Source organism: Choloepus didactylus, chromosome 18, assembly GCF_015220235.1.
Source record: "Choloepus didactylus isolate mChoDid1 chromosome 18, mChoDid1.pri, whole genome shotgun sequence".
NCBI classification, from domain to species: domain Eukaryota; kingdom Metazoa; phylum Chordata; class Mammalia; order Pilosa; family Megalonychidae; genus Choloepus; species Choloepus didactylus.
The window spans coordinates 53,344,269-53,410,989 of NC_051324.1; the positions used below are offsets into that span (position 1 = coordinate 53,344,269).

Below are 66,721 nucleotides of genomic sequence, written 5' to 3' on the forward strand. Positions count from 1 at the left end.
CGGATGAAGGGCTCCGATAGCTCAAGTTCCCAATTTATGAAAATGGAGATCTGTCTCTTTCCTCCTTCCCCAGGCAGATGACATCATGTCCGAGAGTGAGATCTTTGGGAGAAAGGGAATCTCCAAACCCCCAGGGCCATCAGGACTTTACTGCTGCTGTAATTATTATTATTATTTATAATCCTAAAGTGATCCTGTCAGAGTTTGCAACTCTTGAAAATACACAAATCAAGAAGAAAACCTTTTTTTAGCCTAGACAGTCCAATGTGGCAGCAGGGGGTAGGAGTGGAGGGGAACTTCCTGTCAGTTAAATTGGCAGTTCTGACTCAAAACACCCTCAGAACAGGTCTGTTGCTCTCGAAGGTGTCAATTTCACCTTGCTTCCCAACTGGAATCCATACTTAATTTAACTTGCCTGGAAAGCTATATTTAACCTCTGCCTATTTTGCTGGGTCCAAGGCCTCTCTGGCTTACCGAAGGCTGTGTGTGCATGTGTGTGTTGGGGGGTGGGAACTGGGCTGAGAACAGGCAGCCTCACCAGCTGGATACCAGAAAACGGATCTTGAAATGGGTGTGTGACCTTGGGTGGTTCGTTTGACTCCTTGGTCCCCTGGTATGTTTGCTTCTCCTGCTTCCATAACTGCCCCCCAGAGACTGAAGAAAGAGAAAAGCTACCTGAAGAGTTAGCCTAATAATGTTTCTGATGGAAGCCTGGAGGTAGGCTCATAGGTAAGGTCAAAAGTGATGAGAGATAACATCGCTACTTTTTGTGCCTTGGTTTCTTGCTTGTGTGTACACATGCACACACATATACACACCACATGCCTGAAACAGTACAAGCAGAGTGTTTCTTGATTTCTGGATGCCCAAACCCACTGTTCTGCTTCTCTGTAGGATTTCTTGTCTGCTGTGGAGGATGCAGAGAACCAGTTCGCTGGCTCACTGCCTGTGAATACTGGGTGCCTGAGATCTGTCTCTTCCCAGCCACAGGTGACTGTGCAGGCACAGTCCTCCAGACGGCTGCCATCACACGCTACTTCTCCTTCAGAAGCTCCAGGCCTGCCAGCCCTGGGTCTTCGCCTCCCTATCTCCAGCATGTCCAGGGCCGTCGAGGGCTCCCTTTCTATGGGAACAGACCTCCTAAGGTCTGCCTCGACTTCCAGCAGCTGGACTGGCAATCAAAAAGAAGCAATACTGACAGAAGTACTCCGAGAGCCAGCAAGACCCCAGTCCTCAGCCCCCCACCCCCTGCTCACTTTTGAGAGCCAACAGCAGGTGGTTGGTGGCCTAGAGGGGCCTGAGCAAGCTGAATTTGATAAGGTCCTGGCAAGCATGGAGCTGGAGGGGCCTGGCATGGAGCAGGAACTTGGAGTTAGCAGTGAGGCCACAAGAATCCTGCCTTCCTGGCAGAGCAAGGACTCAGTATTGGCTAAAAAGGCCCGGATAGCTGAGCTGAGTGGCTCTTGGAAAAAGGGGCCTATGCATGCCTCCCATGTAACAGGTATCCCAGCAGCCCAGGACCAGCCTCGACATCCTGTTGTCCACTGCAGGACTCCCCAGCGCCACTTGAGACCTGTTGCCCCAGGTCACCTTCCCATCCCGACTGCTCGGACAGTTCTCAAGCAGCAATCCCACTTGGAAGTTTGTCCCAGAGGCACCCCTCTTCTAGTACCCTTAACTATTCAAAGCAGCCCTCAGAAGTGCCTACCGGGTCAGTCATTCCAATCTCCAGGCTTAAGCAGCAACGCTCAATATCCTGGACCACAAGCTCCCTACTCACACTGTTCTACTCCCTCAAGGGCTAGCTCTGGATTGTTTTCTCGGGGGCTCGTAGAACCCCGAGCTCCAGTGGCTTCTGTTGAGTCTCCTGCTGGCACCTCAAAGGGTCCCCATTTCTCCCTCATTCCCCAAGCAGCTCTGCAGACTCCCATGGTCACAAACCATCTGGTGCAGTTGGTCACTGCTGCCAACCGGACACCACAGCAGCCCACCCGCACCTCCACCCGGGCCAAAACACGCCGCTTCCCGGGCCCAGCAGGGATCCTGCCTCACCAGGTGAGTGATGTGCTCTCCCTGTCTGTTGAGCACCTCCTGTGTGCCACGCACTGAGGCTGGAAGAATCATTTAGTGATGTTTGCTAAGGATCTGTATGGGTTGGGGATTTTGCTTAGAATTGAGAATACAAAGATTAAAATAGAAGTAGTTCCTGCCCTAAGGAGTTTCAAAGGAGTGAGAGAAGCTGACGTACAGATGATTTTACCTGAAGTGCACAGTGTGAGGAGATGTCATTACCTGGGTGCTGGGGAGACACTGGCTCTGCCTTGGGCCTGCTGAGTGGGATTTGGATGGGTGAGTGTGTGTGTGTGTGTGTGGGGGGGGGGATTACAGGTGTCTGGAGGACATTCCAGCACTGAGAAGACAAGGAAGAGCATGTGCAAAGGCACAAAGATGTAAGAGTGAGGTGCTCTTGGAGATCCACGGAACAGTTGAGTGTGGCTCACTTGTGGGATCAACATGGGGAAGTTGGGGCTGAAAAGGAGACAGGGCCCTGCTGGGAGTTTGGATTTGAGCAGCGGCAGAATGACAGGGCCCATCAGTTGTCCTGGGATTGGATCCTGATAGATAATTGGGCTCTGAGCATTTAGTCTGATTGTGATAGGTGCACCTCCTTCCTCCCCATTTTAAGGGAGTCTGGAGCAATTTCTGCTTGTGCTTTGCTCTTAAAGAGAAATCCAAGGAGACCATGGCGTTTCTCGTGGGCAGAATCTCCCTGTCGCAAAGGGCTAGGTCTCTGCGAGGAGACTTGGGGGAACCACCCTTGCTTATTGCAGGCCTCTCTGTTCAGGTCATTGCCCCTTCAAGCAGCCCTGGGTTTTGCTCCTGAACCAGCTCCAACTTTCTCACATTCCCAAAACGATCCCCAAAGTGTCTTTTTTTTGAGCTGCCAACGAGGCTCCTGAGACTTCGTTAGGAGAGATGTAATATGTGTTAATTGTCCCTGATAGTTTCCTGAACAGACAAGAAGCTGTACTTGTAAATAACAGCTGCTGAGTTTGCTCTCGCCTTCTCTCTCCCCTCTTAGCATAGTGGGAAGAACCTGGAGGAGATCATGGTTTCCACACCCCAGACTCCGACTCATGGTGCTCTGGCTAAATTCCGGACAGAGGTAACTTCCTGGGTGTGAACATTAACTTCCTGGGCATTTGAAAGTGAGGGGCCTCCCTGCATGTTTCAGGGGTTGAGAGTCAGAGTTGGTGCTGCCAGGCCTGTCACTCACCTGGTGCCACATTTGGGGAAAGTGGCTGGGAGAGGCAGCAGTTTGACTGGCATAAAGTGAGGCCTATATCCCGATGCCAACCAGGCATGAACCGATGCTGTAGGTCCAGCCTTCTTTCCCACCTAAGAATTAAAGGCCCAGCTAGCTCCAGCCATCTTCCCACAAAGGAGAAGAGTGTCTTAGGTATTAGGCGATGCCGTCTCAGGGACCCTTCCCCTCAGGTTTGCGGAAACTGAGCTGGGAATGATCTCCATCCTGCCTCCACCTCCTGCACATGCCCTTTAGTGGGTGGGATCCAGCCTCCTTCCTCTCTGGGATTCTGGCTGGGCTGCTCTGCCTTTTGTTGTTGTTGTAGTTGTTGTTTTGTTTGTTTTCTTTAACTTTTTATTTTATTTTACAAAAAATAATACAAACTCCATACAGAGAACTTCAACATACCTCTACCTCCCCAAATACCCCGATCCACCAATTTTAACATTTTCCACATTTGCCATGTCATTGTATCTATCCATTAATCTATCTTCTATTTATCAGTCCATTTTCTGAACACTTGAGTGTAGGTTGAATACACCATGCACCTTGAACACTTAATACTGCCATATACGTTTCCTAAGAACAAGGATGTTTATGTATATAACCACCATTAAGTGCAGTTATCAAGTTCAAGGAATTTAACCTTGATATAAAGCTTACAGTCTATATTCCAGTTTTCACATGTCTCAGTTATGTGTCTTTGAACCTTTTCTCCTTCCTTGTTAGAGCCTATTCAGGATCATGTATTGCATTTAATTGTCATTGTCTCTTTGGTTGCTCTTTCCTTTTTTTTTAATTGTGGAAACATATATACGTATAACATTCCCATCTCAACCACTCCAAAGCATACCATTCAGTGCGATTTAACACATTCACAGTATTGTGGTACCCTCACCACTTTCCCTTACTGAAACTTTTCCAGTGTCCCCAAACAGAAACACTCTACCCATTCTACATTAACTTCCTGTTCTGCAGGCCTCCCACCCCTGGCAGCCTGTATTCTAATTTCTGTCTCTATGAGCTTACATATTCTCCAATATTTTCTTTGTAGTTACCATGGGGCTTAAATGTAACATCGTAAATCTATAACAATCTTACTTGCTTTGGTACCAACTTTAATAGTATGCACAAACTATGTTGCTTATATCCCTCAATCCCCCATCTTTATGACGTTCTTGTCAAAAATTACATGTTTGCATATTACGAATCTAAAACCACTGGCTTATCATTACATTTTATGCATTTGCCATTTAGATCCTGTAGGAAATAAAAAATGGAGTTACAAGCAGAAAATACAATACACTGGATGTATAGTTACCCATGTCATTACCCTCACTGGAGAGCTTTATTTCTTCATGTGGCTTCCATCTGTTTTCTATTGTCCTTTCCTTTCACCCTGCAAAACTCTCTTTAGCACCTCCTGTAGGGCCAGTCTAGTGGTGACAAACTGCCTCAGCTTTTATTTATCTGGGAATGTCTTAATCTCTTCCTCATTTTTGAAAGAGAGTTTTTCGAGATATAGAATTCTTGATTGGCAATTTTTTGCTTTCAGCACTTGCCTCCATGGTTTCTGATGAGAAATCAGCACTTAATCTTATTGAGGGTCCCTTTTATATGACATTTTGCCTCTCAAGACTTCCAGAATTCTGTCTTTATCTTTTGCATTTGACAGTTTGATTATAATATGCCGCAGTATGTGTCTATTTGGATTTAACCTGTTTATAGAGTTTGTTGAGTGTTTTGGATGTGTATATTCCTGACTTTTGTTAAATTTGGGAAGTTTTCAGCCCGTTTATTTGAATTGTCTCTCTGTGTCTTGCTGTCTTTCCTCTCCTGGGATTCCCAGAATGTGTATATTGGTACATTAGATGGTGTCCCCACAAATTCCTCAGGCTCTGATCACTTTGCTTCATTCTTTCTGCTTTCTGCTTCTTAGACTGGATGATTTCTATTGTCTTATCTTCAGGTTCACTGATTTTTCTGCCAGCTCCAATCTGCTGTTGAACCCCTTTAGGGAATTTTTAATTTCTATTACTGTGGTATTCAACTCTGGTTTCTTTTCATAATTTCCATCTCTCTATTGCTATTATTTTTGTGCTCATCTATCATTTTCCTGATTTCTTTTAGTTCTTTGTCCTTTAGCTCTTTGAACATATTTAAGAACTTTTTTTTTTTCTCCTATGTCGTTGGTATGTCCAAGGTCTGGTCCTTTCATCGATGGTTTCTAATGCTTTAATCTTCTCATTTGCCTGGGCCATCACTTTCTGTTTCTTTGTAGGTTTTGTAATTTTTTTGCAGAAACCTCAACATTTTAATATTTCAATGTGTTATCGCTGGAATTTAGATTCCGAGTCGTCTGTTCCTTAAGCTTATATCCAGCTAGTATTATGACAGAACTTTCCTTGAATGCCAGGAGCTAACAGAAAAAAAAAGAGGAGAAAACACCTTTCCCAATCTTTGCAGATTGACCTGTACAAGTACTCTCTTTCAGGGCTTATCTATACAATGAGTTTAGGGAATAGCTCCAGGCCAGAGTGTAGAGGCCTCTCAGATACTTTCTGTGTATGAGTCTTGTCTTGGACATGTGCATGTGGCTCTAAGAAACATTTTCTTTATGTCCTAGGGAGCTGTACTGTATGTCCTACAGCCAGCAGTCCAAGCAATCCCTCATCCCAGGCCCAGTGACTTGACTAAACGTGACAGAATTCTGTGGGAGAGCTCTGTGAGCCACCTTTTACGCTTAGCGCAAATTCTGGGAGGGCGAGTTCCTTGGGCCACCAGCAGACAGATAGGGCCAGATATACATGCTCTCTGTTATCAGGACTCAGGGATCTGCACTGGAAGCGCAAGCTAGCTCTGCACTGAGCTGGTGAGGGGTAGTGGAGGGGCCAGCCAGGGCACCCTGAGAGCCTGCTACTTTTTAGTAGCCTTTTCTTAATTTGCTACTCACTCTGCTATTGCAGCCCCTTAACTTTTCTGGAGCTTTGAGAAAGATATTTCTGTTAGTTCTCACTGGTTGTTTAAAGCTTCTATGTGGAGATAGAGCCCTGAAGTGTCTGATTTTGCCATCTTGATTGGGCCTGGGACCTCTGCCTTTGGTTTTAATTCTCTCCAGCAGTTTTTCTCTCTGATGCATCTCCCCAGTTCTGTCAGTTCATTTCAGATCCAAAGTAGTAAAAACCCATCTGGTTTCAAAGTATGTATTAATATTAGAAGGTTAATATTAGAAGGTTAAAGCCAGGGGCATCCCAAATAAAAGATGTGTCTGGTTTCAAAATGGTTAAGACCCTCTAGAAACCCATAAATGTATGTGGGGGCTCCCTATCCCCAAGACTTTTTGGGTCTACTACAAGAGACAGGCTTGAATAGGCATTTGCTTCAAGGTAATTAAAGTCAGGACCTGAGATGTAAAAAAGAGAGAGAGAGAGAGCACCTTTTCTATAGCTGCTTAGTGAAAGATGTGATATGCAACAAGATTTCACATGCCATTTTCTAGGCTTAGGGATAAATGAGGAGAGAGACTGTGGCTACCATTCTACAGAGTTTTCCCCAGGGAACTCACCCTTTCTCTCTTGTCTCACCGTCTTGTCTTAGTCAAGGATCTGTAGCAATATGGACCCAATAATGCAGACTCCCCCTCTGCTCTTTAGGGCCAGATTGTTGCTAGTTCCCAGGCATCAGTGGAGGAGGATTTTGGGCGAGGGCCCTGGCTGACCATGAAATCTGCTCTGGGCCTGGATGAAAGAGACCCCACCTGCTTCCTCTGTACCTACAGCATCGTCATGGTGCTGAGGAAGGTAAGGGTCCTGGGCTCTAAGACCCAAGGGAAAGTCCATTTCTCTCCCTTTTACCAGCTTCTTGTTCCCATCCGTTGGAAAGGGGCTCTTTCTTACCTCTCACCCCAGGCCTGTCTCTTTGGTTGTATCTCCCATTCGCTTGCCTTTTCTCTGCCAGCCGCAGTACTGGGCACAGGCAGAGGGAGAGTGTGGATTAGGGACCTGTCCCTGCACTTCAGGCCCCACAGTGGGTGAGGAGAGCACACGGCTCCCCTTAATGTTCCCCAGCGGTCAAGGGCCGTGTGCAGGCAGGGTAGTACATGTGCTAACCCATCCCTGCCTGTGGCCTGCCATGACAGGTGCCATATAAATACATATACACAAGAGAAAGGAGGCAAGGAGAGAGACGACAGACCTTCCAGTATCAGGACTGCCAGAGGGAACTGACCATGGGTAGAACTGCCCCTTTGCCCTCCACAAAGGAAGTTCCTCACCACACCTGTGCTGTCCTCCTCCTACCTCCTCGCCCCTTGGCTTGCCCTGGCACACTTGGGAACCTGGGGATTTGTAGCTGGTCTGTGGCTGTCTCAGCAAATGCCTCTTTTGGTCCATAGGCCGCCCTGAAGCAGCTCCCCAGGAACAAGGTCCCCAACATGGCGGTGATGATCAAGTCCCTGACTCGGAGCACAGTGGATGCCAGTGTGATTTTCAAGGACCCCACAGGTGAGGAGTTAAGTCCTGGGTGTGTCTGATGAGTGTCCTCTGTTAAGAGCAAGAAGTGAGAAGGAGTCACCCTCTCCATTTGCAGATGGAAAAATTGAGGCAGTGAGAAACCCACTTCCCAGCTAGGGCCCAAACCAGTCACTGCCCTGGACCTTGAACCTGACGGTCTGTGTGGTGTTTGCAGGAGAGATGCAGGGGACAGTGCACAGGTTGCTACTGGAGACACGCCAGAATGAGCTGAAGCCTGGCTCGGTGCTGCTGCTAAAGCAGGTACAGGGAGCTCCAAGTGGGGACCTGCTGTTCACCCACCTGAGGGAGACCCCCCAAGCTGTCTGTCCCCTGATGTGTCTGGCTGCCTTCACTCCCAGTACCCCAGCACTGAGTGGCAGGGCTGTTGCCAGACCCTCCCTGGCTTGCGGCAGCAGAGTGAAGGCTTGTGGCTCTTGAAGCCCACCCCCATTCTTTGGGGGCAGATGGGGATGGGGGGATGTGGTAAGTTCTTCTCTGGCACCAGGCCTGGGGCAGGAACCATTTGTGTGACCGTGATTTAGAGAACACCAAGTGGGAGGTAGGCGGGGCCAGGTGGCCAGCTGGCAGCAGCACCTAGTGCTCCCCTGGGGCACTGACCTTCCCCTTCCTCTACTCCAGACTGGAGTGTTTTCTCCCTCGCTCCGAAACCACTACCTCAACGTGACACCCAATAACCTGGTCCACATTTTCAGTGCAGATTCTGGGGAGGGGAACTTCTTCAAGCCATCTCAGCCCTTCCCCAAGGTAAGAGGGGCAGGATGGAAGGGGGGTTGATTTTTTCCCATCCTCCACCCTGGGGAGCAGAGGTGTGAGGGAGGTAGTAGCCCTGAGGTGCACAGGCGCCTTGGGGACAGGGTCATCTCCTCCTGTCCCTGGTTCAGCCACCCACCAGACGGCACAATACACAATAACAGCACTTAAAGGAGCAGCTGGCTTCTTGGTGACTCCTCGTGTGCTGGCATGCTGAGCATCTGAAAGGATAAGAGTCACTGCAGACCTGACCAAGTTAAGAGTCCACTAGGAGGTGGTGGCTAAAAATGACTGAAGGTCGGATCTGCTGTGGATGGCGGTGGCAGAGAACAGTGAGCTGCAAATGGCCTGTCAGGTGAAACAGCACTTGTTTTGTGCCGTCCCTCCTGGCCTCTGCGTCTGCCAAGTGATAGGGAACCCATGCGGAGCTCTGGTGGAGATGTCCCTTTTAGGAACTGAGTGAACCTTTCATATCTATGGTAGGCAAGAACTGGGTTCCGGGCAGTTGGGGTGAGCGTACAGGGCCTGGGCTTGCCCTGGCCCATGGCATCACCTCTGTGGCCCACCCTTCCTGGGTTCCATGGGCTGGCCGGGGTCTTGTCCCAGCATTGCTGGTAATTTGTAATGTGACCTTGCGCCTGCCCTGTTCCCTCCCCTGCTGTTGTTTCATCTCTAAAACAAGTGGGTTAGACCCCATGACCTCTCTGAGCCCTTTGGTTCTAACTTTCTACCTCCATTTCCCTCTACCCCACTACATACTCTCAAAGCATATGATCACTGTGCTTTCTACATGAATTTTCTGTAAACCTACAACTGCTATAAAAAATTTAAAAAGTTTATGAGCACCCCACTTCTAAAAAATTAATCTTTATTTTTCTTTTGGATTTCAAGTCATTCATACTCATTGAAAGAACTGAAATGGTTCAGAATAAAGTAAAAAGTGAAACTCACCCTTCCCCATTCCCATTCCTTAGGGCTAACCCTGGTTAACAGGTTAACTATCAATTTAGATGACTTGCCCACATATTAGCTCTTTGGGGGATTGTTGATAGCTAATTTTTAATCTCAGTCTAGCTCCTCAACATATTTCTGAATGGCCTCTTCACTCTCTATTCCAGTTATATAGATTCCCTAAAACAATAATTACCAACAGAATTAGGAAAGAAATAAGCCGAAAAAAATTTTTTTTAAAAATTATCCACGGTTTTAGGTGTTCAGCATTTCGGCTCCCTCCCCTCAGCACTGTCCCGGATGACTGAAGGACCCCTGCCACAGTCCTCACTGTGACCCTTTCCTAACACCCCTCCTATTCCTTTGAGGTGGTCTGGGTGGAAGTGGTAACATCGGGAAGGGATTTCAGGGGCATAGCCATTGGTGATCACCTTCTCTGCCCCCAGGATCCAGGAAGCTTCCGTGGCAGCCTCCAGCCCGATGTGGCTGTGAAGCCTGGGCAAGGCTCCAGAGCAGCACAGCACCCGGAGGCAGGGGTGACCACTGAGGAAGAACTCCCAGAAGCAGGTAAGGCCGTCGGCCCATCCAGGAACAAGGGAGGTTTTCCTTCTGTTTCTGCTTTAGTAGTTCAGCAAGAACCTTCCTGATTTTTATTTTGTTTTTCTTTCTGTGAGTCTTTGGGATCTTACAGAGATCAGATGTGGTATCTTGTTAGGCAAGGCTGCAAGCCACAAACTAGTTAACAATGTGATAGGGAACACAAAAAGCAAACAGAAAAAGCAAAAGTGACCCACAGGTCTCCCCCATCTCTAGACCATCTACTGTTAGCCAGAAGTTGGAGACATTGCCTCCTTCTGTCCCAGTGGACAGGCGCTCTCCTTGTTGCTGTTCTTTAGGTCTTCTAGGGACTGACAGCCAGACCATGCAGGCAGGTTTCCCCAACTTAACGAAGATCAGAGGTTCCTCGTGGCAGTGCTGAGGAGTCCAACATCCAGGTGGTTAGCAGGGAGACCACGATGCAGACCTGAGAGGCCCAGAGATGGACCTCTTGGGGGTAGGTCAGTTGGTTCTCAGGAACCCAGGGGAAGCTAACATAGTCCAGGTTCTGGTTGTTAACTTTTCAGTTCTAGAAATTCAACCTTGTCTGGCTCCAAAGTTCATTGGATTATGGATGGGCATCTCACATTAACCAAATTCATAGTAGACCATTGGATAAACCACAAAGCCATCTATTTATTCATACTCTGTGAAAAAGTATCTGCCCCTTATGCTGAAATTCTTGCATTGTCTAGAATCTTGCACACTCTCCTTGAAAGTCAGTTTGGTGACAAGCCAAATCATCCTCAGAAGGGGGCTGGTGGCCATGGAATATTAAGCTTTTGGCGTTGGCTTTGGAATATTGTGGCTGGTGTCACATCTCCACTGTAGGAACAGACATGCCAAGTTGTTGGTGGTGGCTGGACAGGCTTGGAGGCACAAATACTAGTTCTTACTCCGATTCCCAGTTTCCTAGGCCCTCACTGACTGCTTATTCCCTTTCATTTATCATAGTGTTTCTCCAAATAGTCATGGCGTAGCTAGTGAGGGGCAACGTTTTTGGCTTATAATGAAATTCCAGTCTTACCTCCCTGAGTACAGTGCTGGTCACTTTGATTAAACTTTGAATGTTCCCCAAACTAGCTTCTTCCTTCCAGCAGCAGCGCTGCTTGAGGGCTCTGCACCCAACTCCAAGCCAGGTGCTGCAGGTACTGCAGGTATCCTCTATGGACAGTCTGACTATCCCTTTGGCGTCCTGATCCCATCCGTTAAGAGGGACTTTTCTAGTTGGAAGCAGTGGCTCTGGAGTCAGATAGAGCCTAAGTATGCTCACCTCGGGCAAGTTGTTTTCCCTCTTTAAACCCTGTTCTCTCAGGTAAAGTGGGGATTCTAACAGGAAATACCGTGAGATGTCCTAGGAATATAATATGCAGGTCCTGTGCCTGGCCTGGAGCGGGCACTCAGTAAATGGTAGCGGCTATTGTTAATGCCAGTCGTATCAATAGGAATTACCAAGTCTGGCTCTATTTCTGAGTTCCTGGACATACGCACCCCGCCTGAGAACTGCAGTCAGGAAGAGTTATTCTGTTCCTCATGCCCACACTGGCACTTGGGGGAAGGGAGTGAAGGCACCTCCCACTCTTCGCGTAATGGACTGCCTGGTTCTGAACTATTCCTGGCCTGTTCCTCCCTCAGTCCAATGAGGGGGTTGCAGTAGGGCCCTCTGAAGCCCTCCCGCTGAGGCACCTGTGATCTGTGCCTCTGGATGGAAAGCGAGGAACCACTGAGGCCCTTTTTAGCGTAGTGGCCCAGTGATGATGCCTCTGGCTTTTCTAGTGTGCGGGAATGTGAGTACAGAGGGAAGGTGGAAATCAGGCCAGCCTCAGACCCACTGGCACAGCCCCCCTGCCCAGGGGAGCCACCTCCTCAGCTACAGATCTTCCATGCCCAGATCCTCATGGCGGGCAGGAGCCTTGGAGCAGAGTCAGACAGAACCCTAAGGTTGGCACCAAGGCTACCTCCCACCCCTTTTTGCAGACGACCTGGATGGACTCCTGAGCGAGCTCCCTGAGGACTTCTTCTCTGGGACCAGTAGTTGGGAGTGCCCCAAGGCAGGGCACCCACCGTGAACAGGCAGCCTCTCAGCACCCAGGCAAGGCTCTGCATGTGTCTGATCATGACCAAGGGAAAGATGACGACCAGCACGACTGGAGGACAAAGCTTGGGCCTTCTCTGGTTGCTCCACCAGGATTCTCGCTCTAAGAACTCTGGTCTCTTGGATTCTGCGCTGCTATCATGCTGGGACATGGCATACCAGAACTTGGCTCAAGACTGACTCTAGCCTTGCAGTCCTCCAACCCTCTGGTGCATTGTTCCTTCTCCTGCCAACAGGGAAGGTGTGTCGCCTTTGGTGTTACTCTCGCCACCTCAGCTGGACTTTAGAGGATGCTGGGCCTGATTTCCTCATCCCTTTACTCCTTAGTCCCTGGAGGGCTCAGGTGCTGAGAGGGGCCACAGCATGGCAGTGGTGACCTACCCCTCTGGACTGGGAAGGAACACACTCGGTCTTCCCTCTGCTTTGTCTCTCGAGGCCTGGAGCTGCCCAACTCACCTGTGCTGAAGGTTACTGGGGCAGGGTTGTGGGCTGTTGTACCTTGTTCTGAAATAAAGCAGCCCCTGCTTCACTTGGACACCCTCATGCCCTGGTCTCTACTGCTCACAGTCCTGACTGAGCCCACACTGCTTCTTGTCCTGGTTTCTTGTGTTGCACTTATTACCCCACAGGCTCTGAGATCCCAGAAGGCAAGCTGGGCACCTGTTCACCTGGAACTTCTCGTGGATCCATGGGTGGGTTGAAGTAAAGGCCTCCTTTTTCTGCCCTCAGGAAATTAAATTTAAGTATGAAATGACAGAACACCCTGGTATCTCTAAGGGACTGAGCTGTAGTCAGAGAACCTTCTGGCTGGTGTAGCAAGGAGGTGGAAGGAGGCCAGGGAGGTCCACACAGCCAGGGGCCCCACATGCCATGACTATTGTGTGCCCCAGGGAAGAAGGGGACGCCTACACTGCCTTGGCCCCTCTTGGCCCCACCCAGCCTTGCCAGACTCCCAACCCTGGGAACCCAACTGTACGTGCTCAGCCAGGTCGTTGGCGAGGCAATTAAAACACTCAGTGGGTTCCAACAGGGTTAATCACAGCTGTGTGCATAGAGGCACCTTTCTTTGAGGCTCTCCAGCCCCTCGCTGTGCGTGATCTCATTCCACCTCTGGGATCTGCCACCCTGGAATACCACCAGGCGGCTGGAGCCAGGCAGAGAGTGGGTGAACAGCAGGGTAAGGGCAGTGCTGGAAAAAGCCAGGTTGCTGCCACCCACTTGGGCGGGCAGATGAGTGTTTGTTCTGGCAAAGAGAATAGGGACCTTCATTCAATGCAGTATACACATGAGGCCAGCCTGCTAGGAGCCAAGCGCTCCTAAACACCACACCAGGACCTACTGTGGGCCAGGCCCTGCTGGGTACCAGAAACACAACTATAAGTAACTTTGGGTCATGCTCCGGAGCCCACATCTGCAGGGCAGACGACCTCTCCAGTAAACTGGGATCAGTGCTTCACAAAGCGTGCGGGAAATCCTTCAGGAGCACGAACTGGAGAGTGGCTGGAATTGGGAGGTGGGGAACCTGGGGCTGCCATAAGGATGTCTCCCACCAAGCAGATGACCTTTGAGGTGGACTTTGAGGAATGAGTTGAGAATTCCAAGCAGAGGGAATGGCAAGGAGCTGTGATAAGGATGCTATTTAATTTGAAGCCAAGCAAAGGAATTGGGACTTACTTGGAGAAGGTAGGCATGGAAGTCAGCAGATGTTTTTAAGGGAGACATCTGTTTTCAACAGATCACTCTGGCAAGGGAGCAGGGCGGGGAGTGTGGCCAGAGGAAGGAACACCAGCCACGTGGGAGGCTGGGCTGACCCAGGTGGGACACCCAGGGCCTGAGTTTAAGATGGTAGCTGAAAACGTAGGAGCTAAAACTTGTTTGTGTGAGGGGACTCCAGGAGAGGAACAAGTTGAAAAGAGCTGGTGGGGGGCTGCTGCAGGGCCAGGAAGGGAATGGGGGCAAAGCAGAGCAGGCAGAGGAGCCAGGAGGAGCCCACATTGCTCGGGGAGGGACACACTGGCCAAGGCCTGCAGCCAGAGCGGGCCAGGGTTTGGCAGATAGACCCTGAACGGCAGAGGGGCCGCCCGGGCGCTGCAGGAGCCCCAGGGTTAGGAGAGTTTTCTGGAGCCCCTCCCTCCCCCAGCTTGGCAGTCACACCAGCAATTCTCCAGCCTCAGCCAGGTGCCATTTCACGGTCTCACTCCTCCCCCTAGAGGCTCCTGAAAGCAAAGCCGCTTTCTCCTGAGCGTGAATGGGTTTGTGGTTTCAAAACCCCCAAACTGCAAAGTCAACCCTTTGTCCCTTCCCAGGCAGGGATGTGAGCCTCCTTGGGAGTTGAGTAAAAAAAAAAAAAAAAGAAATAAAGAATCAAGGCAGTTTCTAGACTGCCTGGTGTCCTGCTTGGTGGGAGGCGGAGGGTCTCAGTATAGTCTTCTCCCTTATGTGGACACAGCAGCTGGGTCCCAAGGGCACCACCTATGGGATCTGGTCTCCTAGTCCTGGCTCCGCCCCGTGTGACCTGGAGCAAGTCATTTCATACTGTTAAGCCTTAAATTCCTCATCTGTAAAATAGACATAAGACCACCCCTCTCAGAGGTGCTGAACTGTGGTCATTAGTCTGACCATATGATTTATCATCCAAACCAAATTTATTGTTTTCCTGAGCAAGCTGTGAAGTGTGATGACCCAGTGAAGATGGATGTGACAGTGACTGAAATATTGTAAAGCCCTGAGCACATGTGCCAAGTTACTGCTATGACTGCAGATGCCTGGAAGAGCTGTCCACGTGCTCAGTCCTTGCCTCAACCTCCCCTCCCTTCCTGGGCTGAGGTCTGCCCTTTCCCTTTGGTGGGGCCCACCGTGGGCTCTTGCTCTCCAGGCCACATCACAGAGGCCGGAGGACCCTGGCCTTCCTCCCTTGCCCATCTCCCTGATTGTTTCATGCACCTTGGACCTTGCCAGCCCCTGACCTGCCCTCCGGAGGATGAGGACCCTGGGGTCCAGGGGTGGCCTCAGCTGAGGGCCTGGTACCCAACTGAAGGGACTTGGGAAGGGCAGGGGTGGCCCTAGCCCCAGGACGGAGATTGGCCCAGCCCTTTCTCACACCAGGAGCATGACTATGGACAAACTGTGCTGACCAGTGCACCAGTGGGGCCTATTTATAGCCCCAGCTGCTCCTCTCTCTGGCTCACAGGAGAGGGGGCAGGGGGACTCCTCAGAGCAAGGGCGACAGCCGGGCTGAGAACCCAGCTCTGCCCAGGTGCCACTGCCTGGACCCCTGGGCCCCTCACCATGGCAGGGGAGACCTTCCCTTTCACCTCCTCCACCCTGCGCGCCCTCCGCCTGCAGCGGGAGTGGCTGGAGTGGGAGGACCGGCGGCGGGCAGCTGCCCGGCAGTGCCGGAGCCACAGGTGCCCCCCGAGCCCCCGGGCCCGGCTCACTAGGCCTCGCTGTGCCTGCCGTGACCCTGTGGTCCACAACGCTCTGTTCTCTGGCGACTTGCAGCAGGTCCAAGCCCTGTTCCGAGATGAAGAGGCCGCCAACGTGATCGTGGAGACCGTGAGCAACCAGCTGGCATGGTCGGCTGAGCAGGGTAGGGAGAGGAGGGTCAGAGAAGAGGGATGGGTGGGCAGCGTGGCACTCTCCCCTTCCTCCAGACCCCAGACTCAATTCTAGCTCCCTCCTGAGCAGAGATGAGGCAGAGTTGGTGATTCGGTTATCTTTGCAGAATTAAAATAGTTTTTCCTGACTAAAAATAATCACAGACTACTAAGAGTAACACAGGTATATTCTAACAGTTTTTACTCTGCATATATGCATCCACACATAGGAATATTTTCTTCTTTTATAGAATATGATTATACTCTAATGCTGTTTTATAAACTGATTTTTTTTTTAATGTAACATCTTTCCATGTCAGTAACCATCAGTCCACATAACCTTTTAAAGACCTAAATTCTACTCTGTGGATACGCCATGATTGATTGAATTAGCTCCCAAATAGGCTGGTTTCCGTGTTTTAATTTTATTTTATTCTTTTACTATTTTAAATAACAATATGATGGACATCTTTGTGCCCTTGTCAGATGATTGCCATAGGATAAATTCTGGCCAGAGGATTTGTACATGTAAACCCAGTACCCCAATTGAGATCGCCCTGCTCTTAAGATCCCCTGGAGACAGCCTAACCCACCCATGTATTTTGGGATTCAAAATCTTTGGAGAGCTTAGGCTCTCATCACAGGCTCTAAATTCCTACTTGGCTGCAACAGTTCACTTAGATCCGTGGCATCCTTATCTTGTCCCCGCAAGATTCCCAAAATGGAACTCAGCCTCTTCCTTAATTTCAATCCTAAAACAAAACAAAAGCAAGTCAGGCTTTACCCAAGATTGAGGAGCACCTGGGATTTAATTTGCTGCAATGCAAATAATTTACCATTTACTATTAGGCATCTTTAAAGAGTCTTGACCATTTCCACAGTTTGGGGTGCAGCACCAGTCACATGGATCAAACCCGTTCCCCACTCTTCCCTTCCCCACCCCACCTCTTATTCTCCCCTTCCACCCTTCTCCCTTCCCAACCCCCCATCCTTCTAGAACTCCAAACTCGGCTCCTTCAGTTCAGCTCCTTGGCCCCTCTCAAGCTCAACTCCAGGTCCTCCTGTGCAGAACTGCCCACCCCACCCCGACCCAAGGCCAGAGTGCCTGTTGAGCCAAGAGAGCCATCAACTACTTCAGCCACTCAGAAACCCTGGGGTTTCCTTCACAGGATCCACCCTCCTTAGTTGAGGCCAGCAATTTTAAAGGGCAATTAATTTTTTTTCCATGACACACTATGTTTTGTTACAGATTGCCTTCTAGAAGGCCTTTCCAATTGTCCCAGGGCAAGCTTGGGTAAGCCCCTTTCCACAGGCACGGCTGGGCACAGTGTTATCAGGGCTTCATCCAGATTGCTGGAGCTGCTCCTGAGTTTCCAGTGGCTGCCATTCTGGCTCTTTAATTATAAATTGCCGTCAGTCTCATTTCATTATTATTAATTTCATTTGTTGTCTGTTTGATTTACCCCACAATGTGTAATGATGCATATTTGCAGCAACTGTGTTTGGCCAATAATTTTTTCAGGCACTAGAAGACTATGAAACATGTGCGTCCCAAAATGTGGTTTTTGGTTGGCTGGCTTTGTTTGCTTTCTCTAGGGGAAAGTGGCAAAGTTGGCCCCCCAGAGGCCTTTGCTTGCCGGAGTGGGTGTGCTGGTCTCTTAAGTGGTCTTCAAAAACTTCCATTTATTTTTCTTTTGGGCTCTTACTCTAATTTTCTATGCTTCAGAGCATACATATTAGTGTGTTTTCAAAATTCTGTGCTATCAAAATATTAGAGGAGACCACTGATAAAAGATTCAGAACAGGGCCTTGGGGTCCCACTTGTATGGGGGAGCCAGGTTAGACTCTGGGAGGGTCTGTCTGGGCAGTGAGTTCTAATTCTGCAACAGCCACTAACTAGCTATGTGTCCCTGGTTGCACCCAGACCTTTCTGGGCTGAAGTTCTGCACCTGAAAATTGAAGGAGCTCCGGGTGACTTTGATGGACCTTCCAGCTCTGCTTCTATCCCTGGGCTTGTGATTGGGATGGCAGACACTAGGCTGGACCCGAATGGAAAGGGATGGTAGGGAAGGGTATGTGGGTGTGGGTGTGGTGGTGAGGAGGCTGGGGAGGGGGGGGGCGGTTTCACAGGCCAGGCCTTGGAACCTCAAGATTTGCCCCGGGGCCTTACGCCCTGCCCCCAGGTGCGCCAAGCTGCTGCTGGAGGCGGGAGCAACCGTGAATCTGGCAGCCCGGGAGAGTGAGGTGACACCTCTGCATGTGGCAGCAGCCCGCGGCCTGGAGATGCACGTGGCCCTCTACCTGGAGCATGGCGCGGACGTGGGCTTGCGCACCAGCCAGGGCGAGACGGCCCTGAACTCGGCGTGCGCGGAGGCCGAGGGCCCAGGCCGCAGCCTGCAGCGAGAGGCAGTGGCGCGCCGGCTGCTGGAGGCTGGGGCCGACGCCCGGGAGGCCGGGCGCAAGCGCCACACGCCGCTGCACAATGCCTGTGCAAACGGCTGCGGGGGCCTGGCAGAGCTGCTACTGCAGCACGGAGCCCGCGCTGGGGTCCCCAATGGGGCGGGCCACACACCCATGGACTGCGCGCTGCAGGCCGTCCAGGACACCCCTAACTGGGAGCCCGAGGGCCTTTTCGCAGCGCTGCTGGACTACGGGGCACAGCCTGTGAGCCCTGAGGTGTGCAGGAGGAAGAGGCTGGGTGGGGGAGCCTGAGGCTGGAATTGAGGGGAAGAGATGGGGCCAGCAGACTGACACTAAAAGCCGCCAAGAGTCTTATCTTGGGAGGGAGGAAGAGGGCCAAGTTGGTGGTGGGATGTCTAAGGTAGGAAACCCACCCCACCCACCCCCAAGAAAATTGTCTGAGGCCAGGTTGGCACACACTCAAGGGGTGGAGTAAACTGAGGCATAGAAAATGAAGAGACTCAAGCCTTACCACCCTCTCCCTCCCTAATTAGGGTGTGTTGTGGGGGTGTTGGGTTTGGCTGGATTCCAGTTTACCCTTGGTTGGAGAAGGCAGAGCACCCCTGAGACCCTCTTTGATTCCTAGATGCTGAAAGTCTGTGCCTCCTTCCCTCGGGCTCTGGAAGTCCTGCTGAATGCCTACCCCTGTGTCCCGTCCTGCAATACCTGGGCTGAGGCTGTGCTCCCGGAGCTGTGGCAGGTATGTCCATCCTGGGGGCAGAGCACCTTCCTGGGCCCTAGGGGAAGATGGAGAGGCAGGATGAGCCACAGGAGGGCGGAGCAGGAGGGCACCTGGGGCTAGAGGCAGATGGCGGGGTAAAACCCCTGGGTCACAGGGGACCCTCACTCCCCTAGCAGCTAGCTGACCTCTTATTCCACACACCTCTCCAGTCTCTTACCTGCATCAGCACAAACCTTTTCCAGGCAGTATGGCCCAGTGGGCACTGTGCCAGCCATCTTTGGGGTGGGGGTGGGTGCAGACATGGCGGAGACCCTGCAGTGTGATCCCAGCCCCCATCACCCCTGCAGGGCCTCTCTGGCTCCAAGTCTGAGTCCTTCCAGAGGCACCAGATACCTGGGTGGATGCATGTTGCAAAATCCCAGCACCCTTATCATGGGGACACCCCCAGATGAAAGGGCAGGGTGTCAAGGGTGCTGGCCTATCTGACCCTGTTGCCCTGCCGGCCCAGGAGCACGAAGCCTTCTACAGCTCAGCCCTGTGCATGGTGAACCAGCCCAGACGGCTGCAGCACCTGGCCCGGTTGGCTGTGCGTGTTCAGTTGGGTGGTCGCTGCCGCCAGGCTGCCACCCGCCTGCCACTGCCTCAGTTCCTCCGAGACTACCTGTTGCTGCGTGTTGAGGGACTCATCCAGTGAACCCTGCGCCTGGGCTGCTCCCACAGCTAGTCCTGCCCCCTCCAGCCCTAAAGGACCAGTCCCTGAGCCTGTTTTTCTCACGCCACCTGCTGATGTCCAACTGGACCTGAACTTCAGATCTTCTCTCCATCAGGAAGGTCTGCACTCAACACGTCCCCAGACTCCTATACCTCAGCGGAGGGCTCTCCCATTCACTCTGACACCCCGAGCCAGGAGACTGTGGATCCTTTTGGCCTCCCCACCCCCACCACCTGTGTACCTGTTCAGCCTCCTAAAGAATGGTGGACCCTGCCTCTAACTGCACAGCCTCTGGCCAGCCTGCCTTTGTCATTTCAAAGGAGGATCTTGCTGACGAGTCTTGAAACCCAGGCCATGCACAGCTGCTGGAATGATCTTTGGAAATCACAATTCCTATGGGCTAAAATCAAAACTCCTCAACAAGATAGACAAAGCCTCCAGAGCCTGGCCTCTGCCATGCTCTCTGGCCTTTGACCCTTTTTCTCCTTTCTGAGGTTCTCATAATCCCACTGTTGTAAACTATTTGCCCATTGCTGGATATGATCTGCTCTCCTTTGTTTCCAGGCATTTGCATGTGCCCTTCCCTCTGCTTGGTGTACCCTTCCCACATTTTTTTGGCCTGGCCTGGTCCAGGCTGACTTGACCTTCCGACTCAGCTCAAATAGCAGCAGCTCTGCAGAGCTTCCCTTGACCAACCCAGCAGTATCCTTCCTCAGTATTGTACTTAAGAGGCCTGGCCCCATTTATTGTTGTGTCCTCCCTCCAGGAGTGATGCATGGTCTCTTATTAGATAAAGGTCACACTTATGGTCTCTGAGGGTCCGTGACAGGAGGACTAGACCCCAGCTTCCCCTGCCTCCCCTGTGCTCCTCTGGTGCATCTTTAGGAGGAAGCTTTAAAAACCGAGCCAGTTTTTATGAATGCAAATAAATGCTTTGCACATAGAACCAAAGTGTGGATGTTGTTATTTTCCTCACTTTGTGCTCTTCTGTGGCTCCCAGTTTTCTGCCCTGAGCGACTGTTATTCTTACGATAGAAAAAAAGGTTATCAGAACACCACTGACATTGGCCCCAAGGCCTCTCCAAGGCTGTGAGCCTCTAGTACCCACCGCACGGGTGCATTGGGGACGGGCTCCCGGCGACCTGCTCTCCTGGTCCTAGCCGAGGGACCCTGGGCTCTGAGCTCCCATTGCGAATCGGGATCACACAGTGGGGACAGGGCGGGGGTGTCCTGGAATCTGCCTCCCACAGCAGGTGCCCAGCCCTCCCTCCTCTGAGGAAAGGGGTATCTGCGGAGATGCTCTTTCACCTGCGCACCACTCTTTGACTTTGTTATGCAGGGCAGCCACCTCTCCTATCTGGATGGGGTTTTTGCTGTCATTAAAAAGAGTGAAAGGCCTGAGAGAGGACAGGGAAATTCTCCCCAGTCCTAGGCCTAGGCTGGGAGCATCAACTCTGCGGGAGGATGCCACGCTCTCCACTCCGTTACAGCGGATGCTTGGCCTTTCCCCTTCTAGTTCCAGCTAAAACAAAATTCCTAGTTTAAAAAACAAAAGATACAGGTGATTATGTATATTATTTGGGGATAGGAGGAGATTTTTCAGGGTCAAAACATAAAAGAAAAAAGTTAGCAGAAAAAGTTTGTTTGATTAGAAAATAAATCATAAACACAAGTAAAAGACAAATATTGGAAAAAAATCTGCAGCTAAAAAATTTTCTTTCCTGGATCCATGAGAAGAGGGATGTCATCTGTTCTGCTCAACATTATTGACTCAGGGCCTGTACAGTGCCTGGCAGAGAATGGACACTCAGATTTTTGTTCAATCAATGAAAGAGGATGTTCAACCTCACTGGCAGTCAGGGAGGTGCAAATTAAAATGACAAGCTATCATTCACTCGCCAGACTGCAAAACATATTAAAGATTGGTAATACCCAGTGCCTGTGAAGATATGGAGAAATAAGTACTTGCAAATTCTTTTGGTCAGAAAGGAAATTGCCTCTTTGGTGACCAATTTGGCAGGATCTTTAAAAACAGCTCCCCAAACATACAAAAGGCAGATACATGTGGGAATACACATCACAGCTTTGCCTGCAACAGTACAAACTTGGGAACAACCCAAATGTGGAATATGGAATATAACTTAGCCCTTACACATGGCGATACCCTCAGCAGAAAACTGGGAAGGGATTCCAAGTGGCCGGCAAGTATATTAACTTGGAAAGATTTCCGAGACTGTTGTTAAGGCGAAGACAGGCTGGAATACAATACTATATGATTGCAAATCAATAGAAAAAAGCCTGGAAGGCTGTGTCCAAGAATCCTCCTCTGGAGAGGGGAGAAGGACTGGGTGGGCCAAGGGGACTTTTTTTATGGTCCGTATATGAATTTTTTATAAAGGGATATCTATGGATTCTTGTGAATTTTTTTTTAAGGGAAGAAAGGGCAAAGGCCACAAACAGGTAATTTACAAAATGATCAATGAAACATGAAAAATGTGCATAATCGCTACTAATCAAATGAATGCAAATTAAAAGAATAACAAGAGACCCTTTACCCTTTTGCCTATCAAATCGGCAGACTTAAAACAAATAATGTGTAGTGGTTAATTAAGGAAGGGATACTTTTTGTTTTTTATAAACATATGTAGTTAAGGCAGCATACAGGACCAAAAAATACATTCTCCATCATACCTTTCACACAGAGGTATAAAAATATAACTAAGTTCAATGGTTTAGGAAAAATAAAAATCACATAAACTACATCATGAAAAATGTCCAAGGAGTAATGATCCATTAAAATATTCTATTTTTAGTCATTATTATTATATATAAAGGGGACCAAAGTTGGGCAGTGATATAGTCTTAGCTATAGGCTTTCCTTCATTCCTCACCTTTCTTCTTGGAATTCCTCCACCCTCAAATACCCAACCCTGAAAGCCACTTTCAAAACTCCTGTAACTCCACTGCATCTTGTCCTTTTGTTGTACACAGGCAGCAAAGCTGCCTCCCATGTTAGACTCAGCAGCCACCTTTTCCAACCCGTAATCCTAGCTGCTGAGTGTTCCAAGTCCATCTCCAGTCCCAGCCAATCCTTCCTCTTTCCCTTGTCCATTTCACCTCATCACCATGGCTATTTTAAGACTTCACCTCTGGCCAGCACATGAGGGAATTCTCTCAAATCCTCCTCCCACCCCCACCTCGAATAATATGAATCCATCCATCACTCATTTAACAAATCTTTTATCAAGTCTCTGCTGCATTCAAGCACTGGGATAGATTTGGGGGATAGGAGAGTAAAACAAAAACAAAAACAAAAAAACACCACAGTTCCTGCCCTCAAGAAATTTGGTAAGACAGACAAATGAAAAATGTCAATGTAGTGTGATAAGTGTTAAGGCAGAAGCCAGTTCATGCAGCTGGGGGAACACAGAGTACGCGTACCTAACTCCAAACGGGTGGGTCAGGTGCCTAGAGCTGCCGGGAAGCCGGTTGCCCCGCCTCCTGCCTAGGAGAGGCCCCGACCCACCTGCTCCACCCTCCCGGCTTCCAGGAGTCGCTACTCAGGTATTCCCTTCTAAATGTGACTTTATCATTTCTTCCCTCTCTGCTCCTTCCTCTTGGCATAGAAACATCTTCAGAATCCTCTCATTTCTCAAAAGCCATTTATTCCCCTTTCCCCTCTAGCTTCAGTAGTATGTTTTTGGGGGAAAGGAAACAGCCTCATTGGTGCCACCACACTGTCCACGGGAATTGAATAGGTAAAACTTTCTGGAGGACATGTGGCACCCTGTATTAAAAACCATAAAAATATGAACACCCTTTGACCCAGCAATTCCAATTTCAGGAATTTATCGTAAGGAAAGAATCATGGATGTGTACAATGATCTAAAAAGATGTTCATCTGTTTAAAAACAAAGGACTGAAAACAATTTGAATGTCCATTCAAATGAGATTAGTTGAAAAATTATTGTGCAGTATGGAAAATACTGTTAGGCGGCTATTTAAAACTATGTTATAATGTTATAAAATATTCAGTGACATGGTAAAAGATTCATGGTATATAGTTAAGTGAAAAAAAGTAGGGGACCAAATATTATGGACAAAAAGATCTTATTAATACATAATACATATGCATAAACAAGGCAGACCTGGGTGACTTTACAAAACTAACTGTGTAATTTGGACAATTATCTATTCTTTCTGAGCCTCAGTTTCCATATCTGTAAAATGGGTACAATAGTTAACTCATAGAGCTCCAAGAGATAATGTATGTGAGGTGCTCGGCACAGAACCTGGGAGGTAGCAAGCTCTCAATATATGTGGTGGCTATTATTATACAAAAGCATTAACATGATTCAACTGGGTGGTTCATTCACTCAACAGATATTTATTACTGTTCTCTCTGGAACTCTGCTTAGTAAATCCCTACTCATTCTTCAAAATTCTCTTTAACTGGATTATGATGTACTCCAGGTTCTTAAAAATAAATACATTAAAGCTTAAAATGCAAAAGGTACATGGCATGCCGAAATTGTAACAGTACCTGAATCTCACATACTGTTTGTTGATCAGAAGAAGCCAGACACCAAAGAGTACACACTGTATGGTTCCATTTATATAGTACAAAAACAGGGAAAACTAATCTATGGTGACAGAAATCAGACGGTGGTTATACTCTTTGGGGATTAGTGACTGGAGAACTGGAAAGGTGGTTCTGGGGTAATTTTCTATTTCTTGATCTGGGCGCTGGTTCCACCTGTGTTCAGTTGGTGAAAAATACCGAGCTCTTTTTTTCATGAATTATGAATAAATAATAATGTATTAGAATTCCTGCCTGTATTATTTATATTTCAATCACAAGTTCGCCAAAAAACAAACAGTCCCCAGTACGTTTTTAGAATTTTTTAATTGCAAAAATTTGTATATAAGTTCTTCGAAGCTGAACTTTTTTCCCCTGGCTTTTTTAGGCTCCTGTTTTTTCTTGCGCCCTAAGCCTGCGCTGAATCTGTGCCTTGAGGGATCCGGGTGGGGGCTGAGGCGTCACCGCCCTCGTGAAAAGCCCTCCTTGAAATGCTTTCCCGCCTAATTTATCACGGTCCCTTATTACCTGGAGCCGCACTCTTCCGGCACCGGACGGTGACTAAATTGTCTTCTTGTCTGTCTCTTCCACTAGCCCTGAGCTGAGCTCTTAGAAGTCGACAAGACTAGTCCTTAAGGACTCCCACTAACGTGGAGCTCGGAGCACGCTGCAAAGCAGTAGTGAATCCAATTAGCGCGAGAGACTGGGAGCAAAGCCGGAAGAACAAAGTCGGGAAGAGGGAAACTCGCACCAACTCTACCCGGGATCGCCAACCCGGACAGCTTTCCAGGCGCGAAGTTTTCGCTCGTTTCCCAAGGAGCTCTCTCCAGACTCACTCCTCCACACCTGGCTCCACCCCTCACCCTTAGGCCGCCATCGGCCACGCCCACTGGGCGTGGCCCTGCCCCGGGAGAGTCACGAGCCCGCCAACAATGACTCCACCCCTCTTTCCGCTGAGAAACCTGTTCTTTTTAAATATACGTTACGTCACTCCGCCTTACGTAAGTTTGCGTCATCAATACAAGGCGTGGAGGTGGGACTTCCTGTCCCCGGTAAAACAACTTCCGGAAGAAGCCGGAAAACCGGACTCTGGACAGAATTGGGACTTGCCAGTCTCTCCCCCGGCCCCGGCCCCGGCCCGTCCCTTACAGAAAGGCGAGTCCACGTGCTGTCTCGGCGAAGTCAAAGCACTTAATCTGGCCGTTTCAGGTGAGGACTTCCTTCCCTATCCAGGCCGAGTACTGGACCAAGCCCCCTTTAATTTCCCATGACTCCCCGCGTCCTCAAGCTCCGCCCTCAGTCTCCCAGCCCCGCCCCGAAGCTTGAGGGGTGTGGATGGTTTGTGACCCCCTCACCTGACCCTACCCCTCACGGACTGGGAGAGCTGGGCTTGGGCGGGGCAGCCCGGACCTGGTAGTCCTTTGGCTCGGGTGAGCCCACGGGCCCCTCTCCAGCGTCGCGATAATAGGGTCGCTGAGACGCGGAGCCTTCTTAGAAAAGGCTGGGCCGGGGACCCCTCCTCATTGCGCGGTCAGAGTCTCTCACAGGCTGCGGAGAGAGCAGAGGCCTCTGAGGCTGGAGGCCTGGAGTCCTACCCGGCCCATCCCCACGAAATTGACCAATATCAGTGCCAGTCGTTTCGCCTCTGTTCGTCGCAATTTCCTTTTCTGTAAATCGGGGTTAATGACACTAACCTGCTTACCATCAGGGGTTAGTTGTGGGAGTGATAAATAATCGCTACCATTTTTTTACTGAACATTTGCAATGTGCCAAGCACTGTGCTAAGTATTTTGCTTCGATGATTTTACGTCATCTTCAAAACAGCTTTATGAGGTAGGTACTATTTTTAATCCCATTTTACTGATGAGAAGGCTGAGGTTCTGAGAAAGTTGTCCAAGGTTACATACTAGTAAGAGGCAAGACTGGGATTATAGTTTTCTTCTGACTCCAGGGTTGGTGTGCTAAATAAGGGTGAAGAAACTATTCAGTTGTTGATTTGTTCCACAAATATTCTTTGAGCAATTACTATGGCTTTATGCTGGGCACTGTGGTACAAAGAGGAATGCATATGATCCTGGCCTTACAGGAGTCTAGTGAGGAGAGATGGACAGATAGATAGTATAATGAAGTTTTATAGGTGCTGTGAGAATAGTCTGATAATGATAATCACCAGATTGGAATTGCCCAGGGACAGCTGTGAAAGCAGTGGATTCTCCAAGGGAAAGAATAGATACCCCAAAGAGAAGCAGAGATCCTTCCCGCCTTTCTAAGAACCTGCCAAGGGAAAATCTGTACAGTACAAGAAGAGAGATTAGGATATGGATTGTGAGAGCTGTTTTGAAGGCTTTTCTAAATCATTTCCACTTGGGCGGTGGTTTTTGCAGTTGTGAGCATGTGGTGACCCAGGAGGGTGGTGTTTGTGGCATCCATCCTGCTGATGGCTCCTACAGAATTGTTCATTTGGGGCAGGCTGACTCTGCTTTAGATGATAGGTTAACTTTGGCTTTTACCATCTGGGCCTAGGTCCGTGACTATGAATGAGATAGGGTTAAAATGAGACAATCTAGCCAGGGTGACTGCACTGTGCTTTCCAAAGGGGCTACAACGTAAAATATTCCAAGGTTTTTGGTCTCTCTGAAGCTACCTTGGAGGCTGCTCATGGGGCACATTTGCTTGATGAAGTGATAGAAATCCTAGAGAAACTCAGGGCTCGAAAAAGCAAATGCTTTCTCCCTACCTACCAAAAAAGCAACAAACAGAGGCTGCAACAGCAGCAAGCCTCTGAGACTTTCCCAGTGATTCATGCTTGTTGGAGGGGTCGGGATGTGAAAGAAGAAGTTTTAAATTGAGGCAAAATGTAAGTCTTTGGCTTTAGATTGAGGTCCACAGTTAGGAAGGTTTGTCTCCCCTTCTACAGGACACCGAACTCCCCTTTTCCTTCAGGGCTGGGCCATTTAGAACCTAAACAAACTAGAAACCTGGTTGCAACCTGCAGACCCTACTGATACTATTCTCCATTGTTCCTGCAGCGTGGACCCAGTCAGCAACAAGGCCATGGAGCTCTCTGATGTCACCCTCATTGAGGGTGTGGGTAATGAGGTGACGGTGGTGGCAGGTGTGGTGGTGCTGATTCTAGCCTTGGTCCTAGCTTGGCTCTCTACTTACGTAGCAGACAATGGTAGCAACCAGCTCCTGGGCACTATTGTGTCAGCCGGTGAAACATCTGTACTCCACCTGGGGCATGTGGACCATCTGGTGTCAGGCCAAGGCACCCCAGAGTCAACTGAACCCCCCCATCCATCAGAGGTAAATGATGAGAAGGCTGAAGAAGCTGACGAAGGTGGGGGAGACTCCATGGGGGAGCCTGGAGCTGGGAGTGATGTTGAGCCCAGCCTTGAGCATCTGCTTGACATCCAAGGCCTGCCCAAAAGACAAGCAGGCCCAGAGAGCAGCAGTCCAGAGGCCCCCCTGAGACCTGAGGATAACACCTGCCTCCCTCCCAGCCCTGGACTCATCAATGTGCGGCTCAAATTCCTCAATGACACCGAGGAGCTGGCAGTTGCCAGGCCAGAGGATACTGTGGGTGCCCTGAAAAGGTGAGTGGGCTGGAAAGCGGGAGGCTGCCTATGCCCCATGCTTCCAGCCCTTGGTTGTCTCTGACGAGGCTGGTACATATGCAGCAGCAGGGATGTGTTGGGTCCAGCTCCTACCAAGGGTGGGTGGGGCACTTCCTTAGAAGTGTACCCTTTATTTTTCCCCCATTACCCTGCTTTATTAGTCCAGGCCTGATGGCTACCTCATTCCTCACCCTTCTTTCCTTTTGTCTTTCCTTACAGCAAATACTTCCCTGGACAAGAGAGCCAGATGAAACTGATCTACCAGGGCCGCCTGCTGCAGGACCCAGCCTGCACACTGCGTTCCCTGAACATTACCGACAACTGTGTGATCCACTGCCATCGCTCACCCCCAGGGTCAGCTGTTCCAGGCACACCAGCCTCGCTGGGCCACTCCTCAGCCACTGAGCCACCCAACCTCGGTGTCAACGTGGGCAGCCTCATGGTGCCTGTATTTGTGGTGCTCTTGGGTGTGGTATGGTACTTCCGTATCAATTACCGCCAGTTCTTCACAGCACCTGCCACTGTCTCTCTGGTGGGGGTCACTGTCTTCTTCAGCTTCCTAGTATTTGGGATGTATGGACGATAAGGACATAGGGAGAAAATGAAAGGCATGGTCTTCCTCCTTTATGGCCTTTCCCCTTTCCTAGCCCGAGCTGGGCCAAGGGCCTGGAAGGGAGGGGTGGAAAGGATGTGGGTGCCCCCTGCATAGGACAAAGGAGGCAGGTACAGGGCTTCTCCTTCGTGTCCACAAGGGTACAGACGTCCCTCTGCAAGCAGAACTCAGGTAGAAATGAGGTCATCTTCCCTCACTTTCTAGGGTCCTGAAGGAGTTCAGAGCTGATGGCCCAGCTCAGTGGAGAGCCTGGGCTCTGAGGATTCCCTCCCAGCTACGGCCCTATCTTTTCCTGGTGTCCTGCATGTCTGCTACCCAGCCCCCAAGGGCCGCCTGTCAGGGCAGCTCGGCATGGCCCCAGCATACTTCCGTCGGGAACCTGGAGTATCCTTCAATTCCTTAGTCAAGGATCAGTCATTTTGAGACTAAAATGACACAGGCAGGAATGAAGATTGTGCCAGCTTTCCTAAAAGCACCTAGTCTTCCTCCACTTCTGTAGCAGAAATAGGGCGTTCTCCACATTCTGGGCAGTTTTCCTTGTTCTCCCTTCTTTCAAAGCACTTTGCTTGTGTTTTGTTTTTTTTTTTTTAATAGTCCTTTATAGAGCCCAATCAGGAAGGGGATCAGGGCACAAAGCCAAGCCCCCAGCATGCGGAGAGGCCAGGCTACAGCTGCTGCTACCCTAGGCCTGAGGCTGTGAGAGACAGCGCTGGCCCTCAGCCAGCATCCTACCCTGCCCAGCTCCCAAGGACTAGCCATGGGTATGGTGCACTGGGCTCTAGGCCCCTGCTTCTGGGGTTCTTGGATGGAGGGTCAGTGTCTGTGACTGAATAAAGTTCCATTTTATGGCTGTGGAGCCTCCCGTGACATTAAGAGGATGGCTTTGCTCTCCTCCCTGCCACCAGCAACATGGTAATGAGGGTGGGTAGGCCAGGCTACCAACGGGAGATGCAGTTTATTTACACCAGCAGCCATGGGGGCAGGGGGAATACACAGCGTTTACAAAGTTAGCTACCTGTACAGGATGGATTACATATGCAAAAATAAAAATCTCAAGACCACAGGACAGCGTGAGCCCCACCCCCCCTCCCCCAATGACCCCAGCATGCGGTAATGCCAGGCAGGTGGCCCCTGGGCATGCGGGGGGGAGTGATGCATGGAAGGAAAAGCCACCGGCCATGGAAATTAGTACAGAACCCCCCCCCACACACTCGGACACACGATAGGATACAAGGTGGACAACACCTAGCTGGGGTGGGAAGGATGGGAATTGAAACCCACACAGCCTGCTGTTAGGAGGAGGGGAGTGGGAAGCTCCTAGCCCCTGTTCAACTACACCGTGGGTGGGGGTGGGGGGATTACTCTCTCCCCAAAAGGAAAAGTGTTCCCTCAGGATCCCTGCTGGACCAAGCCCACCTCTTACCCAGCCTGGGCAGGGGGCTCTGTCCTGAGGGTGGGCCAAGGAACATTGGGGAAGTACATGTGGACAAACCAGTTCCCAAACTACTTCCCATTTCTTCCTCCAATCAGAAAGGGGAAAGGGAGAGGCCAGAGGGGAAAGGGTGAGTTAGGGCCTGAGCTGAAGCTGCCTCAGAAGGGAGAGTGGCCGTCAGGCCTTCCTCCCTTCACCTTCAACCTACTCCCAAGACTTCATTTGGAAGCAGGCTAGAGACTTGCTGAGATCCTCCTTCCCCTCTGGCTTCCCCTTAGAGGGAGAAGGGTGTGGAGGGTCAAGAACAGAGGAACCCAGGCCCCAGGATTTATTCTAGCTCCTGCCAAAAATTGTTTGGCTTTTTAAAAAATAATCAGAATTCTTGGGTTAAAAACCAATTTGTAACCAAGTGTCAACCACAATCAGAACAACCCCATGGGGACATGGGTTCCAGACAGTCTTGCAGCCCTATCTCTGTTGTTCCCTTTACTCTCTAGGGTCCCTAACCCCAAATCAGTCCAACCAGTCCTGGGTACTGGCTACCCAAATGTGGGATGACTCCTCCTGGAAGGAAGGCAGGGGATACATCCAGCAAGTGCCAGAGAACATGGCTCAGGGTCAACTCCATCCCTGTGTCAGTCAGCTCTGCTCCCAGCACCAGACTGCGGTGCTCCAGCTTGGCTCCTGGGAGTGGCAGTGCCCATATGGAGGTGGGAGAGTACATCTCAGGATGTAAACCAGGCAGGTGGGTGCACTACCATGCCAGTCCCACAGAAGGGCAATGTCTAGGCATGATGCCCCTTCCCACTCCACTGACAACCCAGAGCAGAGACCACCCTCTCTTCTCACCCTGCTCCTAGCAAAGGGGAAGGCAGGCACAAGATTAGGATTTTTCTCAGAGCCCCAAACCACAAGTACGGAATAAATAACTTAAAAGCGGCCAAGGAAGGGGATACAGGGCAGGCTTCAGAGGCAGGAGCATTGAGAGAGGAACTGAAGCTGGTCAAGGTGAAAGGGGGGGTGACAAGCAGCAGCTGGGAACTTGGGCTGCCCCAGTAGGGCAGCGGGACAGGGTAGGCAGGAGGAACATGGAGCCACCCCAGGAGGGTGAGGCTGGGCCCCTTCCTGGGGCAGGGAATGAGGTAAGAAAACATTTCAAATAAAGCAGCACCGTTCCCTCTCACCTTGGGGCCCCACTCCTCACCAGCTCTGGGTCAGGGAGGAAAGGTAGGGGGGAGTAATTTTGATACACAGCTCCCTCTTCCTACCCTTCCCTTCCCCCATCCTTGAAGCTGCAGAGGCTGAAGGCCCTTTCCTGGCACTCAACAACAAAAGGACAGCTCCTGCTGCCACGGAGGCCCCTGGGGACTGAGGGGAAGGGGCTGCCCCTCTGAGGGGCAGGGAAGGCAGCGGCAGTTCTGGGTGCCTACCTCAGCAGACAGCGCTCTGTACCTGCCTACCCCTGGGAATGGGGGCATCTGATAAGATTCTGCACACAGGACATGGCCCAGCCCTGCCCCTCAGCTCCAAGCACCGGACCCATTCACATTGCTGAGGGTAGCTGGGGGAGGCCCCCTCCAGGCTCAGCTTCCATCCCACAGCCTCCCAGGTGGCCACAATACCGCTCAGCAGGGCTTAGTTCAGTTCCTGGGGTGGGGAGCAGGCAGTGCCCTGGAAGAGTGCCCAGGCCAGGCCCCTGGCCTAGCTGGACATCCAGTAACTCACAATAAATAGGAAAACTGTCTCCCCACCAAACTTATGTCCAAGGCATAATATGTCCAGGTCTGAGTCCTGTACGCCGAGGGGTCATGCTCCATTGCAGAGGACCCTGCTACCCCCCAGGGGTGCATAATTGGATCCTCTGCCTGCCTGGCCCACCAAGCTTCCCAAGCCCAAACCCCCAGCAGCTGTCCATTTGCCAGGCTATCCACCTGGGTGGGGGTTGGGAGAGAGGGCTCTGCTCAGCCAAAGGCTATCCCTTGCACCCAAGTCAGTTGATGTCATCATAGATGCTGGGCGTCGGGGGTGCCGGTGGCTTTGGCTTCTTCTTCTTGTTGGAGCCCAGGCTGGAGGCAGTCCCTACCAGGCTCAGATGGGATTTCTTTTTCTTGGTTTTCCGTGACTCGGAGCTGTTGGTACCTGAAAAGAAAGAGGCACAAGGGATGAGACTCATGGTAGGGCTGTGGCAGGAGAGGAAGCCCCCCACTCCTTCAGGCATGGAGCCCTGGGCTCCAGCTCTAACACATACCTAGACCCCATCCCTGATTCTCACTCGTCTTGGAAGAGCCCGAATCAGAGGGTGAGAGATCAGAGGAGCCGTCCCACTGAAGCCGGCTGATCAGGGCCTGGCTGTCAGTCATGTCAAAGCTGTCATTGTCCAGGGAGCTCTCAACCTCCGGAAGGATGCTGGAAAGGGGAGGGGCCAAAAAAGGCTTTCGGGATCCGGGTCATCATCTTAACCTTCCACAACCCACCACCCTTTCTCAGAGGGTCGCTTACGCTGAGGGCCCGAGAAAATAAATCCGCACAGCTCGCCGCTGCTCATCTGTGTGCTGGGGGCAGCGCAGGGACCTGGTGGGGAGAGAATTATCAGACCCCAACAAGGCAGGGGAATGTCTGAGGAACCCAGGTGAAGCCCCTCCCCTCAGGAGAAGAGGGAGGGATGGACACAGGGAAGGGATGAAGGAAGAGCCCCCAGACTGTGGCCTAAGGCCTGGCCATTAGAGGAGGGGGGCGGAATGGAGGGAGCCCCATTGCTCAAGTCCTGGGATACACCCAACCCATGCCCAGGGAGAGTGTGCAAGAGGGCCCTCAGCAACATTCCCAGGTACTGTGCTCACCTTGTGCACATCTTCTTGGTATGCTCAGAAATCACCCCACATTGCTGGAAGAGGAATATAAGCTGAAAGGAGGGATGGAGGAGAACCTACTCTAGACACTAGATATTCCCTTCTGTACAAAGGCTACAGAATGCACAAGCAGAAGTGACCCAAGTTGTCCAGAGCAGATGGTCCCAGACCACTACTGGCCAGGAAACCTAATTCCAGAGAAAGGACTATATGGCCCTGGAATGTCACCAGCCTCCTCCAGGGCCTTGACTGCTGTCTGTGGCTCCAACCCATTCCCCTTCCCTAGTTCCTCACCGTGGTGAGCAGGCTACGCAGCTCCTCCGGCCCAAGGGTCTCATAGCTGATCCCAGTGGAGTTGTTATACTGGGAGAGAACCAGAGGTACAGGTTAGAAAAGGAACAGATAAAAAAGGAGGTATAAGGGTGGAGGTGGAGAATTAGTCTCTTTCTCTCATCCCTTTCTAAATGGGAAGGCTTTAGGCCTGTCCAGCAGTTTTGCAAGTGATTCTTTCCATCCCACCTGCATATGGGTGAGGGCTGGGACCCAGAAAGGACAAAAACCTACAGGACCTAAGACACCCCACCTCGTGCTTCAGGCTGTGAGCATTCTGTTCCTACAACAAAGAGCTCACTTCCCCACTTGTCTGAATCCGAACCAACTCATAACAAGGAAATGAGAGGGAACATTAGAGGAGCAGCCTCTACTCACCTTAAAAGGATCCGAATTGCTAAGTTCCCCTGAAGAAGAAAAAAGAAGGGGAAGGGTGTTTGATGCAGAGGTACAGACAGAGAACCCTGAAAATAACCAGAGAGGAAGTGGGGGTGACAGAAGGATCACAGGCCCTCCCTCAATACCCCTGTACCCCAAACCCCCACCTCCACCCCCCAGCAACAAGTCCCAGAAGACATAACTTCAAGCACTCCCGCTTACCATTTTTGTGTTTTAAAGACTTGGATCTTCGAGGGGAATTGGGGTTCTGGAATGGGAGATACCATAGCTTTGGGGAAAGGGAATGATAAGGGGGAGCCGAGAACCCAGGGAAGGAAAAAAGATTTGACAAAGAAACATCCTCAAATTCCTACTCTTCCTCCCCCATAAGAGGCCTGTCTACTCTATTCCCTTCCCCGTTCTCCCAAGGCCTCTGCTGCCCTCCTGCCCACCAAAGACACCCTCATCCCCTAACCCACAGAGGCCCCCGATAACCTTCAAACTTGAGTCAAGAAACCTGAGGACTCCCTGCCCAAAGGGGCAGGGTGTCTGTCCTTTGCCCATATTTTCCCCATGCTTGCCCCAGCTCTTACCTTATCTGATTTTCTCTTCTTGGCTGTATGGAACAATAGGATAAAGAGCCGGATTACTTTAAATTGCCAATCTTCTAAGACGTGGTAAAGAAAATTACAAAACTGCACTCTTCTCCCATCATTTAAGATAACTTGTGACCACTGTGTATCCAATTCCGGCTTGCCCACTTCTCCTGATGTCCCCCAAGTTTCCCAAAATCCCCAAACACCTTTCTTCTCCGAGCCATAGGACCAGTCGTTGTCATTGATGTCATCGTTATCCTCTTGGTCACTCTCAGACTTGTTCATATTGTTGCTGTTGGCAATCCTGCCAAAGGTAGGGAAGGGAAAGAGGTCAAGGCTGCCACTCCTCTGTGCCCCCAACCTTCAGAGGTATTGTGGAGCATCTGGGGCCAACTACAATCCACCCTATGTACCCTGCAAATGCCCCAGGGGATCACACCACGGTGCAGGCAGCAAAAGAGTAATAGCAGCTCTGGTTCTAGTTGGGGGAGGAACCCTCACCGGCGATTGGCGATGCGGCTGCTGTTCCGGCCCATTCCCAGGCACTTCTCCAGGTGGGGAGCAAAGCGGGAGGCGGCAATGCTGCGGCTGCAATTGGGGCAAACACACTCCTTGCTCTTCCACTGGTTGAAAACTTGTCCAAAGATGTCCAACCCCGGCTGGTCCACGATCTCTGGGGACAGGAGAGACGTAGCGATCAGGGCAGGCATGGGACCCTCACCTCTTGTCCCCACCCATGTGGCCCCATGGCTCTACATGTGGTGCAGAATCCAGAGAAGGAGACTCCAAGCACTCCCAGGGCTCTCCTTCGACCCTGAAGCTCACCAAAATCCTTCATGCTATCAGGGTCCGTGTCGTCCAGGAAGAAGTAGCCACACTTGACAGCCCGGTGTACCTCAAAGCAGAATCCCAAACAAGAATCCTCGACCAGGTCTGCGTATATCTCCTGAGCGATGGCCTGGGCCCCGGGGGAGAACATCCACGGTCACAAGAGTCACAGCTCTCGGGAATGATAGCAACTCTCACCACCTAAATCTCCTGTCACATCATTTTGGCCAAAAACAATGCTTTCTTTGCCATTTTCCCCATCTTGACTTTGCGTTTTTTCTTCTTCCCGGATCCTTGGGCCTTTTCAGCTGGTTAGACCCTTTAAGGAACAAGGCTGACTACCCAAATTCCTCTTTGGTGTGGCTGCCAGCTACAGCGAGGTAGAGACATCAAGAGGAAGAACTAGAGGCACACGTGGGGGAGCCCTCACCTCTAGTTTGCTGTTATCCAGGCCAGACAAAGACATTTCCTCCATTTTCATTTGTAAACTCTTGTGGAGACGGCGCTCTGACTGCTCATAGCACAGCGGGCGGCAACACGGCTGCACATATGGGGGTGGGGGTATTGGTATGAGTCCAAGACACCTCTGAAGACTGCCACCTCCCCTCCCCGCCTTGCTGCCCAGAGCTTAATCCTGGCATCAGGAGATCCCCCTTCCCAAGGCCTGGGTTCAGTAATTCTGGATGGTCCTCCAGGGCCTGGAACACCAAAGGTGGCCCAGCCCTTCCCAGGCCTGAACTCAGGCTGTGGACTCTACCTACTGCCAATCAGACTCTGGGTCTATAGGAGGCACCAGCTCACCCCAGGTCCCCAAAACTCAAACCCCTCTTCAATACCCATGGTGCAATGCAGCAGGGGGAGGAGAAGGAACTCTGAGGCCTCAAAGCAAACCCACAGGGTGTGGCAAAAAAACTGCAGAGACTCCTAAATACACCCCCTCTTCCCTAAAGACTCTCCTCAGAGTCACCTCTGCTTTCAGTCAGGATGTCCACTTGGGGGGGTACTGCTACCAGAAGTAGCAATGGCCCTAGGACCCTACAACCTTCACCCCACTCTGCCTTGCCTTAACATCAGCCTGCCACTACAGGAGGGGAGCAGAGCCCATGGAACCCAGAGCTAAGGGGTCATTTCTAGCCACCAGGAGCAAGAGGGGGTAGCCCCGTACGATGGCATGCCAGGAGTGGGCACTTCCCTTACCTGTTCTTCTTTTAGATAACCACCCGCTCTCCCTCAGGACCAGCCCGGAAGTCTAAGAGCCCCAAAGTCCGGGAACCCCCACCAAAGGATTCACAAACAGCGCCCACAGTCCGGAGCCCCTCTGAGCGGTGGGTACGAGTTTGAGGAGCTGCCGGCCTAGAGTGGGGTGGGGACTGACAAATGAGCCAGGGGCACTGAGGAGGGTAGGAGGCCGGGCCTCGACTCTTCCCCCGTCCCTGCGGCACTGCTGCTGCATCATACCGACTGGGGGGAGGAGAGTCGAGCCGCCGGAGATCGGCGCCGGTCCGGGACAGACCGACCCCCAGAGAGTGGGAAGAGTGGGACGCGTCCCGGCCCGTCTCCTTCCCCGCCCGCCGACAGCCCCGGCCGGCCAGGGAGAGGACTCCGGGAGGGTGTCTCTATTGTCCCGGGGGCTGGGGCCTGGCTCCCTAACAAAGGCCCCGCGCCCCCTCCCCGGCCGGCCCTGCCCCGCCCAAGGGGGACACGGACAGGGGGAGAGCAGGGGGCCCCAGCCGGGCCGGGAAGCCGGGTGAAGCCGGGCGTTTCCGCGTCGGCCCGGGGGGAGGGGAAGGGGCGCTGACCCAGACCTGGGGGGAGGGGGCCCAAGCCCCGCCTCGGGCCCCGCCCCCCGCAGGCCCCTCCCCCGTCCCTGTCTCCGTCCCGTACTCACCCCGCCCGGGGGGCCGCGCCGGGGCCCGGCGGCCTCTCAGGGCCGCGTCCTCCGGCGGCGGCGGCGGCGGCGGCTGCTCCGGAGCCCCATGTCCGTCGGTCCGTCCTCGCGTCTCCCCGGGGCCCAGGGCCCGGGGCCGGGGGGTCGGGCCGCCCCCCCGCCTCGCCGCCTCACCGGGCGGCCATGGCCCCTTCCCCTCCCTTCTCGTCCCGTCGCCGCCTCCTCCTCCTCACCTCACCCCGCCCGCGCGCAGTCCGCGCGCCGTCCGCGCGCCCCTCCCCCCGCCCCCCACTCCAGCCCGCCTCTCCCGGGCGGGGGGTGCGGCGCGAGCCCGGAGCGCGCGCGCGTGCCGCGACCGGAGGATGGATGGATGGAGCGAACGAGAACGCGAGTGTGCGCGCGCGCGCCCCTCTCCCCCTCCCTCCGCGCGGGCGCAAGTCCAAGCGCGAGCGCGCTCCAACCTCCTCCTCTTCCTCCTCCCGCCCCTCCTCAACACCCCGCCCCCGCCCTCCCTTCCTCTTCCTTCTTTCGCTTTCGCGCGCGCAGCGACTGCTCGCGCCTGCTAGAAGGGTCCGAGCGCGTGCATCTGCCCCGCGGCCGCAGCTCGGCAGCATTTGCTCCAGGGGGCGGGGACCGGGCGGGGAGGAGGGGCGCCACGCCGCCGTCCAAAGTACCGGCGGACGGGGACGGGGGCGGGGAGAGAGGCGGAGCCTTCTAGGGACTCCCCGGCCAATCGCCGTGCCGCCTCGGCCCGCGCGGCCCAATGGGATGGCTGTGGGTGGAGCGGCGTTCAAGGTGAGGTGCGCGGTGCGCTGCGGGAGGAGTCGTTGTGCGGTCCCGGCCGGCTCGGGGGCGGGGCAACGGGTGGCGTCGAAAGAGAGCGCCGGCTCGCTGCCGAGCCTGGGACGTCTTCCGGCCCGAGTGCCCCCGCCCTTTCCTCGGGGCTGCGGGCCCTTTTCCCCCACCCGGCATTTACCCCGAGGCGTGCAGGCACTCCTGTGAGAGGCCGGAGTTGAAGCGGGGTATACTTAGGGCCTCAGGGCAGAAAGCCCGTGGATCCAAAGGGGATCATGGGGACCTCCATTCCACCCGTTTCTGGACGGGTCTCAGCCCACCCCACGCTGCGAACTAAGCGCCTGAGATTAGGGTCGTCCGCTGAGGGCGGGGGCCGAGCTGGGCCTTTCTGGGCCTGAGCGCCCTCCCTGCCTTCATCCTAATTTAGATCCCACACCTGCTCGCCTTCCTGCTTCCGGAACCCACGCTGGACCCCCACCTCTCAGACAGCTTGCCTGGCGTGACCAGACTCTTTCCCCCATCCACTGCTACGCCCCTGGGTGAGCCCATATCCGCGCTCTCTCACAGCCCTCCCTTTACCTCCCTTTCCAGACGCAGTAGATGCCTGGTCTGGCACTTCCATCCTTGTTACTCTCTGTGTCTGGTGTCCCAGAGCGGTGTGTGACAGCCGTCTCTCCTCAGGAGATAAGATTAAGGGAGGAAAGTCTTAAATCACATAATTTGGGACCATCATTGGCTCTTCAGTCTTCAGCAAACATTTATTGAGGCGATATTCCAAAAAGACCACAAGTCTTACCTGAATTTAAATCTGTCGTTACAATGTGGACTTGGGCAAATGAGCGCTCAGCGCCTCAGTTTCCTCCCTTGTCAGCGGGTATAATGATAATACTGCCCAGCTCATTAGGCTGTGAGGATTAAAGAGTCAGTGCCTGGGAAACTCTTACCTCAGTGTAAGTGCTCAGTAAATCTTAGTTAACTATTAAGTCTCTCCGTATTCCAAGTGGTGCGATAGGAGGATGAAGGAAGGACAGTTCTTCAAGAGGTTCGCTGTCTTGTGAGGTAGACGGACCTGTAGAAAATATTGCAAAAAGTGATAAAATAAGAGATGTGCATAGAATACAGAGGCTGTCAGGAGGAGAGATGGAATGATTTAAGAGTAGAGTTGGTTGGGGAAGGCTTTGTGTACGGGGAGGTGATTGAGCTGGCTAGTGAAGTGAACCGGATCAAGGTAGGCAGGGAAGGCACAAGACATCCCAAACAGCAGGCTTCAGAAGTAGGGATCAGGCTGGGGACTAGTTGGAACATAGGAATGTGGGGGGCGGTGGCAGCAGGAGATGAACAGGCCAGATCACACAGGATTTGGTGTGTGCTGAGGAGTTTGTGGGCTTGGGCCCCATAGGCAATGAGGAATCATCAAGGGGAATCATATGACCAGGCTTGTATTTTAAGTTGATCACTCTGGCTGTGGTTATGGAGGATAATAGAGAAGTAGCAGGGTTTCCTTATTTATTGAAGTCCATTGTGTAAAGGAGAAAGAGGACCTGAAAACACCTCTAACCAGGGTAGTCTATTCCAAGGAGGTAATGTGAGGGTAGAGAAGAAGGACAAGTTCAGTTTGGGGTATGTTTGGGTTCCTGTGGGACCAACTGGTAGAGAGGATTGCAGATGATTGAACTTGGGTCTGAAGCAAAGGAGTGAGGCCCAGCCTTCAGGAGCCTCCTCTTGGTGGCCTCAGCCTTCCTTTCCAGCCTTAACCTCCCATCCTGTTTCAGAAATTCTCTGCTCCAGTGATACCGATCCGTTTCTTATGTCCCCTAAATATGCCCAGTACATCCTGCCTTAAGGAATTTGCAAGTGTCCAGGAAGCCACCTGGCTCCTCCCTGTTCACTTAAGTCCATTCCTCACATCCCACCCATGGCCATCGTCACACCAGTGTCCTCTACAACTGGACTGCAGTATTCATTCGGTATTCAGCCTGGGCTGCTCTATGATAGTGACCTCTTTGGACACATGCCTTGTGTCCTCAGCACCAGTCAGTAAAAACTAAAGACCAAGTTGTGTGCCTGGCTCTGAGCGAGGCCCTGGGGTTACAGCAGCAAGGAAGAGATAACCACGGATCTCACATCCTAGTGGAGCTTACAGCACAGTGAAGACTGATGTTGGACAAACATGTCTGAGTGTGAAGCCATCCAGGCTGCTCGGGAAACGTACAGTATGGAGATTTCTTTAGTCAGGGGGTCAGGGAGGGCCCCTTGAGGAAGAAGCCTTTTTAGCGGAACCCTGACTTAGCCTGGCAGATGAAAAAGAACATTCCAGGCAGACGGGCAGCATGTGTGAAGGTCCTGGAAGGGAGCATGGTGTATTTGAGGCATGGAAGGCTGGTGTGGCTAGAACTGGGGTAGAGAAACCAGCAGGAGCACCAGATCCCCCAAGGCCTTGTGGGCCATGTTTATTCACTCCTTCAGCATGTTTCTTGAGGATCTACTATGTGCCAGGCAGGTTTAGCTGCTGTGATTTCTGTAATGAACAAGCAAATAAGGTATCTTTGACTTGGGGAAATAGAAAATAAACAAGTAAACAAATGCATGAACATGGAGATTTCTGGGGGGGGGGGGGCCTCTTGAGAGAGTGTGGTCATGGAAGGCCTGTCTGTAGAGGACACTTGAGCTGAGGCCTGAAGGATGAGAAAACCAGCTAAGTGAAGAGTCTGGGGATTAGCTTTCTGGGAGGGAGAACAGCAATTGCAAAGGCCCTGTGGTAGGCATGTTTGAGGAACAGAAAATAAATTGCATTGCGAGTTACAGGGAAAAGTGGGATGAAAGAAGGGAGAAGGGTAATAGGGGCTAGGCCTTGTTGGACGATTGTATAAGACTTTTGATTTTTATTCTAAGAGTGATGGGAATGGTTTTAAGTATGGGAGTAAACGAATTTGATTTGTTTTTAGAAGGCAATTTTGGCTGCTGTGTGCAGAATGGACTGTAGGGGGCAAGAGTGCAAGCAGGGATAGTTTTAGGTGGTCTTGTAGAAGTTGAGCAATGGTGGTGGCTTTGAATAGGGTGGAGATGGTAGCAGTGGAGGACAGTTATGAGAGCGGTTTAGTGGTGGTCAGGTCTAGGTGTTCAGTTAGACGTGGAGGTGAGGGAAGGAAAGAGGAATTAAGAGTGGCACCCTGGTTTCTAGACTGAATGTCTACATAGTTGGTTATCAGTTTGTGTCTTGGGAGTTAAGGTACCTGCAAGATATCCTAGAGGATACACATGTGTCTACACAGGTCTAGAACTTAGAAGAGTGATCTCTGTAGATACCATCTTTTGGAGTGATTGTATATGGGTGATAATCAGAGGTCCAGGGAGAAACCTAAGGTAGAACAAGGAGGGGGGGGCCCACACCAGCAGAGTTGACCAAGAGAAAGCAAGAGACAGACAAGTGTCCACTGAATGTAATGATGAACATGTTGATGACCTTAGAGAGTCACCTCAGGAGAGCGGTGAGTGGGAAGAGAGGAAATTAAAGGCCGTAAGGGACGAGCTTTTCAGAAGTTTGGCCAAGGATAGGAGAAGGTTGCAGGGTACAGGGAGAGCTCTTAGACAGGGCCTGGGTCTTCAGCCCTTGGTGAGTCCAGGAACCCAGCCAAGGCCTGTGCAGGGCAAGCTGTCTTCCTTAACTGCAGAGTGAGCGAGTCATCTCAGCCCAGCCCATTTCCCATCAGAGGTCTGGGTGGAGTTAGGGAAGTCATCCCTAACCCTGAGTGGGGCTTGAGATTGGTAGATGCTCCGAATCCCCCATGGTAAATCCTACACAAGGCTTTGCGAAATCAGGGTGAAGTTCTGACTCTAGTGGTGCGTCACCCCCAGTTTCCCAAGACAGTGCACCCTGGGGGAAAATAATGCATCTGTTCTCCAGTTTCTCAGAGTCCTTAGTGGTGTGACAAGCCAAGGTGAACAAACTGAATTGAAAAAGTGCAAGAACAGTAGCATGGAACTATCTGAAGGTAGGCTGCCTATGAAGTCTTCAGGAAAGAGGGATTGTTAACTCAAAGGGAAAGATGGTTCTAGAAAGAAGGGGCATACAAGCTCTGCCCACCACCCTTATTCATCCCATTGATCAGACGATCAGACAGCAGTCAAACCTTTGTTTTTCACTTTATTGTACAAAAAAAAAAAAAAAAAAAGGAAAACAAAACTTCCACAGTTGGACTTAGGCTTAGGCAGACACTTCTAAACCTCTAAGCCACTCCCTCCTATCTCCCGTGATGCAAATTCAAGTTGTGGTGGTTGTTGAAACCTACAAAACACTCCTTAAATATTAGGAGAAAAAAGGGGGTGGGGGGGTGGGGAGCAGGGGTCTTCCTGCCCCAGCCATCCCGTCCCAGTGCCAAAATGCAGTCTGAGTGACCTCTTACAGCACCAACACGCCCACCCACATGGCCCTGTTTGTACTGTAAGAATTTTTCAATTTTTAAAATGGGGGAAAAAGGCGCCCAGTTGAAAGGTGTTTTTAAATGAAAACACCTTCCACTAAAACAGGAGCATTCAACCAGGGAAATGGGGTTCCTTGCAGGGGCTGGCTCTTGGGAAGAAATAGAACCTAAAAACCCTGTACCTAATTCCAGGGTCAGGATAGAGAGGGGAGTGTGAGTGGGGAGTGTCCCTCCCTCGCCCACCCCACCCCACCCCAGCACCAAGTTCCAAGGAGAAGCAGAGATTGTGGCCACCTTTGGGAGAGGAACCCGCCCACCAGCCACACTGGGGCTGGAGTCCCTCCCTTTCCTGCCCCACTCCTCGGCGGAGTTTCCACTCTTTCCCCCATCCCTTGGCTTTCATTCTGAGGGAGAAGGTTGATAAGCACAAAGCCATGATTAAATGGTCACTGACATGATTGTATATACATATATAGCCAAAATTTAGTCCAAAACAACAAAAAAATCAAGCCCACAGAGACAAGGTGGATTGGCTTATTAAAAGTCAGAGTCAGGGTACCAAGAATTTAGGATGGCTGGGAAGGGAGAGGGACACATGCTAAAGCAGCTTTTGCAGACTTTTTCCCCAGCTGTGGGTTTGAGGAGGAGGGCGCAAACCTGAGAAATCAAAGGAAATGGGGGTGGGGAGGGAGGCTGGAGGATATGGGGAAAGGCAGGAGGGCTGTCTAAGTTAAGAGCTTCCAACACATTCTTGAAGGCCAGACTCTACGTCTATGGTGGCCAGGCTGACTCCCTCGGATGAGCTACGAAGGCCCCTGCCACCAAAAACTGTCAAGTTTGCACCGTCTGTCTCCTTTTCTACCTCCTGCTGTATGTTACAGACCAGCAGTAGCTCAGATTCATATGGCCCCAGCAGAGGGAAAACAGGTATAGGAAGCAGAGAGGCCTGAGTACAACCGTCAAAACTGAATCAGATTAGGCAAAGCAGAGGATGCGGAAAAGGGGCAGTCCCAGCCCGTTTCCACCCGAGTCAATTAACCTGGTCCTTTAAATCACCAACCCTCTTTCCAGATTCATAAAGACCAAGATGGGCTCCAGGACAGACCCCCTTCTTTCTTATACACACACGCGCACGCACACACACACACAGGTTGCACCCATGCTTTGTACAGGCCACACATACACACATTCTTCCACACACATCAAGACCATTTTAAAAAAGTCCCAAACCTACCCCTACCCCCTAAACCCTCCCTCTCCCCGAAATGACAACAGAGACGGCAGCCGAGATCGGTAGGAAACGTCTCGTTGACAGCTCAGAGCTTAAAAAAAAAATATATACACATATATAAAAAACACATCTGCCCGCTCCCCCCCGTGAGTGGGTCCAGGCAGCTCCTTCCTGCAGGGGGCAGGGGAGAGAGGTCAGGGCAATGCCTACTTGCTGGAAGGCACCTGCCCGCCTCTCCCCACGTGTTCCCTGCCTCCAGTTCCAATGCAGGGGTCCAGGCAAGCCCCCCTGGGAAGGAAGGGGCTCTCCCCAGGCTTCCACCCACTCTGCCTTGGGGTGGGCTGCAGGCGTGGAGGGCCACATTGAACTCTTTGGGACCCCCACCCCCTGGTCCATTGTCCATGCCGGAACCGGAACCGCAAGTGCAGCAGGCTCTGCAGAGGGGTGGGCGGGGCAGTCCAGTGCTGGCTCAGTCTGATGGTTGCTTGCCCTGGAGGGCCCCCCAGGGCTGATGTCTCTGGGGCTGCAGAGTCCTGGCCTGGGATCCTCCAGCCCCCCTCCCCCCCACCATATTTTGTTTAAAAAAAAAAGGAAGAAAGAAAGAAAGTGGGGGAGGCCAGGGGGGCAGGGGACAGAACATGGGGAAGAAACAAAGGTGGTCAGTTGGGGAGGGGCGTCCCTGGGCTCTCCCGAGAGGTTCTTCCTCTCCCTGGTGGCCCCGGGTTGGGGCCGAGCCTCAGTTGGAGTCCGAGTCTGAGGAGTCCCCCGAGGAGGAGGAGCTGGAGCTGCTGCCCTCGGACTCGTTGTCCTCATCCTCATCATCATCCTCATCATCCTCCTCTTCCTCCTCATCCTCCTCATTCTGGGGGGACACGGAATGCAGGCTCACCAGGTGGCCCTCCTTGCAGGGCTCCCCCCCCAACCCAAAGGCCTGCCTGCCCCACCTCATCCCCATCCTCGCTCTCATCCTCGCTGCTCGACTCAGAGGAGTCCCCGCCGTCCTCGGAGGAGTCCCCGTTCTCGTCATCTTCCTCTTCTTCATCCTCATCCTCGTCGTCGTCATCGTCGTCCTCCTCCTCCTCTGACTCCTGGGAGGAACGGGGGTACATCAGCGTTTCTGCCAAGCCCCTGCAGGCACCACGGGCCCCACTCCCCATCCTCAGGTGTGGTAGCGTGGCTCCTTACCGACTTGGACTGCAGGGTCGTCCGGCTGGACTTGGGGTTCGGGCCTCGCAGCTTGGTCATGCTCTTACGTTTCTGCAGGGGAGGATGGGGACAGGAAAAGGGGGCGGCCATGAGCTCCAGTGCCCCGAGTCCCCCACTCCGTGCCCCACTGCCCTGCTCCCAGACTCACGTTGGAGATGTACTCTTTGTATGCAGCACGGTCCTGGGGAGACAGACTCTGGGGGAGACAGAGAGGAGGTGAGGGTTGGAACACCACCCAGACTGCTGCCAACTAAGCACATTTACCAAGTGCTGGGCAGTGGGCTGATTTAACACATCAACACTTAATCCTAGCGGCAACCCCGATAAGTAGACAATTATTATTCCCCTTTTGCAGCTGAGGAAAATGGGAGGCTCAGAAACCTCCAGTGACCTGCCTACATCACACAGCTAGAATGTGAGGATACTGGGGATTTGACCCAGTTTGGCCAGCTCTTCCACTTAGGCCAGATTCCCATCCGCATGTTAACCCCTTCCGGTCTCCCTCACACCTTGGGTCTCTGCAGAGAGCCCCTAGGATCTGAGAGCAAAGCTGCAGGGTTTCTTTCTGTTATAATGCCATGTCCCTTTCTAAGCTGCCCTGCACTAAGACTGATGGTTTTTGTGTCCCTCCTGCTGCTCTACCCAAACGGAGGCTCCACAGAGTTCAGAGGAAGAGGCAGCCACAACAATCCCATAGTTTGGCCACTGATGAGGTGAGGCAGTCTGGGGCTCACCAAACTTCCAGAACCCCCACTATCTCCCTGGGTCCTTGGCCAGCCTGCCTGGGGGACTGGGGAAGATATGTGTGAGCCAAGATTTAGGAGGGGTCCCCTAATCCCAGCTGGAAGAAGGGTAAAAGGAAATCTGATTTGGATTTCTTTACTATTTGTTTGATCTTAGGCAAGTTACTCAACTGCTCTGAGCCTCAGTTTCCTTATCTTTCAAAGGCTGATAATAATTCCTACCCTGTCAGACTGCGGGCACTCAATGAAATCACAATTACTGACCAGCCAACATGATACCTCCCTCTCCCTTCCAGGGGTCCCCTACCCTCTCACCTTGACCCAGAGGTCCAGGTGCACCTTGTACTGTTTCTGCTGCTCCTCAGCCAGCTTCTTGTAATGCTCCTTCTGGCTCTGGGAGATGCGCTGCCAGCGGCTGCCAATCTCCACCATGCGCTCCTTCAGTGGCAAATGGTTCAGTTCCCCATTGGACAACAGCTCCTGGGAGAACTTCTGGTAACCGTTCCTGGTAGGTAGGGGGTGGTGCAGGGAAGATCAGGATCCCAAAGCCTCAGCACCCGCCCCCAGCCCCAGCCCCAGCGCAGGCACCAGACTCACATGGGAGGCTTCTTGGGTTCTCCCTGGAATTTCATCTTCTTGGAGGAGTTTGCAGCAGCCGGAGGTGCCCGCATCTCACTCAGCTCTCTCTGTGGGGAAACCCAGAAAATCCTCCTGCCTCCTGCCCCATTACCACCAGACCCTTAGCTGGTTCTGCTGTCATGGGCCAGGCAGGAGGAGAAACTGAGGCAGTCAGGGAGCAACTTCCTAACAACTCACATCTGTGTCATCCACTAAGGTTTCAAAGGACTTTCATAACTGTGCCTGTGTCCCCCCAACAATCCCGAGGCTAGTACCATCACCCCCATCTTACCAATGATAAGAGATTAAGGCTCCAAGAAAGGAGTTAAGAGACTTGCTCCAATTCACCCAATCTAGGCTGGGACTTGTAGCCCCAAGCCTCACCCAGGGAGGAGAGCTGCCCACCCAAAAGGGAGCTCCAGAGTTTTTAGTGGAGGGGGGTAGCTCCAGTCCCATCCCACCCCATGGCACTAACCAGCAGCTCCCACCTCATATCTCTTTTGGTCTTCAGCCGCCTTCTTAATCCACATCAGTTTCTCCTTCTTCTCCATGTTGTTCCAGGTCATCTCCATGGCCTTCAAGGCCTTCACCCGGTCATTCTGGGGGCAGACAAGGGAGTCAGCCATAGGACAGCTCACTGGAGCTGGAAGAGGCCCGCACGGGCAGGCTGCGGACAACCCCTTCCCCGCTGCCTGCCACCTTGAAGCGGGCCAGGTAGTCGCCGATGACGCTCTGCTGCCAGATCTCCTCAGCCCTCTTGGGCGACTCGGGCAGCTTGCCCCGCTGCTCCTCGCGCTCCCCGCCAGGCTTCCTCTCCGACTGGGCCTTCAGGGCCGCCTCCCGAGCCTTGTACTTGGCCTGTGGAGGAAGCCGAGGGTGTCAGCCTCCCGGCCACCCCCAGGGGGCGCACGTTCCACACCCAGCAGCTCAAGGCTCTCCCTGAGGGCCAAAGGGGTGGGGCAAGCACAGTGTGGGCTGGTGCAGATGTCTCCTGCCTGGGGCTCAGTCCCCGCCAGCAACGGTCCCCCACTCCCCAGGGAGCTGGCAGCCCTCAGCTGACAGCTTCCCGCCTTCCCCTCGGTGGACTCCAGGCTCCGCCATGGGAGCTCAAGCATACGTGTGGCCCACACAGCGCAGCCGGCCCCGCGGGGAAGGAGCTGCTGACTCTTGCGGGCAGCTCGGGCAAGCCTGACCTTCTTCTTCTCTGACAAGTCATTCCACATGCGGGCCAGCAGGCGCGTCAGCTCGCTCTCAGACAGCTCAGGCCGTTCTTCCTGCAGCTGCCGTCTTTTCTCCTCAGAAAAGATGAACATGGCCGACACGGGCCGCTTGGGCTTCTCCGAGCCACCCTGTCCATTGGCAGAGAGGGTTGGCGTCCACAGGTGCGACAGGGAGCCCTGCCCACCCCCCCACCCCCCACTGGCCTGGGCGCACCCCTGCCCACCTTGCTCCCTTCCTGGGAGGGCTTCTTGGAGGCGGGGCTGGTGACTTGCTTCTTGTTGATGTTCAACATCTTCTCCTCCCCCAGGACCCGCTGCTGCTCTTCCTCAGGCAGGCTCTGGGCAGGGGAGATGAGGGGCCTGGGGCTGCACTCTGGCTCCCAGCCTGTTCCCAAGCCCCGGCATCCCTGCCTCTGCCGCAGGTCCTTAGGGTTTTGCCCCAACCTCCCGGCTTCTCCCCTCCTCCCACCTGGAAGATCACTCACCTCTAGAAAACGGAGCAGTTCCACCTCGTAATCTTTCTTTTTCTGGGGAATTGAGGGGTTTCAGGGTCAGTCCGAGGGCAGCCTCCCAGAAGACCCTCCAATACAGAGGGGACAGGAATGCCCAGCAGGTGCTCCCGAGCCTGAAGGTGGCCTGGGTCCCCTCCACAGAAGGCAGGCATGATGAGGGCTGAGTTGGCCTTCCCTGCCCAGCAGACGCTCAACCCAGCACGAAGCCAAATTTGCAGCAGGTGCCCCAGGCACATGTGACCAATGGCTGACCGACCCTAGTTTGGAGTCAGACCTTGCGCTTCAAACCCCCAAGGCAAGGCTTGAGGGTCAACAGGGGGCGAACCCCGCTGCCACTCACCTGGTCACACTTCTTGTGGTAGGCATCCTTCTCCTTCTGGGAGAGCAGCTTCCATTGCTGGCTGCACAGCACCATGCGCTCAGTGCTGGGCACGTCCTTCATGTTGGCCATCAGTTCTGCACAGTACAGCGAGTAGCTGTTCCTGGAGGGGTGGGCGGGTAGAGGGGTGCACCCCTGTGAGCCTGGGTGGCAGTCCCGGGGCAGCAGGCCTGCACATACTCACAGCCTTGGCCCCAGGTCCTGCTGCCAGCCTGGCTCCCTGGCTGCCCACCCGCCCACTCGCCCCACGGTGGCGCTCACGGGGGTGGCTTGGTGGGTCGCCCGTCGAACTTGTCTTTGAGCTGGCGCTCGGCCTTGGTGAGGGTGGACTTGGTGATGCCCTCCTCGCTGATGTTCAGCTCGGGGTGCTTCTGGATGTAGTCACGCATGATCTCCTGCAGAACGGGGTCAGGGGGACGGAGGGCAAGGGGGTGCGGGGTTAGCCAGGGCAGGGGAAGGGGGAGAGCCGCTGGGGAGGGGAGGCAGGGAGCAAAGCTGGGGGTGGCCGTGTGTCTGCTGTGTCACACGAGACATGATGCCCTGCCCTGCCCTAGCCTGAGATCTCCTGGTGGGGAGGGGAAGGAAGGGAGCAGAGGCAAGGGGCCCAGAAGGCCCCTCCCTCAATAATGGAGGAACAGGGAGGGGTGAACGCCTCCCGCAGAGCGCGGTGGCCACCGAGTCAGAGGGCGGAGGCTCGTGAAGAGCCTGATGGGGAGGAGCGCAGCGGAAGCCTAACCTCGTACTCCTTCCGCTGCTCCAGGGCCTTATGAATCCATTTCAGCCTCTTTTTGTCCGAGAGCTGAGACCACTGCTTCCCCAGGGAGTCCTTCACCTCCTTCGTAGTGGCCTGCAAACCAAAAGCCGTCAGACACACACAGGCAGCCAGGGGCAGGGGAGGGGGGAGGGGGGGCCCAGAGGCCCCCGCCCCCTCAGGCCACAGGAGGTCACACCAGTGTCCCCCACAGGCCAGGAGGGGAAGATGGAGAGGCGGGGAACCGCCCAGGTGCAAGGGGACAGGCTCATCCACGCACGCACGCACACACTCGCACGCCAGCTGGCCCAGGCCCTGTCCATGCAGCCCACCCCTGGGGAGGGGCCTCCTCTCCTGCTCCCCTGCACCGTGCCCAGCCGACCTGGTGCGGCTCCCCCCGTGCTGCCGCCACCGTGCGCCCTCCACCCCTACCCCTCGGCCGGACACTCACGTCTGGCCGTACTTTGAGGTACACCTTCTTCTCGTGGGTGTACCACAGCTGCTGGGGGGTTTTGGGCTTCTCGGGGATGTCCGACTTCTTGGCATTCTGGATTAGGTCAGGGTGATCCTCCCTAGCCAGGGCATGGGAGCACCAATGAGTGGGGCCAGGCTGGGACACCGGCAGGGCAGACCCAGGCTAGGGGCCCGCCCACTAAGGCTCTTGGGCCTCCCAGATGGGGCCTCAAGGGACAGCACTGCCTGCCTGTCCCTGTTCCAGAGAATGACCCGTCCATCCTCCGTGCCTCATACATGGCAAGCTCGAGGCGCTGGCCAGGGCCAGCCCCGTGCCCTGGGCTCCACTGCCTTACCTGAATCGGGCCAGGTTTCGCTCGAACTCCTGTTTCTCCCTCTGGAAGTCCTGAATATATTTCATCTAGGGGAAGGAGGGGATGGGGTCATCCAGGACCCAAGGCTTTCCTCACCCTGAGCTATAAAAGCCACCCAGAGCCCTCTTCACTCACTTTGCCTCCCACCAAGCAAGGAGGGGCACAGAGATGGCCTGAGGGGCTGGGAGGTGGCATGGCAGCCTGACTTCCAGTGGGTTGGGGGCTCTCCACAGCCTGGGCTCGCTCAGAACAGGAATCCTACTTCCTACTCCCTCCTTTGAAGATGGAAGTGTCCCAGAAGGGGGACCTGACAGTACCCCCATCAAACAAGTGAGCCGGGGCAGGACAGCAAACACTGGCCTGCCCATAGGGCTGGGGGCGGGCTGAGCCCTGCTTCCAAGGCAGGAGGGGACTCCAGAATGAATTCTTGCCACGCAGATCACATCCTAATAAATCTGTCTCCAGAATTTAGATTTTTCTTCCCACCCACTGCCTCTGGATCCCTGACTGCCCTCACATTCCTTCTGGATTCTGACACCAGCCTCCTTCCTCCTCTCCTCCCTCAGCCATCTCCTCCTTCCCTCCTCGGATCCCCTTCTCTAGGCTCTGGGTTGTCTGGTTCCACCAGCCCTCCTCCCACCCCCAGCCCACTCATCCTCCGCTGCCCCTTGGCTTCCCTTCTCCTCTGTCCCCTCCATCAGCCTGCCCCTCCCTCCCCTCACCTGGCTCCTCTCTGCAGCTTCCCTTGCACCTCTACCATACCCTTCCCTTTTTCCTTCCTTTCCCTTCCTCCTCCCTCTACGTCCTGCTTCAGCTCCCACTCAATGTCCATCTCTCTGTTCTTTTTCTTTTCAGTTCCCGAGGTTGCGCCAGAAGGAGCCACAGGGCTCCCAGCATCTGAACCCAAACTCTGCCTCTGACCAAAAAGGCACCAGTTCCTGGAGGGAACCCAGAGCAGAGCTGAGCCCCCTCTCGTGCCTCTGTCCCACTTTCAGTCCTCCTCAGACGGAACAGCAGTGTTTGGAGCTAGAAGGCACCATACAGATCGGGCTCACCCTCCACCCCTCAGGTAAAGACAAGGCCCAGAGAAATTAAGTGACTTACTGAAGGTCACACACACAGTGACTCGGCAGGAGTCAGAACAGGCCCAGGTCTTGGTCCCCCAAGCCAGCGCCTTGCCACTCTACCGTGTGCTTTCTTCTGTCCCTCCCTGGTTCTCAGAACTCTTGGCCTCTGCCTCCCATCCCACGAGTGTTTGGTTGTTGTGTGTACAGTCAGCTCTCCAACAGCCCCATTAAAGGGGTCAGTTATGACTCCGGCAATTCATCCTCTTGCCTGGCTTGGGCAGTGGTCGTGGACAGCTGGCTTTACCCGGCCCAGCTGGCTCACCTACTTTTTTGGGTGCAGAACCAAAGGTGTGTGAGCCCGCCACCAAGGCATACAAACCAGGAAAAGGGCTGCTCCCGCTGCAGCGCTGGTCCTACCTGCTGAGAGCTGGCCGTGTACGACTGTTTCCTCCCCCAGCAAATGTGCCTTTTAGTCTCCCCTGCCACCCCTCACCATCTCCCTGGCCCACGCCCAGCCCAGCATCTGTACCCTTTTCTTGCTGCTCCTGTCTCTTCTTCGTGTCTGTCTCTCCCTCAATCCCATCTCTGTCATCCCCACCCCGGGCATCCCATGCCACCCTGTGCCCCACCAGCAAGGCTCCTCCAGTGTTTTGCTGCCTGTCTCTGACCATGCTCACGCCTGTGTCCACCTCTGCCTGGGAGGCTGGGGGAACCTCTGCCCAAGGTTAATGTCCTCCAACAGTCGGGGACGGTGCCCCCCAGGGGACCAGCAGGCAGGCACAAGGGACAGTATGTGTCCTCAGGAGGACACGTGTGCACAGGGACGCAGCATGCTGATGTGTCCAGTGCAGTGGGAGGCAGTGGGAAGGCAGTGGGCAGGAAGCTGGAATGCTGAGTCCAAGTCCTGCTCTGACACCATTAGTCGTGGGACCTGGGAACGTAACCCTCCTGCACCACAGTTCCTTGCCCATAAAATCAGGATAACCCCTTCTCCTAGGGTTACCTTTATGAGGACACTGCAAACCTCAAATGGCAAGGACATGGTGAGGAACTGCGGGGCAGATCTAACGGTGCAGACAGGTGTGTGGGAGAAGAGCTGTGTGAAAACAGAATGCTGTGGCCTGTCTTTGGATTAAAAGGTTTGTCCGAGCACCTTCTCATGATGGATCATGTCTGTGGTGGTGCCCATACCTGCCTGTGAGTGGGCCTGGGATGGGTGAGCAGCCCGGGCTCAGGTCTACTCTGCTGTGCTGGCTTGCCCAAGGCCCTGATGCCAAGTCCCTCTGTCTAAGGTCTATCCCACTCCCCACAACCAACCCACAACTTTTCTAGAAAAGGCTAGAAATCCCAACCCCCTCCTTCCCCACCTTAACTCCCCCTCCCCCCACCTTCTTCTTCTCAGGAAGCTCCTTGTATTTTTTGGACAAAATCTTCGTCAGGTCCAGGTTGCTCATCTCAGGGTGGAGTTTCGCATACTTGGCCCGCTTCTCCATGAAGAAGCGGAAGTAAGGGGTCAGGGGCTTCTTTGGGAAATCTGGGTGTTTCTGGAAGAAGGGACAAGGACACGGTGAAGGTCAGCCTCCATCCACTCTTTGGACCACTCCTCCCCTACCCCTCATGCTCCTCCTCCTGAAACTCACCTTGAGTTTTTTGCCTTTGTAGGGATTTTTAACATGTTCCTGAGCATCGAGGATCAATTCTGTCAATGTGCGGAACTTCCTCACCTGAAGGAAGAAGGGAGGTAGGTGGAAGGGGAAGTTCCGAAGAGGGAAACACCATCTAATATCATGACCCCCATTTTCCAGTGCCTCCTCCACTCTCCACTAGACTGAATTTATCAAAAGATGAGAGACAGAGGCAACAGCCACACCACTCAGGCAATCCCAGAAACCCAGGCAGACCCTGATCATGCCACCTGAGGATGCCCAGGCAGCTGGGTGCACACCAAAGGACAGCAACTGTGTGACCACCTGAGATCGGCGTGGCCATCCATGCCTGCACCTCAATCAACCCCCAGAAGAGCCTGAGACAGAAGCTGCAAGTGGTAGATATTCAAGGCCACATGGCCAGCAAGTGGTAGAACTGACACCCCCCCCCCCCCAGCCAGTGCTGCCAACTGTGCCAGCACCAAAACGCACAAGGTCAGACAGAGAGGAAACAGAGGAGCACATGAGCACATCACCTGGTCTCTTTCTTCCCGGTTTCCAGGCTTCTGTGTCATGTGCCCCACCAGGAAGACTGAGGTCAGGGTATGTGTGTATGTGGTATGTATTGGGAAGAGAGACAGTTACCTCGTTTGAAATCTCCACCCATTTGAGCTTGCACATGTCTCCAGAAAAATCTTTAAATGCTACTTTTTCCCAGTCCATATGTGACTCAGTGGTTTTGAACTTGGAGCTGTCGTTGGATGGAAGGTTGTTCTTCATGCATTCTAGCAAAGTCAGCATGTCTTCCTGGGACCAGCGGTCTGGTGAGGATGAGAGAGGCCATCATGCCTGGCTCAAGCCATCCCCTCCCTGCATCCATTTCCCCATCCTTGAACATTTGACCCTTCCTCTCCAGAGCATCCCAGTTCCTGGTTACCTCCCACCTGAAGGCATAGACAAGACAAGGACCAGTCCTAAGGGAAAACTGTGGTCATGCTATATTAGGGTAGAGAGGATCCCTTTTTAGAGTTGGACTAGTCCAGACAGCATCATACCCAGAAAACCAAACTCGAACCTGGATCTGGCTTCCTTCAAAACCACTGTCATTTCTAACATGCCAGGATGCCAGGAACAGCAATAGGGAATGGAGGTGGAGGTGGTGGTGGTGGGGTTGGAAGCTATAGTGATTTGGGCCCCTTGGGAAAGCAGCTAGCTTACTGGAGAGAGGAGGCAACACATGTAGTCCAAGTCCTAGAATGAAGTCCTAACGTGCAAGGACTGAAGATGTGGTGTGGGTAGTAAGGAGAACCCACACAGACGTTTCTCTGACCAGCACAACTGGAAACTAACATTAGAGATATAGGTTCTAGTATCTCTCAGCTCCTCAAGGCAGATGAAAGGACAAGGAATTTCTGGCAGGTAAGAAAACTGGGATGGAGATAGAAGAACCACACAAGGTGGTGCTGAGGCAAGGCAGGCAGCTGGGAAAAGGCTCTCAGCACGCTACTCCGGGGAGAACACCCAGGAGTTTGAGTTGACATTTTAGCTCAACTCCCCAGGAGACAAAAAGGGGGTCTGGATCAGCTATTTCCAGCCACTGAAATGCAGCTGCTGTGAAGGCTCGGGACCCTCAATGGAGAGCTGCTACTCTGGGAAGGAAGAAGCTGGGAAAACAGCTGTCCAAGGCCAGGAGTCAAAAGAGCTCTTCGTTTTCATTTGCACCTGCTCACCTGGGCCAGAGTTCCCCATAGTGGGCCACAGGGACCCATAATCCTCTCTCCACCAGATGCTCAGCTTCACCTACCCATCCCTCCTTACAGACTAGACTCTTCCTGAAGAAGTGGGGTCTAATCATGTGTGTATCTCCCATGGCTGGGGACCCCAAACCACCAAGACACCCTTCTCTCCAAAAACCCTTTTCTCTTAATAACAACAATAAAAAACTCAAACAGCCTTCCCACTGCCCCCTCTAACCCTACTCCTCCCTCATGCATCCTCCCATTTCAGGATAACCGGCAGAACACACTCCAGACCCCCTAGAAGGAAGGCTTGCTTGCACAGGCCTCCTTCTCCCTCTCTGACATAGTGGACATGTGTGTAAAAAATACAGTTCATAGGATCTAGGCCAAATAATTTAGATTTAGCCGAACCCCCACTGGGGGAAAGTGTTTGACTCTTAGAAATACTCAACACCTCCCACCTCAACTCAGAGAAAAGACTGGAGAAACACTCTAAAAGGGGAGGGGGCCCTGCAGACAGCCATGTGGGAAGAGGATTTAGGTTAAAAAAGGTTGGGGTGGGGGGATCCTACCTTGGCCTTTGGGGGCGGCCATTTCCAGGTCTGTGGGGCAATCTGCTTCTCCGTTCATCCTCCAGCCGGCCAGCCGGGCAACCCGGGGTCAAAGCCACCTCACCCTGGAGAAGAGACACCAGTCTCCACTCAGGTGGGCTGAGAGATGAGGGACTTTCTCTCCCTCTTCCCTCCCTCAAAGGGGAGGGGGCGCAAGTTCACAGTCAGAGAAACCCTGCGAAGACCATACTAGACTTAATGGGTCGGTGGGTGTGCGAGTGCATGAGGAGCCCGTCAACTCCTCCCTTTCTCCTAACCCCCTCCCCCAGCCCCTGCAGCCCGGTTCCGCGGCATGCGCCCTCCCCTGCCCACGCGAGAGACTGCTCCCGGCTCCCGCGTGCAGCAAGCGCCCGCCCTCCGCCCTCCTTCCCCCACCCGGACCAAAAAAAAAAAACAAAAAAAAAAACTCTCCTCCTCCTCTGTGCGCCCGCCCCGGGGAGGCCCCAAGCTGGAGGGCGGGGGAGGAGGAAGGGCGGGTAAAGGGCGCGCGCGACCGCGGAAGCGAGCACGCGCCCCAGTCTCCTCCTCCCTCCTCCCCCCGGCCCGTTCCCCCCGCCTCCGCAACCCGGCGGGGACCCGGACGCAGCGCAGCCGCCGCCAGCCCCGGAGCGCAGCGGCCGCACCGCCCCCGGGGACCGGATCTGGATTCCCGCCGTCCCCACCCGCCCAAGCGGGCGACCAGCTGGAGAGAAGCGGCCTAGCCTGCCTGCCCCCCGCCCCCGAGCCACCCACCCTTGCCAGAAGCGCCGCCACCGCCCAGCCACCCCGACGCGCACGAAGGAGCTCGGCGCAGAGGCCCCGACCGCGGCGGGAACCGCCGCCTCCTCCCCCGAGCCTGCGGCCCAGCCCCGCCGGCGCCCCCGCCCCGGCCTCCGGGGAGCCGAGCCAAGGAGAGGGCGGGAGGACGGCGGCCGGGAGGCGGGGGCTCAGCGCTCACCGGCCCCGCCGCCCCCTCCGGCGGCCGGAGAGAACTGCGCCTGCCGGCTCCGAGAAGCGCGGGCTCCTACGTCCGCGGCCGGGGCTCGGCTCGGGCCTCGCTTCCTGCCCTCCCTTCCCCCGGCTCTCGGAGTCCTCCCCAGTGCCCTGGTCTGCTCTCGCCCAATCCCCTGCCCGGAGGTCGCCTCGGATGCCCGCCGGCGTCCCCCGCGCCCGCAGTTCGCTCCCCGCCGCTGGGCCCCGACCCTGGTGCCCGTCTCCGGCCCGCCTCAGTTACCCAGCGCAGCGCGGCCTCCGGGCTTCCCGCTCCCGCAGCTCCTTCCCCGGCTCTGAGCGGCGGCGCCCTCCCCCGCTTGGCCGGGCACAGCCGCAGCTCCCTCCCGCGGCGGCAGCGGCTCCTCCTCCGGGCGCGGCGGCGGCGGCGCTGGGGCGGCGGCTGCTGCTGCTGTGGCGGCGGCGGCGGCAGCTTTGGCTGCTGCCTGCTGCTCCTCGCGGCGAAAAGCACAAAGCACAGCGCCCTCCGCCTGCAGGCAGCCCGCCCGCCGCCCGCCCGCCGGCCCCGGCCTCCGCTCGCACACCCCCCGCCGCCGCAGCAGCCTCCGCCGCCGGAGCGGGGAGGAGGAGGGAGAAGGGAGGAGGAGGAGCGGGAGGGGGGGCGGGAGAAGCGGGGCAGCGAGCGCGTCCTTCCCCGTAGAGCGCACACCGACCCCCGGGGAGCGAGCGCCAGCCCGCCCGCCTCGCCGGCTCCGCTCCCTCCCACAGCCTGCCCGGGCGGGCTCCGCGGGGGGCAACTGGGAGGAGGGGCGGGAGCTGGGGGGACCCGGGCGGCCGAGGCGGAGGGAAGGAAGGAGGGGAGGGGGGTGGTGGTGGTGGCGGCGGCGGCTGCTGCTGCTGTTGCCGCCGGGGAAGGGGGGGGCCGAGCCAGGGAGACACGCAGCCGCCCGGATGGCGGCGGGGCTCGGAGCCGAGGCGGGCGGGCGCGCCGAGAGCGACCTCGCCAGACCCGAGGGGGGAACTAGCAAGCTTGGCCGGCGCGGGAGGGAGGGCGCGGCCGTGAAGACGGTGCCCGGAGGGTCCCCCCGGCAGCCGGAGACGCTCGGGAGTGCCCGCAGCCCAGCTCCGGAGCTCCCCCACCACTCCTCAGCTGAGCTCCGGCCTTCCAGGTCAACCCTCACCCGCTTCCCTCTCCCGCCTCCTGGAGCGGGTGGTCCGTGCCCACCCTTATCCTCCGAGCGTGGCCGCGGGCTTGGGGCGCAGACATGCTGATCTCGGCGCCAGGCTTGGGCACTCGCCTACCTCGCGGTCCCCGCGCTGCGGAGCGGAGCGGTACACACTAAACTTTAACAAAATAAAAATCGCCCCCAAGAACGCCGTCCCGCAAAAAAAAAAAAAAAAAAAAAAATCAAATCCCTTTTGCTCCTTACACCCCGGAAACGGCGAGGGGGCGACCGGCTCTGGCGGGGAAGCCGCTCTGGGAGCCGGTTCAATCCAGCCCGGCATGGCTCCCCCAGGCCTGCCCGGGCGCATGGAGATCGGCCGCCTCTGCCACTCGCCGCAACCCCTCTTCTCCCGAAAACCAGCGGCGCCGCGGCGCACTCACCGAGCGAATGGATGAGAACGCGGGCCGGGGGCACCTAGGGAACGCGACGGGTCGAGGAGCCGAGCCGCAGCTCCGCCGCAGCCGACGCCGGAGCAGCGAGTCGCCAGACAAAGCCCGAGATGGCGAAGCGGAGCGACGGCTAATGGCGAGCCCCACGCGCCGCGCTCCGCCCGCCCCGCTCCGCCCGCCCGCCTCGGCGCAGCGCAGCGCCGCTCCGAGCGCTCGCCCGTCAGAGCCGCCTCGGCGCCGCCGCCGCCTCCCGGGCCACCCCGGCCTCGCCTGGCCCCTCCGCCTCCTCCGGGCGGCTCAGCCTCACCCCTTCCCTCCCACCGCACTGGGATGGGAGCTGCACGAAAATTAAAAAAAAAAAAGAAAAATGCTTTTTTCGTTTCTTGCTTTTTTTTTTTCCCGCAGGGCGGGCGTGTTGAGACTTTTGGGTCTTTTTTCTCCCAGCTCGCACTCACCTGCGGAGCCGCCGGGAGTGCTGGGGGTGGGGGCGCGCGGGGCTTGAGCCGGCGAGCGCGGGTTGAAAGCTAGCCAAGCTCTGCAGCGCCCGACCCGGGCGTGTACGCCGCCGCCAGTCCCCGCAGAGAAATCGTCCTCCTACCCCCGCCTCCATCGCTCTGCGTTTCTCTTCCAATCAGCCGGTCGCTTGGCGGCTCCTCCATTCTCCGGCCAAGCCGGCTGCCTAGAGCGAGCTCCACTCCTCCATCTGCTCGCCCGGCTCCTCGCTCCCCTACCGGGGCTGGTGAGGCGGCTTGAGGCCGGAGGGGGATTTGCCAGGGAACCTGCCTCCTTCGCGCCCCCATCGCTCCCTCCCCGCTGCCTCCTGCCTCCAGCTTCTCTCCTGCGTCTTTCCAACTCTCCCCTGTCGCCACTGGTGTGTGCCTGAGTGTGTGCGCGGTTTTTTTTTTTTTTTTTTTTTTTTTTTTAATTACTCTTCGCTTTTGCAACCCTGAAGCCAAAGCGGGGGATGGGGAGAGAGCAAGGCGGGGGTGGGGGGCGGTTAACAACAACTGAAAAAGAAATAAAAGAATAAAAAGAAAGAAGCTCTTCTTAGATTTACAACACATTGAAAAACCGGGAGAACATCCCGCCTCGTCCGATCTCCGCGCCGCGCACGGGCCTTCCGGGATTTAGAGCGCGTCTCTCGCTTTCGACGTCCCCACCTCCGCCGGGTTTAGGATCCAAGGAGTCCGACCAAAAAGTACTCTCCATGGGTCGTAGAGAGGGGTGTCAGGGTGGGAGTCGGGGGGATTTTTCAAAAAGCACAAGCCGTCCCTCCCACTCCGGCTTCGATAGCTGGGTCGAGGTAGGGGTGGAGAGCGAAATCCGGATCGGCTTCCACGAAGGGGATTCCGGGGGGAAGTCGGAGCTAGAGGACGACGCTTCGTGCATCAACCCTTCGGTCTATGTCTCCCGTCCCCTGCCAGCTCCCCTTTAATTTTTTTTTTTTTTTTCCTCTAGTCTTTAATCTAATTTCTTCCAACTCCACCTTTGTTGTTACCGGCGTCACGCCTGGAACAGCCAATCCCCGCCACGCAATCAGCTTGTCAAAAAGGCTCGGCCAGCCCTGGGAAAGCAGGCCGCAGGCGCTGCCCCCCGGCGGCTGGGAGCCGCGAGGGGAGCCTGGCACCCCGGCCTCGCTGCTATAGCCGCAGCGGGGCAGCCTCCGCGTAGGCGTCCCGCACCCCATCGTCCGGGGCCTGGGTATGGAAAGGTTTCGGCAGGGACCACCATTTAACCCCCACTACCGTCGGCTGTGGCTGCCAGTCTCGGCCTCCCCTCCTCAGAGGAACGGTTATCAGATGGGAGCCAGAAGACAGTCCGAAGGACTCCTGCTTCCAGCAAGCCGGCCTGTGGTTTGAGCGCTCGCGCCGGGAGCAGCGACATCGCTCCTGGCTCGCGGCTGCCGGGTCTCCCACCAGCACTGCTCCTGCCCGCGTTGCGGCCAGCTGGGTCGCCAGCCCCTTTGGACTCCGGCCAGGCACCCAGCTTTCTCCCTCCTCACATTTGGCCTCGCTGCTGCTGTAATTCCTCCGGTCTCCTGGGAAAAATGAGATCGCGTTCCCAGGACTTCCACATCCCACATCTGCCACGTTTCACAAACAGGGAGGAAACCCCTGTCAAGATCTGGTGTGTCCGGATTTTTTCGTGGGCAGGGCATGTAGGAGAGACAGATTTACCATGATGCTAATGAAGCTTAAGCTTCTGGGCCTCTCTCTCCAGGGCCCGTTCAAGTCCTGTGCTTAATTTTATTGTCATCATTTGGTATTATTTTGTTAAATACCCCAACCCCCATTGTACAGGTTTCAGGCCCCACAAACCCAGATCTCTCCGGGAACCTACACAGAGCATTTTGTGTAGGGTCAAGCCATCGCACTCTTCCAAGAGTGGGGCACTGAGACTGACTTCTATTGTTTTGACTGGGAAAGAGCGAAAGGGTTTGGAGTCAAAAGTCCCAGCTTCCCCATCCTCTTAATGTGTGTGAGTTAGAGCAAGTTGCAACCTCTCTGAATCCCAGTTTCCTTATCTGTAAAATTAGAAGAGCAATACTATTTCCTCTGCTTTCCACCAGTAGTTCAAATGAGATAATACATGTAAAACGGCAAGTACTGCAGAGATGCCACTTGTCAAGATTGCAGTGGGAGAAATTTAGACCTCAGGAAAGTTCCAAACACTTCACACACAGATCTGAAGTCCAGGTGTCCTGGCTCCTGGCCCTGAACTTCCTGGCTGGGACGAGGGGCCTTTCGGTAAAGTACTTTAGAATGAAACAGGATGAACATGAATCATAAGAGTGATTATTATTGATTTTTCATTCCTTGGGCAGCAAAAATCATGGCTGGCGCCCTTCCCACTTGGAAACCAATTGGCTTGTCTTACACCCACTGCGTCTCTGGTTAGGTCAGGAGGGAATCTGCACTTGGCCTTTTTCCTTTGCCCCCTTTCCCAATTCACCACCCCCCCCCCCTTCCAGTTTTCTGGCATTCCATAACCCCAGCCCCGGTTGGTGATGAGGTATAAGCCTAGCTATGTATTCTTGGCTTGGACCCAACCCTTCCCTTCCCTGATTTGCCAGCGTCCCAGCACCAGCCCACATAAAAGCCCTGGAGAGCATTAATTAAACAGTGGTGCTTGAATTCCTGATGTAGACAGAATAATTCAAGTGGTATGGAGATGAACATATTCTTTTCAGAGGTATGTATTTTAATGTATATTCAAATGTTCTGGTTTTTTCATATCAGATAGTCTCCCCTTCCGCTATCTTTTTTTCATTTTTTTTTCAACTACTGTTCCCTACTTATTTTTTTTTATTGAGGTATAAAGTATAGACAGTAAAGTGCACACATCTTAAATGCACAGCTTGATGAGTTTTTACATATGTATACATAATAAACATGTTATATATGTATACACCATGTGGCCACTAGTATAAAGCAGAAATGATGGTATGTCACTTCTGAGATTAGGCTATGAAAGTACTGCAGCTTAAGTACCCATTATTTATATTTAAACGCTGTCTTTTTGTTTTTATGTTTTTCTTGTAAATAGGGTTACTGAGCAATCAACCACCTTTTGGGGATCCAGGCTTTAGTATTTTATCAGCCATTTCAAAATTAAATATAAAGATAAGTCCTTGGCAGGAAACTTGATCCAGATTTTTCTTTATTGCTGCTCAAAGTGTAAATAATAATGCAGTGTAAGACCTTCCTAATTCTAATATAAACTGGCCTATAGCAAGTTGCCCTATTTCTACTGGGTATTGAAGGGTTTTTTTTTTTGTTTTTTTTTTTTTTAAACATATAGTAGAGTGGTGTCTGTATAAGTGTTAATTGTAGTGGGGTTTTGTCCAGCAAGCCTAAAATTTATACTTTGAAATAAACTACTGGGTTTTTAACAAAAAAAAAAAAAAAGAAAGAAAAATACTGCAGCTTAAATTTTGATTACTCTTGTGATCTTTCTTTCTCGGATCACTTGCTCTGGGAGAAAGAAGGCAGCCCCCTCAGGCAGGCCCTGGAGAGGAATTGAAGTCTCCAGCCAACAGTCAGCAAGAAATAGGTCTGCCCACAGCCATGTGAGCTTGGAAGCTGCTACTCCTTTCTCTGTCGAGCCCTCGGATCAGACTACAACCCCTGCCAACGGTTTGACTGCAGCCTCTTGAGAGACTTTGGGCCGGTACCTCCCCTTTAGGTCTCTCCCAGATGCCTAACCCTCAGAAACTGTGAGATAATAAATGTTTGTTGTTTTTAAACTGCTATAAAACAAACAAAAAGTCAACATAAAGAAAAATATTAAGTAAAGAATAGTATAAGTTGATACACAGATCTGACAAAGGTCCTTAAGGTGATATGCGAAAGACCAAAGTTCAGAAAACTCTATAGCTGTGCTGTCCAGTATCATAGCCATTAGCCACCTATTGCTATTTAAATTAAAATTAATTAAAATGAAATAAAATTAAAGATTCAGTTCCTTACTCACACCAGTCACATTTCAAGTGTTCCATAGCTGCCCATCCCTACTGGCTACACTATTGGACAGTACAGGTATAGAATATTCCCTTCAGCACAGAAAGTTCTGCTTGACAATGATGCTCTATAAAGAATCCTTAAAAGTAGTGATTTCAGGGTTTGGTCCAGTTACTCTAAGTATCAAGATCAATATCATCACCTGCAACGTTGGCCCACGACTTGACAATGATCTTGGTGGTGTGCTGTTGTACAGGAAGGAGTCCTGAATTGGGAGTTAGGAAACCTGGGTTCCAGATTTCACTGCTTCCAACTTGCTGTGTGGCCTTTGTATATACCTCAGTCCCTCAGTGGGCTTTGGCAGTTTGTGTTTTTAAAGGAATTTGCTCATTTTATCTAACTGATTTTCCCTCAGTGAGGGAAAATAGTCTGCTGAAACTTGTGCTTGGCACCATGGCCTACAGACCCTCCCATGGAGGAGCTGTGGATGGTGGAGACAAAAAAGATTAAAAAAAAATAAAAATGATACAGTGCAGAACATGGGTGAAGGGTAAACTACCTCCACCTGGGTCCCGTTGAGATGGCTTCGGAGAGAGAGGGCATAGGAGCTGGGTCCTGAGGGGTAAGTAGGAGTCTGTCAGGAAGGCTACCTGCATAGGGAAGAGAGGGCACTGCAAGTGCAAGACACAGAGGTAGAAGGGAATGTGGTGATTTTAGGGTACCCGGGATTGGGGGATGGCTGAAGATAAGAAGGAAAGATTGGCTGAGATCAGCTGGAGGTGGACCTTGTGTCATTTTAAAGGGTTTGGACTTTGTCTTATAGGTAACAAAGAATCATGGGGATGACATAATAAGAGCAGAGTTTGAGAAAGATCCTGTATTGGTGCTGTAGGCGCTGACAGAAAAATGATAATAAATGAGAAAGTAGCAGCTGACACTGAGCTGGACCAAGGGTTTTGCATACTTTTAGGATCCTGACAACAGCTGTTTTACTATCCCTATTTACAATGAGAAAACTGAAGCTTAGAAAGGTAAAGTGACTGGGAAAATGGGTGCTGGAATTTGCTCCCAGGCTATGTGGATTCAGAGTGGATACAAAACAGTATGGCTACTATTTGAAGTTTGGTAATTTAAAAAAAAAGAATCTATTAACGTATAATTTACATATAGCAAAATTCAACCTTTTTTGTATAATTCTTCTGGTTTTGACAAATGCAGACACTCACATAACTACCACCACAATCAAAATGTAGAAGAATCTCATCAACCAAAAAAATTCCTGGGTCCCTTTGTAGTCAACCTTTTCCCATATCCAACCCCAGATCTATAGTTTCTGTCTCTATAGTTTTGCCTTTTTTTCTGAATTTCATATAAATGGAACAATATAATATATATTAGCAACCCAGCATGGAATAAATTTATTCTGCTTTCCCCTTTCTCTCCTCCTTCTCTTTCCATTTTAAAAATGGTGTTAATTCTATTTTGTCTGAATGGATAACATTACATAGTATTCTTTCATCCTTTTGTTTTAGTAATAGATCTGTAGTTGAATATATCTAATGCTCATCATCAGTCCTTAAATTTCTCATTTGGATTTCTTGGTTGGATAAAGTTTTTCCCATAATACATTCCTCAGAAAGGGCTCAGAAGTAGTGTAGTCACTGGGTTCTTATATGCTAAAAAACTGTTTAAAACTATTTTTCTATAGTGTTGATACTTGAAAGACAGCTTGGCTATATATAAAATCCTTGGCTCATGTTTTTTTCCCCCCTTGAGTCTTTTTAAAATGTTGCTCCTCTGTCATCTTGATTTGCATGTTATTTTGAGAAATCTGATGCCAACATGATTTTCTTTGTAAGTAACTTGATTTTATTGCCTGAGGTCAAGAGGATTTAATGTGTGGCCTTTTGAGTCTGACTTCTCTCACTGAGCATAATGTATTTGAACATACATGCCATGGCATATATCAGTTGTTTGTTCCTATTTATTGCTAAATAATATCCCATTGCATGGTTTTACCATATTTTGTTTATCCATTCCCCAGTTGTAGGACATTTGGGTTGTTACCAGTTTTTGGCAATTACCAATGAAGTCTCTGTAACCATTCACATACATGTGTTTGTGTGAACCTGAGTTTTCATTTCACTTGGGTAAATACCTAGGAGTGGGATTGCTATGTCTGGGTCATAGGATAAGTGTATGCTTAACTTTAAAAGAAACTGCCAAACCGTTTTCCAAAATGACTGTCCCATTTGAATTGCCACTAGCAATGTATGAGAGTTCTAGTTGCTACATACACATGTCAACACTTGGTATTGTCATTTTTTTTGTTTTGTTTTCTGTTTTAGCCAATCTAATAGATGTGCAGTGGTATTTTCTTGTGATTATAATTTGAATTTCCCTAACGACCAATGATGTTTAACATCTTATCATGTCTTGTTTGCCATTTGTGTATCTTCTTTGGTGAAAAGATTCTATTCAAATCTTTTGCCCATTTTTAAATTAAGCTGTTTTTTTCTTGTTATTGACTTTTGAGATTTATTTCTATATTATGGATGCAAAGCTTTTATCAGACATGCCATTTGCAAATATTTTTTCCCAGTCTATGTCTAGTCTTCTTATTGTAACAGTCAAAGGACAGAAGTTCTTTACTTTTTATGAAGTCCAGTTCATCACATTTTCAATTATGGCTCATGCATTTTGTTTAATAGCTAAGAAATCTTTGTCTAAACCAAGGTCACAATGATTTTCTCCTGAATTTTCTTTTAGAAGTTTTATTGTTTTAGGATTTACATTTAAGGCTATGATTCATTTTGCATTTATTTTTATATATGGTATGAGATATGGATCGAGGTCAATTTCTTTGCATATAGATTGTACCAGTGCCGTTCCTTGAAAAGATTATCCTTTCTCCATTGAATTGTTTTGCAACTTTGTTAAAAATCAGTTGATCATATGTGTGGGTCTATTTCTGGACTTTCTATTCTGTTCCCTTGATCTTTCTTTTCTTATCCTTTCTCCAATATCACCACCCTTGATTACTGTGGCTTTATTTTGAAATCAGGTAGATGAGTCCTGCAACTTTTTTTTTTTTTTTCAAAATTGTTTTGGCTATTCCAGTTCCTTTACTCTTCCATACACATTTTAGAATCAACTTGATTTTGATTGGAATTGCATTGAATCTATAAATCAATTTGGAAGAACTGACATGTTAACATTATAGAATCTTCCAATCCATGAATACAGTATATCTTCCCATTGATTTAGGTTTTTACATCAGTGTTTTGTAGTTTTTCACCATATAGTTCTTGTACATATTTTGTTAGATTAATATTTAAGTATTTTGTTTTGTGGTGTTATTGTAAATGTTACATTTTTATATTAATTTCAAATTAATTCCTAATATATAGAAAAAAATTAATTTTGTACATCTACCTTTAATCCTTCAATTTTGCTAAACTCTTCTATTAGCTTTTTTTTGTAGATTCTTTGGGATTTTCTACATTAAAAATCATGTGGTCCATAAATAGAGACAGTTTTATTTCTTTCTTTCCAATCTTTATACCTTTTATTTCTTTTTCTTGTCTTTTTATACAACAGTATGATGTTGAATAGGAGGGGCAAGAATGAACTCCTTGCCTTGTTACCAATCTTTGGGAAAAGGTTGTCAGTTTTTCCCATCCATTATGATGTTAGCTATTTATTCTCTTTACCAGGTTGAGGAAGTTTCCTTCTATTTCTAGTATGCTGAAAACTTTGATCATAAATGAATGAATACTGAATTTTCCAAATACTTTTCTCTGCACTGTACTGGTTTGTATATATTACGTCCCCCAGAAAAAGCCATGTTCTTTGATGCAATCTTGTGCAGGCAGACATATTACTGTTGACTAAGTTGGAACCTTTGGATTAGGTTGTTTCCATGGAGATGTGCCCCACCCAACTGTGGGTGATAACTCTGATTGGATAATTTCCATGGAGGTGTGGCCCGGCGCATTCAGTGTAGGCCTTGATTAGTTTACTGGAGCACTATATAAGCTCAGACAGAAGGAGCGTGCTTGCTAAGCCAAGAGAGACACTTTGAAGAACACACAGGAGCTGAGAGAGGAGCTGCAGTTTAAAGAGACATTCTGGGGACGACCTTTGAAAGCAGACTTTTGCTCCAGAGAAGCTAAGAGAGGACAAATGCCACAAGGGCAACTGAGAATGACATTTTTGAGGAGCTGCAGCCTAGAGAGGAACGTCCTGGGAGAAAGCCATTTTGAAACCAGAACTGTGGAGCAGACGCCAGCCACGTGCCTTCCCAGCTAAGAGAGGTTTTCTGCACACCATTGGCCATCCTCCAGTGAAGGTACCCAATTGTTGATGCATTACCTTGGACACTTTATGGCCTTAAGACTGTAACTGTGTAAGCAAATAAACCCCCTTTATAAAAGCCAATCCATTTCTGGTGTGTTGCGAAAAGGCAACATTAACAAACTGGAACATGCACATATTGAGGTGATCACATTTTTTCTTCTTTAGTCTGTTGATATAATGAATTACACTGATCAATTTTCAAATATTGAACCAACCTTGCATTCATAGGATAAACCTCACTTGGTCATGATGTTTTATTCTTTTAAAATATTGCTAGACCTGATTTGCTAGTATTTTTTTTTTTTTTTTTTGGTAAGGATTTTGTGTCTATGTTTATGAGGTATATTTGTAGTGTTTTGTTTTGTTTGATTTGGTTTGGTTTTTCCCCTTGTAATAGCTTTGTTTTTGTTAGAATAATGCTGGTCTCTTTATAAAATGAGTTGGGAAGTGTTCCCTTTTCTTCTCTATTCTGGAAGAGTTTGTGAGGAATTGGTACTATTTTTTCCTTAAATGTCTGGTAGCACTCACCAAAGTAGCCAACCCAGCCTTAAGTTTTCTTTGTTGGAAGGATTCTAACTACAAGTTCAATTTCTTTAATAGATACAGGACTATTTCAAGTTACCTATTTCTTTTTGAGTAAGCTTTGGCAGTTTGTGTTTTTAAAGGAATTTGCTCATTTCATCTAAGTGATCAAATTTATGGGTATCTTTATTTGTAATATTTGTTTATTATCCTATTAATGTATTTAGGGTCTGTAATGATAGCCTCTCTTTCATTTCTGTTGTTTGTAATTTATTTC

At 52.2% G+C, this 66,721-nt stretch overlaps 5 protein-coding genes and 1 long non-coding RNA gene across 17 annotated transcripts; 4 read left to right on the forward strand and 2 right to left on the reverse strand.

Annotated features, from left to right (window-relative positions):
* Positions 1–264: 264 nt before the first annotated feature.
* HROB (homologous recombination factor with OB-fold) lies at positions 265–12,596 on the forward strand. The gene is made up of 9 exons (XM_037810508.1): positions 265–279; positions 895–2,055; positions 3,083–3,166; positions 6,961–7,107; positions 7,701–7,809; positions 7,994–8,079; positions 8,458–8,583; positions 9,987–10,107; positions 12,115–12,596. Exons 1-9 carry the CDS (start codon positions 265–267, stop codon positions 12,204–12,206), a joined length of 1,941 nt encoding a protein of 646 aa, XP_037666436.1. The 3' UTR covers positions 12,207–12,596.
* A 2,924-nt stretch (positions 12,597–15,520) lies between these two features.
* Positions 15,521–19,664, forward strand: ASB16 (ankyrin repeat and SOCS box containing 16). The gene is made up of 5 exons (XM_037810509.1): positions 15,521–15,821; positions 17,770–17,890; positions 18,012–18,504; positions 18,875–18,988; positions 19,479–19,664. Exons 1-5 carry the CDS (start codon positions 15,521–15,523, stop codon positions 19,662–19,664), a joined length of 1,215 nt encoding a protein of 404 aa, XP_037666437.1.
* A 5,653-nt stretch (positions 19,665–25,317) lies between these two features.
* On the forward strand, positions 25,318–29,358 carry TMUB2 (transmembrane and ubiquitin like domain containing 2). 3 transcript variants are annotated; one of them, XM_037809254.1, is made up of 4 exons: positions 25,477–26,094; positions 27,291–27,857; positions 28,098–28,350; positions 28,696–29,358. In XM_037809254.1, the coding sequence occupies exons 1-4, from the start codon at positions 26,060–26,062 to the stop codon at positions 28,717–28,719; spliced, it is 879 nt and encodes a 292-aa protein (XP_037665182.1). In that variant the 5' UTR covers positions 25,477–26,059; the 3' UTR covers positions 28,720–29,358. The 3 variants fall into 3 exon arrangements, with proteins under 3 accessions (XP_037665181.1, XP_037665182.1, XP_037665180.1); XM_037809253.1 differs by lacking the exon at positions 25,477–26,094 and adding an exon at positions 25,318–25,470 and having other exon boundaries at positions 28,098–29,358; XM_037809252.1 differs by having other exon boundaries at positions 28,098–29,358.
* A 69-nt stretch (positions 29,359–29,427) lies between these two features.
* On the reverse strand, positions 29,428–37,240 carry ATXN7L3 (ataxin 7 like 3). Of its 6 annotated transcripts, none has more exons than XM_037809246.1 (13): positions 36,793–37,240; positions 35,335–35,445; positions 34,902–35,034; positions 34,578–34,749; positions 34,283–34,380; positions 34,074–34,096; positions 33,703–33,769; positions 33,481–33,566; positions 33,067–33,135; positions 32,764–32,807; positions 32,423–32,494; positions 32,172–32,329; positions 29,428–32,062 (listed from the first exon to the last, which is right to left on the reverse strand). In XM_037809246.1, the coding sequence occupies exons 2-13, from the start codon at positions 35,383–35,385 to the stop codon at positions 31,914–31,916; spliced, it is 1,122 nt and encodes a 373-aa protein (XP_037665174.1). In that variant the 5' UTR covers positions 35,386–35,445; positions 36,793–37,240; the 3' UTR covers positions 29,428–31,913. The 6 variants fall into 6 exon arrangements, with proteins under 6 accessions (XP_037665174.1, XP_037665177.1, XP_037665178.1 ...); XM_037809249.1 differs by having other exon boundaries at positions 33,703–33,748; positions 36,793–37,238; XM_037809250.1 differs by having other exon boundaries at positions 33,481–33,509; positions 36,793–37,216.
* Positions 37,241–43,302: 6,062 nt separating this feature from the next.
* Positions 43,303–57,578, reverse strand: UBTF (upstream binding transcription factor). 5 transcript variants are annotated; one of them, XM_037809114.1, is made up of 22 exons: positions 57,095–57,300; positions 55,772–56,805; positions 54,520–54,623; positions 52,854–53,029; positions 52,203–52,286; positions 51,951–52,106; positions 49,478–49,542; positions 49,120–49,240; positions 48,654–48,764; positions 48,179–48,312; positions 47,879–48,020; positions 47,512–47,553; positions 47,251–47,364; positions 47,000–47,155; positions 46,506–46,664; positions 46,295–46,405; positions 45,786–45,874; positions 45,504–45,693; positions 44,594–44,641; positions 44,425–44,496; positions 44,184–44,327; positions 43,303–44,101 (listed from the first exon to the last, which is right to left on the reverse strand). In XM_037809114.1, exons 3-22 carry the CDS (start codon positions 54,575–54,577, stop codon positions 43,976–43,978), a joined length of 2,298 nt encoding a protein of 765 aa, XP_037665042.1. In that variant the 5' UTR covers positions 54,578–54,623; positions 55,772–56,805; positions 57,095–57,300; the 3' UTR covers positions 43,303–43,975. The 5 variants fall into 5 exon arrangements, with proteins under 5 accessions (XP_037665042.1, XP_037665044.1, XP_037665041.1 ...); XM_037809116.1 differs by lacking the exons at positions 55,772–56,805; positions 57,095–57,300 and adding an exon at positions 57,559–57,578; XM_037809113.1 differs by lacking the exon at positions 55,772–56,805.
* On the forward strand, positions 47,031–51,817 carry LOC119513696. The gene is made up of 3 exons (XR_005212688.1): positions 47,031–47,188; positions 50,351–50,564; positions 51,560–51,817. It is a non-coding gene; the product is annotated as an uncharacterized LOC119513696 (long non-coding RNA).
* Positions 57,579–66,721: the final 9,143 nt, after the last annotated feature.

What these genes read in the sequence shown, in the direction of transcription:
- HROB (XM_037810508.1), top strand. An exon ending in CATCTCAGCCCTTCCCCAAG is followed by an intron (nt 8,584 to 9,986) that starts GTAAGAGGGGCA and finishes CTCTGCCCCCAG; the next exon opens with GATCCAGGAAGCTTCCGTGG. An exon ending in GGAAGAACTCCCAGAAGCAG is followed by an intron (nt 10,108 to 12,114) that starts GTAAGGCCGTCG and finishes CCCTTTTTGCAG; the next exon opens with ACGACCTGGATGGACTCCTG.
- UBTF (XM_037809116.1), bottom strand. Translation starts at nt 54,577, where the DNA reads ATGAACGGAGAAGCAGATTGCCCCACAGACCTGGAAATGGCCGCCCCC. An exon ending in GGCCGCCCCCAAAGGCCAAG is followed by an intron (nt 53,030 to 54,519) that starts GTAGGATCCCCC and finishes CATCCTCACCAG; the next exon opens with ACCGCTGGTCCCAGGAAGAC. An exon ending in CCTCCCAGGAAGGGAGCAAG is followed by an intron (nt 47,156 to 47,250) that starts GTGGGCAGGGGT and finishes GCCAATGGACAG; the next exon opens with GGTGGCTCGGAGAAGCCCAA.
- TMUB2 (XM_037809252.1), top strand. Translation starts at nt 26,060, where the DNA reads ATGATTTTACGTCATCTTCAAAACAGCTTTATGAG. An exon ending in CTTCAAAACAGCTTTATGAG is followed by an intron (nt 26,095 to 27,290) that starts GTAGGTACTATT and finishes TTGTTCCTGCAG; the next exon opens with CGTGGACCCAGTCAGCAACA. An exon ending in ACTGTGGGTGCCCTGAAAAG is followed by an intron (nt 27,858 to 28,097) that starts GTGAGTGGGCTG and finishes CTTTCCTTACAG; the next exon opens with CAAATACTTCCCTGGACAAG.
- ATXN7L3 (XM_037809246.1), bottom strand. Translation starts at nt 35,385, where the DNA reads ATGAAAATGGAGGAAATGTCTTTGTCTGGCCTGGATAACAGCAAACTA. An exon ending in TATTTTCTCGGGCCCTCAGC is followed by an intron (nt 32,330 to 32,422) that starts GTAAGCGACCCT and finishes TCCCCTTTCCAG; the next exon opens with CATCCTTCCGGAGGTTGAGA. An exon ending in GAATCAGGGATGGGGTCTAG is followed by an intron (nt 32,063 to 32,171) that starts GTATGTGTTAGA and finishes CTTTCTTTTCAG; the next exon opens with GTACCAACAGCTCCGAGTCA.
- ASB16 (XM_037810509.1), top strand. Translation starts at nt 15,521, where the DNA reads ATGGCAGGGGAGACCTTCCCTTTCACCTCCTCCACCCTGCGCGCCCTC. An exon ending in CACAGCCTGTGAGCCCTGAG is followed by an intron (nt 18,505 to 18,874) that starts GTGTGCAGGAGG and finishes TTTGATTCCTAG; the next exon opens with ATGCTGAAAGTCTGTGCCTC. An exon ending in TGCTCCCGGAGCTGTGGCAG is followed by an intron (nt 18,989 to 19,478) that starts GTATGTCCATCC and finishes CTGCCGGCCCAG; the next exon opens with GAGCACGAAGCCTTCTACAG.